Source organism: Cavia porcellus, unplaced genomic scaffold (assembly GCF_034190915.1).
Source record: "Cavia porcellus strain 051 isolate PalLab524CR breed Dunkin Hartley unplaced genomic scaffold, mCavPor4.1 scaffold_1, whole genome shotgun sequence".
NCBI lineage: Eukaryota > Metazoa > Chordata > Mammalia > Rodentia > Caviidae > Cavia > Cavia porcellus.
The window spans coordinates 177,305,185-177,377,273 of NW_026947484.1; positions in this window are offsets into that span (position 1 = coordinate 177,305,185).

Sequence of the window (72,089 nt, forward strand, 5' to 3'; positions counted from 1 at the left end):
AAAGGTCTTAATGAAATTGAAAGGGAAGCAACACTCCCAAAGTCATTCCTGGAAGCAAAAATCAAGCTGATTCAAAAACCAGAAGACCCAACCAAAAGAAAAAAAAATACAGGCCAATCTCCTTAGTGAGCATAAATACAAAAATCCTCAATATGATACTAACAAAAAGACCAAAGCAAAACATCTAAAAGATTATACATCGTAATCAAGTATGATCAATCCTAAGGATGCATAGCATACACAAATTAATAAAGGTGATACACCATATAAACAGAAGCAAGCACAAAAATCATATGGTCACTTCAGTAGAAAAAGCATTTCCCAGAATCCAACATCCATTCATTATAAAAGTCCTAAAGAAAATAAGAAGAGAAGGCTTTTGTCTCAATCTGATAAAAGCCATCTATGATAAACTAACATCTTACTAAATAGAGAGAAGCCAAAAACTTTCTCTGAAAAATCAAGAAAAAGAAAAGGATGCTTATTATTCCCCACTCCTATTTAATAGAATTTTTGAAACCTTAGCCAAAGCAATTAAGCAAGAGAAAGAAATAAAAGAGATATAGATAGGAAAGGAAGTAGTTAGATTATCATTATTTGCTGATGACACAATCTTCTATATGGAAGACACAAAAACTCTACCAAAAGAGTCCTTATTAATTAACTAAATTTGGTAGCATAGTGAGATATAAAACAGTGCTCAAAAATCAATAACATTCCTGTATATTAATAAAAAACTCACTGAGAGAGAAACTAGGGAAATAATACTTTTCACAGTTGCATCAAGAAAATTGAAATAGTTTAGGAATTAACCTAAGCAAGGAAGTGAAAAACATCTACAGTGAAAATTGTAGTACTGAGAAAAGAGATTAAAGAGAATATCAGAAAATGGAAAGATATCTCCTGATCTTGGATTGACAGAACCAATGTAATGAAAATGGCCATACTTTCAGAGCTGTTATGTATATTTAATGCAGTCCAAATCAAAATACTAGTAGCATACCTCAAATAACTGGAAAAACAATCCTAAAATGCATATGGAACAAGAAGAGATATAGAACAGTAACAAGGCCAAGGCAGGAGACATCACCATCCTAGATGCCAAGTGATACTACAAAGCTATGATCATAAAAACAGCATGGTATTGCCAAAAAACAAATGTGAAAACGAACAAGCAAACAGACAAAAATAGATTTGTGGATCTGTGATACAGAACATAGGATGCACAAAACCCCTAGGTCCACTCAGCTACCTTATCTTTTTTTGGGGGAGGGATACTGGGGATGAAACTCATGACCTCACATTTTCCAGGCAGGCACTTATGCCACTGAGCTGAATCCCCAGCCCTCAGCTACCTTATCTTTGACAAAGGGGCCAGATACCTTTGCTGGAGGAAAGATAACCCTTTTAACAAATGATGCTGGGAAAACTGCCTAGTCACATGTTGAAGATTGAAGCTAGACCCAAATCTTTCACTATGCACTAAACTAAAATCAAAGTGGGTCAAAGGTCTAAATATTAAAACAGAAACACAGAATTTCCTGGAAGATAAACTAGGTGAAACTCTTTGTTTGTTTGTTTGTGGTTTTTTTTTTGGACACAGGGTTGTGCTGTGTAGTCCAGCCTGGTCTTGGACTCATTATGTATCCCAGGCTGACCTTTAACTTGCAGTGATCCATCCACCTGCCTCAGCCTCCAGAGTGCTGGGATTACAGATGTGTGCCAGCATGCCCAGCAAACCAGGCAAAACTCTTGAAGACAGAAGCATAGCAGACTGTCTGATCAAAACCCTGTTTGCACAAAAAAATAACATCTAGAATCAACACACAGGATCAACGGATAGGATCACATCAAGTAAAAAATTTCTGTACAGTAAAGTAAACCACCAACAGAGTGAAGAGATGAGCTACAGAATGGGAAAATGTTTTTGCCAGCTGCTTCTCAAAGGACTAATATTGAGAACATACAAAGAACAATAACAAAAAAATTAGATCCTTTCAGTTTTTGACTTTTATTAGTATGTGTTTGCAGTATATAAAGATTACATTCACTGGGGGATTGGTACATGTACCCAACACATTTCAATTTTCTTCTTTCCCCCCGTCCTTCTACCATTTTTTATTTTTCTATTGTCAGATTCATTTATTTATCTCATAAGACCTTATAAACTGGAATATTTTATATACAGATTGAAAACCAGACTAATATGCCAAAGAACGTACAAAATGTGTAAGACAATTGTACTAAGGTACACATTTAGATACATTGTCCATTCTGGACTGCATTACTATTTTATTTTATTTTATTTATTTCTTTTTTATTTTAAACAAGATAAAACCAAGGAAAATAAAACAGAATAAAATCAACCAAAATAAACCAGTATAAGTGATACAGGACATCAAAACCTTACAGAATCAACAATAGTTACCATGATACCTTTTGTTGCCTTCAGAATAGCTGCAGATACCTCCAGATATAGGAAAAATCAAACACGACAGACTAGAATAGAAACGATTAAAACCAAACAATGAATGCAATAAGGACTTCAAAACCAGCCAGTAGTAAATCCAAAATGGCTACCATATATGTCTTGCTATCTTTTAAATAGGTGCTCATGCCTCAGATTTAATAATCATACAAAACAGAAGAGAATAAAACCCAACCCAACAAAACAATGAAAATGATATAGTTTCCAGGTGGGGACCACTTCCTGGTGAGGCCTGATTTTCTCCCTCTGCAGTTTATGAATGGCCTGCAATACCTTTTTAAATCTATCTATCTATCTATCTATCTATCTATCTATCTATCTATATCTATCTATCTATCTATCATCTATCTATCATCTATTTATCTATCTCGCATACAGGCTGTTTTTAAGATTTAGTTTGGCATTTGCATATAATGGAGTACTACTCTAAGAATGGACATTATCAAGAAACAAACCAATAACAAATACTGCTAAGGATGTATGAAAAAACAGGGCTGGGGATTTAGCTCAGCTACACAAGCACCTGCTTAGCAAGTATGAGGTCACAAGTTCAATCCCTCATACCAAAAAAAAAAAAAAGTCACTATGGAGAGTCCTCTAAAAATAAAAAGTAGGATTTCCATGTTACCCAGCTATTAGTTCCTAGGCATCTTGCTGAAAGAGTTAGATCCATCACACTACAGTGATACATGTGTATCCATCTTTAAAGGAGCACAATGTATAATAGCTAAATCTTGGATATAACTTATATGCCCATCATACATAAATAAGGAAAATTTGTTATTTATACACAATGTGTACTACTGTGCCATAAAGAAGGAAAACCTTGAGACATTTTTAGGTAAATGGATGCACCTCGAGACTATAACAGTAAGTAAAATAAATCAGACACACACGCTTAAATATAGCATTGTTGAAAAAATACTGCATTGCTTCTCTTATACCAGAAACCCAAAGTTTAAATAAGGAGCAAAAGAAAGGATAGATATTAGGAACAAAGAAGGTCTTTTCTAAGTGGGAAGGGGAATGAGAGTGGGAGGGAGGCAGAAGGGAAGGGAAAGGAAGGGAAGGGGTTTTAAAACAGTTGAAGAGAGAAATAGAAATAGAACTTTTGCAAACAGAGAGGGAAGAAGAGTTAGCGGGAGCAGGTAGGGCCAAAGGGACAGAGAAAAGAAGACAGGTGACGTGTGTACAGACTCCTCATGATACCTGTACTCACTGCGTACTGCAGATGTGTACCAACAAAAAAGGTGCTTTACAAAGTTCTCATGAAATGCAGTCACTTCATGAAACAGTATGTAGTTTCCTCAAAAAACCAGAAATGGAATTGCCATACAATTTAGCAATCCCCACTTGGGGTTATATACAAAGGAATCGGAATCAGTACATCCTGGAGACATCCTTGCTCTCATGTTTGTATATGTAAAAAGAAGAAAATCCTGTCCTTTGCAACAGTGTGAGTGGACCTGGAGGACATTAAGCTAAGTGAGATAAGTCCAGGCACTGAAAGAAAACACTGCATGATCATCTAGGCATGGCATATCAAGAAACTGAGCTCATGGAAGTGATTATTGGAGGCCAGTGAGCACAGAGGTAGACATGGAAAAGAGAAACATTCCCCAAAGTACACGAAGTTTCAGCAAAAGAAGATAAATAAGTTCTGGTGAGCTATTGCACTGCATGGTGACTATAGTTAACAATACTGTATTGTGTATTTCAAAATAGTGAAAACAGGGACTCAAATATTCTTTTTTTATTTAAAGAGAAAAACAAAACAAAACAAAGCAAGACAGTAAAAGGCTACAAGTAATACTGAATTTCAAGAGAAAAAATATACAATAAGAATTCACTAGTAAATGGATTATATGTTGTCATTTCAGAAATGGTTGTCCAGGTTACAAAATTAAAGCACACAAAGTGGACATTAATACAGTGAGATTGCAGACAGTTCTATTCAATGATCCAACAAAAACTCGGTAATATGGTTTTCTATCCTACACTCTTAAATACACTTGCAGTTATATCCTTTAGATCACTTTCTTTCCTCCATTTTTTACGCTAACAATCACACATTTTGGGTTCTATTACTCCTACAGTTCTTATAACTTTTTCTTTGAAGAGGAAAAGAAAAAAAATATAAAACAAGAAACAAGACAAAACAGAACAACAACAACAACAAAAAACCCAATGTGACAAAGCAAAACAGAGTCAGTTAGAACAGGAGGATGGACATAGTATATAATGCAAAAAGAGATTACTAGGTGATCAACAATGGTTACCATTATGCCTCTTGTTATCCTACAAAGAGGTGCTTATATCAGCTGGTATAAAAGAATTGAACAAAACAGTACAGAACAAACCAATAAAACCCACACTGGAGATCTTACAGGACTTCCAAAGAAATAATAGTCAAACCATAATGGGGGTCAGAGTATGTGGTTGCCTTCAAAGTGGTTGCCTATACCCTCAAATTTGATACTATTAAACAAAATATAATAAAACCAGTCAGAACAAGATGTGAAGAACAATACAAGGGTTCAAATCAGGTTAATAGCAAAACAAAAAGTTACTATAATATATCCTGCTATTTTTAATTTAGTTTTCCCTTAATTAAAAGATACTAAGAAATAAATTAATTTTTTAAAAAAGAAAAAGGGGGGGATTGAGATAAAAAAGAGCATATCAATAGAACAACACAGATCAGAACCGAACAATTTCAGCATCATTGTGTTTCACCACCAGATAGCCTGACATTAATAGTAGTTACCATAGTGTCTCTTTCCTTGAAATATTTGAGTCTAAATTTCATTGTGAGAGAATGAAAGTATTGCAGGGTATTTAGAACCAGCTAAAAGAAACCGAACATCAGTTTCTATGTTATCTCTTTGCCTATAAAAAATTTTGCTTATACTATTGGATAGATTAAAATATAATAAGATACAACATGTTAAAACTAATGGAAACAGATGAACAACAACTTGATGAGACTTCAAAACAGGATGATATTAAATCAGCACTAGCTATTACGCTGTCTTATTTTCTTCAAAATAGCTATTCGTAGTATTGCAGACAATGATATAAAACAACCCAGATTAAAACCATTCCAATTAATGAGTGAAAACATCATATGGCTTCAAACCAGTGTGACTGGAGATCATGATTATCACGTACTTTTATGTATGCTTATCATTATTTACACTAGGGAAACAATTCGGTATTTATACATGTGAGTTTAATTTATTTCACTTATGAGTATGGTCTCAAGCTGCATCCATTTATTATAAATGTCTCAATGTGATCATTCTTTATAGCTGAGTAGTACTCCATTGTATAAAAATACCACAACTTTTTTATCCATTCCTCAGTTGTTGGACACTTAGGTTGTTTGCAAGATCTGGATATTACAAATTGTGCTGCTATAAACATGAATGCACATATATCACTGTGGTATGATGCTTTCAGCTCTTCTGGGAATATGCCTAGAAGTGGAATAGCTGGGTCAAATGGGGCTTCTAGTCCCATCTTTCTGAGAAATCTCCAGACTGACCTCCACAATGGTTGCACTAGTCTACACTCCCACCAACAGTGCAGGAGAGTTCCTTTTTCCCCACAGCCTTTCCAGCATTTGTTGTTGGTGGTTTTCTTGATCTTGGCCATTCTTTCAGGAGTGAAGTGAAATCTCAGTGTGGTTTTAATTTGCATTTCTCTAATGACTAATGATGATGAACATTTTTTATATATTTATTTGCCATTTGTATTTCTTCATCTGAAAATTGTTTATTCATCTCAGATGCCCATTTTTGGATGGGGTCTTTGAATTTTGGGGGTCTGATTTTTTTTTAATTCTTTATATGTTTTAGACAGAAGTCCTTTGAGGGGCAGTTCACTAAGATTTTTTCCCAGTTTGTGGGTTTTCTTTTCACTATGTTAGAGATTTCTTTTGATGTGCATGTGATCCCAGTTATTGGCTCTGGGAAGTATTTCCCATGTGGTTTGAGTCTTGTTCATGAATTTTCTACCTGCCCCTATGTCTTCAAGGTTTTTACCCAATTTGTCTTCCAATAAATTTAGTGTTTCTGTTTTAATATTTAGATCTTTGATCCATTTATATTTTATTTTAGTATATGGTGATAGGCATGGGTCTAGTTTTAGTTTTCGGCAAATGGAGAGCCAGTTTTTCCAGCACCATTTATTAAGGAGACTGTCGTTCTTCCAGTGAACATGTTTGGCCCCTTTATCAAAGATAAGGTGGTTGAGTGTGTTTGTAGTTGTGGTTGTATCTTCTAATCTATTCCACTGATCTTCGGCTCTGTTTTGACTCCAGTACCATGTTGATTTTACTACAGATGCTGTGTAGTATAACTTCAAGTCAGGAATTGTGATGCCTCCTGCCTTGCCTTTGCTGCTTAGAACTGTCCTTGCAATTCTAGGTCTTTTCTCACTCCAGATGAATTTTAGGAGTGATTTCTCTAGATCTATGAGGTATGTTGATGGTATTTTTATTGGGATTGCATTGAATCTGTTTAAGAGTTTTGGGAGAATGGTCATTTTCACAATATTTATTCTTCCTATCCATGAGCAAGGGATGTCTTTCCATTTTCTGAGATCATCTTCAATTACATTTTTCGGTGTATTATAATTTTCTCTGTATAAGTCTCTCACTTCTTTCGTGAGAATAATTCCTAAATATTTCATTTTTTTGATTGCTAGTGTGAAGGGTGTTATTTCTCTTATTTCTCTCTGTGATTTTGTTGTTAGTGTATAGGAATGCTATTGATTTTTGAGTATTGATTTTGTATCCAGCCACATTGCTGAATTATTTATTATATCTAGGAGTCTTTCAATGGAGTTTTGGGGGTCTTCTATGAAGAGTATCATATCATCTGCAAATAGTGATAATTTAACTTCATCTTTTCCTATCTTTACTCCTTTTATTTCTCTCTCTTGTCTAATTGCTTTGGCTAGTATTTCCAATACCATATTAAATAGGAGGGGTGACAGGGAACATCCTTGTCTTGTGCCTGATTTTAAAGTAAAGGCCTTCAATTTTTGGCCATTTAGTATGATACTGGCTGTTGGTTTGTCATAGATGGTCTTTTTAGATGGCCTTTATTATGTTGAGGTAAAGACCATGTATTCCAATTTTCTGCAAGGTTCTTATCATAAATGAATGTTGTATCTTGTCAAAAGCTTTTTCTGCATCTATAGAGATGATCATGTGATTCTTACTTTTGGCTTTATTGATATGGTGGGTTACATTTATTGACTTATGTATGTTGAACCATCCCTGCATGCCTGGGATGAATTCCACTTGGTCATAGTGTATAATCTTCTTGATGATTTGCTGCATCCTATTTGCCAATATTTTACTGAGGATTTTTGCATCTGTATTCATTAGACTTCAAATATTCTTATCAGAAAGTAATAATGAATATTTGAAATGGTGGCTATGTTGATTAGCTTAAGTAGATTATTCAACCATGTATTCACATACTGAAGCATCATGAATACATATGATAAAAATTAAAAAGAGTTAAATTCCTATTTTCATTAATTATCATGAATGGAAAGTTTAAAAAGGAAATTGTAGCAAATGAGGGTTATCTTAAAAAAATTTATGCAAGATTTATGGTCTAGAAACACCAGTGACTAGTCTACAGAGGAAACAGTCTTCTTCCTAGGATCCCTCTACCCTTTGCCCTTCCTAGAAGCAACTTCTGCTCTGCTTTTGTTTATCTGTCCATTGAGAATTGAGAAAGAGAGAGATGCACACAGATATGAATATTGGTATCATTGTGTCAGTCAGCTTTTAATTCCAAATAACAAAAAACATTAGAGATGAGCTATTTGGGAAAAAAGGGTTATCTTGTGTCACATTCCTGGAAGTTCCCATCCCAGGTCAAGCAGCCTCTTTGGCTTTGGCCTCTTGAGAAGGCAGTGTGTGACAGTGGTAGGAGCACACGTCAGATGGAGCAAGTGGTCACAGGATGAGCCAGGAAGCAGCGAGAGAGGCCAGCTCTGAGGCCCGCATTCCCTTCAAGGACACACTCGCAGTGACGTCAGGACTGCCACAGGCCGCACCTCTTACAGGTCCGTGGCCCCTCCTATGCTGCCACTCTGATGACCACGTGCTCTCACATGGACCTTCAGGGGACACTCAGCATGCAAACTACTGCAGATGTAGACACAGCTTTTCACACAGGTAGGACATGTCTCTAGGATAAATTACCAGGAGGAATTACCCATCAAAAGCTTGTGGATTTTCACTGGTTAAGTGGCCAGATTGCACTCTGCAGAGGATGTGCGCACATACACGCATTTGGAGACAGAGGATGGGTAGCCCTGTTCACTGTCTCACTTTTTATACATACGTATTCTTATCAGCAATGCCTATTTTCTTCACCAGAATTCCTTTTTATTTTGACCCTTTGTATTTTGATCATTGTACAAATAAACTTCAGTGTAGTTTCAATAAATACTTCTAGCTAGGCATGGTGGTGCACACCTGTAATCCTAGCACTCAGGAGGCTGAGGCAGGAGGATCCTGATTGTGAATCTGAGCACAAGGTGAACTACAAAGTGAGCTCAAGGCCTGCCTGAACAGCATAGAGAGATCCTGTCTTAAAATGACAAAAATAAATAAATAAGTAAATAAATACTTCTATTCTGAGCGTTATCTTTTGATTGAGATGGCTCTTGTATTTTCATTGTGAACAGTTTTTCATATCCCTTCATTTTTAGTGGACTCAGTCTTTTTCTTATTTTAATCATTTTTCTGACTTATTTAAAACATATTAGGAAAATAAGACCTTTGGCTATGAAAATAAGACCTTTGGTTGTGAAATTTTCCCAGTTTTTAAATTTACCTTCTGACTTTTTATGTGACTGTTAGTATGGGGCACTGTAACCAAATCACTCTAAGTTTACAAATCCAGAATTTACCATTTTAGTTTTACTTTAGAAATGTAATAAAGCTATTTGCAAAGAGGAGATCAGTATACATTTGTAAGTGGATTCTATTAAAGAACACATACAGCTAATTTATTCTCCTAAAGGCCTTGAGTGGTGAACAACTTTAATCAGCATATTAATTGTACATCTATAGATGGCTGCTTCCAAGACAACTATTACTTCTCTTGATTTTGTAAAAAGACAATGTTAGTTTAGGGGGAACCTATATGAAATACTGGTGCTGGTTTTAGGAATATCACATTTGTATGTTCAGTTACTTTGTAGCATTCCTGGGCATGTTGACTATGTATGATAGGTGGACCTACACTTGTCCAACAGCATTGTTACATCATTAAGGTAAAGTTAGGGAAATATTTTACTATTCTCTCTCTCTCTCTCTCTCTCTCTCTCTCTCTCTCTCTCTCTCTCTCTAAAAGGTGATGATGAAATATAGCAAAACCATTTCCAAAATATTTCTTAAGAAGCAGTAGAATAAGCCAGGGATTTAGCTCAGCGGCATAAGTGCCTGCCTGGCAAGCGCGAGGTCATGACTTCAATCCCCGGTACCAAAAAACCCAAACCAAAACAACAATAATAAAATCCCAGTACAACCTGCTGGGTTTCTCTATACTACTTGCAGGGCTTCAAAACCCCATGGATTACTTTTATAAGCAGTGTCACTGGAGAAACTAAGTTATTGCAGAGATATGCTTGAAAAGCACTTACATAATTGCAATAGTGATTATCCCAGTGATTAAAAATGATCCAAGAAGGGTGAGCGCTGGTTCTCCTAGCTGCTTTCTTAGTTCAGCCTCTCTTAGAAGTCTCTGGTTTGCATTACTCAGTGGCTACGTACGGCTTGCTTTAACAGTTGTAACTTAAGACTGTCAAGGCTGATTTCTTTGAGTGAAAGCTGCTGGACTGCTCTTTTTCCAGCAAATATAGAGTCTAATTATTTTCGTGTGAAGCAGACAAAGATTCCTTTTGAACATGTAGTCTGAGCGCTAGACACTGGACCCATTGTCTCTGAAACAATAAACGTCACATTCAGGCTTTAGAAATGGAGACTGATTTGCTTGTATTCAAGAACCATATAAATTTTACACATCTAGAAAAGTGATGCACAGCTGAGTTTTCAGTAGTGCTGCATGCATGAGCGTGGTGTAACATCGTGACATGTACGGTATTATATCCCGGGTGGTATATTCCACCCATAGGTCTGGTTCGCACTGTTCAACACAGAGTACTTATTGTTCACATCAAATAAAACTCCATAACTTGATATGAAAATAGGAAATATTCGGGTACAGTTTTACATATTATTTAATTTATAAATTATTTAATTTTTTTATTTTAAAGAGAAAAAATAATAAAAAATTTCAAAAACAACTTACTAGGAGAGTTACAATAATTAATACATTGTGTATTGTTGTCTTCATAGTAGTGATTCAGACATAGGCATGATATCTTGTCCAAATAACATTAGCACAAACCTTCCTTTCTTTTCAATGAACAAAGAGAAACTAGCTGTATAACTATCTTAACTATCTTGTGTATAAATATATTTTTTCTTTTCCCTTTGGCTCATCACAGTTTGTCTTTCCTTTGAAGAGCTGCTTCTCAATTCACAAAATCTATTGTACACTTTGAATCCTATTTACTCATTCAGTTTCTCATACCTGTGAGACTATGATTGTTATTCACACGGGTCTGATTTCTTTATGACAGAGTAGTACTCCATTTTATTAAAATACCACATCCCTTTTGTTCATTCCTTGGTCAGTGGGCATTTGGGTTGTTTCTAAGATTTAGCTATTACAAATTGTGCTGCTCTGTGGGTACACATATATCATTGTGGTATGATGTTTTTAATTTTTCTGGGAAGATACACAGAAGGAGAATAGCTGGGTTGAATGAAACCTTCAATCCTAGTTTTTAAAGGAATCTATGCTGATTGCCATGCTGATGTCCATAGTGGTTGCACCAGTCTACATTTCCACCAACAGTGGAGAAGGGTTCATTTTTCCCCATAGTCTTGCCAGAATTTATTGTCAGTTGATCTTAAAATGACAGCCATTCTTTCATGACAAAGGAATCAAACATGTTCACGGTAAGAAAGGTAATCTCTTTAATAAATGCTGCTGGAAAAACTGGCTCTCCACATGTCGGAGACTGAAAATAAACCATGTCTATCACCATGTACTAAACTAAAGTCAAAATGGATCAAAGATCTAAATATTACAGTAGAAGCATGTGGGTACTAGAACTGGGTGTGTCTCACACACATTCTGGATGCCGTGTGATATTCAGCACTAGGGGTCTCTTATATTACTTTCCCCAGAAGCAGATATTGAATTGTGGGTTTAGATGCAAATGATATTAGAGAATTGAGAAGATTCTCCCGTGAGAAGTAAAGAGACACGATCCGTGCAAGAGGAAAATCCAAGCAAGGGTATGATTTCAGGCACATTTTAAGTTAAGCCTCAGCTTTGTCATGCAGGAGAACTGTGGAGTTTAAGTTATAGCTGGAGATTTGTCCCAACTTGAGGTAAAGTAGCTCGGCTCTTACAAACCAGCCCTTGGTGGCACTGCCTAGGGGTTTCAAATGCAGCTTACTGCATAGGTGGGCAAAGTGACCTCTGTAGTTGAGGGCAGACTTCTGATGGTCATCAGAGAAGTGGGTCCATGGCTGTCCCAGTACAAAACGGGCCTGGGGGTGTGGTGAAATGGCAAAAGAGCTTCAGGGGGATCCTGAGCCAGTATCAAAAGCTGATTGCTCCAGGGATTACTGACTAACTCTAACTGAATTATTCTCACTAATGAACACATTTATTTAATGATTTGCATACCTTTTTTGGTGTGTATGTGTGTACCGGGGATCGAACTCATGACCTTGCACTTTCCAGGCAGGTCGCTGAGCCAAATCCCCAGCTCCTGCATACATTTTCTTACCTTTTCTCTTTTCGCTAAGGCAGGCTTCAGCTTCTTAGGCTAAGTGATCCTTGTGCTTCACCTTCATGCAGGGGCTGCAGGTGTGAGTCTGGGAACATTTTCTTTTGAAAACAATTGCTAGCAGGCCAGTGCTTCTGCTCAGATGTACATTTAGTCCTGCACTACAGGAGATCTTATTTCTTATTGTTTCTCAAACACACACACCAGATGCACTTTGGCCTCAGAGACTTCTTTTCTCTTCTGCCAAGGTCTCCCTCCACAGACTGACTTCTGGTGAGCAGCAGGAGACACCTAACTGTGACAATGCCATCGGCCGTTTCACCCCGGCCCAATCTTGCTGTCACTGACCTGATGCAGGGTGCCTCTTAAGGTGTGGCGGTATTGAGGGCACAGCTTCTTCATGAAATATTCTCACCCAACTCACTTAAAGAGAACTTAATCAAAAAATTCAATTTCTAACAAAATCATTCTTGCTTTGTGCAGTCAGCCAGTATTTCTACAGAATCTTGGGCTTGCCCATGAGTTGACGCTTATGTTGCTCACAATCCCTCCCTGCACCTCATTAGTGAGAAATGTGTTCATTAGTCAGTAATCCCTGGAGCAATCAGCTTTTGATACTGGAATCATTTTCCTAGTATCCCTTAGCACAGTGCTGCCCAATGTGGTAACCACTAGTCATGGGGGCGTCGTGCATTCAAAATACCACTAATCTGGATTGAGGTCTGCCGTAAATCTGTACTGAACTTCAAAGACAGCACAAAAAAAGGCGAATAGTTCATTAATATTTTTATATTGATTATGCATTGAAATGACTATATTTTGGATTTACTGTATTAGGTTAATACAATAGTATTAAAATAAACTTTACCTAGGTGAGTTTTTTTCCTTTAAAAATTGTGACTACTAGAACATCTATATTTCTATTTTATTGTTCATATTATATCCCTATTGGATAATCTTCTTTGGAATCTTTTTAATGAGATGATGGTGGCAAATTCTCAATTTTCATTTTGTCTAAAACTTCTTTTGTTCTTAAAATTTCCTGTCACAATTTAAATTTTGTTACTTCCTTTTGGTGAAATGATGTCTGTAGTTTGTCTTCAATATTATTATGTCAGCTTTATTCATATTACTTTGGCTTTTTATCATCTTTAAGGGAGATTTAAAAGCTTGTTTTCTGTTGGTGAGGATTAAACTTGGGTCTTGTGCACGCTAAGCTCATGCCCTACCACTGAGCTACATCCCCAGCCTGAGCAAGGTCTTAATTTCGTTACGACATACTGGATTCTCTTACACTTTATCTTAATTCAGATAGTTCCTTCTGTATCTCTTCCTTCATTTAATCGTATTTCTTACTAAACTTTGCTGTTTCTGTTTTATGAAACTATATCTTATGTCTTTGGGAATATTAGACAACTAGTTGCCAGATGTTATTCAGATTCTTCATATTTCTTTTGTTTGTTTTATTGAATTCACTTTTTCTTCTAAATTTTCATGTCTTGTGTTAGGTACCCTTCTTTGTTACAATATTTTTTCACTGGTGCTATATTGATTTATTCATTTAATTTTGAATTCTTGTATTTATCCAGGCATGGTAAGATTACAAATCAGGGTAGAATTTATCTCTACATGTATTTATTGGGTGTGTAAACAATTCAGATTAACAGAAGTGTTTTCCAAATGTGTTCTACAGATGCCTGGATTTCTACAAAGATATTTCAAGGCAGGCTCAGGGATCAAGAATGGCTGCAAACCCACCTATTTTGTTCTTTCACTGATGAAAACAGAGGTGCTCTGCTTTATACATCAAACTTTTACACTAGAATTCATTTGAAGGAGGACAGTGGATGTTTAAGAAGTTTCCAAACATAATTTTTCTATTGTATGAGTAACAACTTAGGTTAGTCAGTTTTGGAAAGTTTGTTGTTGAAACAGCAAATATATGAGCACCAAAAGTTTGAGAACTGAGAAAATATTCCAAGAGAAAATAGTGGATTAGTAATTGCCTATGAGGACTTTAAGGAGAGGAAAGCTACCTAAGAAGAGGAAGTAGACATAATTTGCTTGAGCAAAAATTAGTTAGCTACCATTAAGTGCTTAAACAAAGTGAAATATGACTTGCATCCTGACTCTGAGATCCTGAGTGGGTCAGCTGATGACATTTTGCTTCTTTTTGTTTATATGCCTTAAAACACATCTGTGTCCTCTCCTGAATGGACAAGAGGTGACTAATTTATGCTAAGGCGGTACAGGGGCACCTCCTGGGAGAGATGGCTTGAGCATGTCTGGAATGGGGAGATGGTGGGATTAAAATCTCAAATCGGAACACCCAATTTCACTAAGAAAAGAAGTTTTCATAGCAGGGTGCTTATTGTGTGATGGGGATTGAGCAGGTTAAAACCACAGGACTGAAATTTAAGTGAGGCGCTAGAATGAAAGTTTTGGGTCTGTGTACATGGTTTCTGAAGACGTAGGTAAAGGTGCAATTTTGAGTTCTTAATCATTTCCTGTTTGGCTCTTGTAACTAGCTTTTGCTGTGATCAATTTATTATTTTTTATGGGATAAAAACATGAGAAAAATAGATATGAATTATAGGAAAAATTTAAAAAGACATACATTAGAAAATATTTTGACCATCAGCAAATTTGAGAACTTGAATAAAAAATATATATTCACTTTTATTAGTACATGTTTATATTACATAATGTGAATTACATTCATTCATTGTGGAGAGTTGCTACATGTCCATAGCACACCTTAACTCTTTTTAATGTTCTCTATTCATCCTTCCCCCTCAGATGCATGTTTTCTATACCCTCTTTTCCTCCCTTCATCTCTACTTTTTGTATTTTTCATCTTCTAACTTGGTCTTTATTATGCTGTTTAAGTTTATATCTCTTTATGGAAGCATAGTATTCCATTGTGTAAAAATGATACATTTTCTTTAACCAGCCATCTGTTCATGGTTATATAGACTGCCTCTGAGATTTAGCTACTGTGAATTGTGCTGCTATAAACACGAGTATGCATGTGTCACTGTAACATGTGGTCTTTAACTCTTACCGGAAGATACTCAGGAGAAGAATAGCCAGGTCAAATGGAATTTCTTATTTTAGTTTTTTTGGGGAATCTGCTCACATATTTCCATTATGGCTATACTAGTTTGTGTTCTCATAATAATGAAGAGGTGTCCCTTTCTCTTCACAGCCTTGCTAGCATTTGTCATTGATTTCTGATGACAGCCATTCTTTCTGGATTAAGATGGAATTTTAGTGGCAGGGATGTTGAACATTTTTCATGTATTTATTGGCCATTTGTAATTTTTTTTGCTGAGAAATGTCTCTTCATTTCAGTTCCCCATTTTCTAATTCACTCTTGCATTTTGGAGGGTCTAATCTTTTTTGCTTCTTTATAAATTTTAAACATTAGTCTTCTGTCTGAGGAATGAAGGTCAAAATTTTTTCCCATTTTGCAGGTTGTCTCTTCACTGTTGGTTGACTGTCTCTTTGATGTGCAAAGTCTTTTCAATTTGATATGATTCTAGATGTTTTTTCTTGTGCAATTGGAGTTCTGGTCAGAAAGTCCTTGCCTATGCCTATGTCGTCAAGACTTTTACCTGTTTTATCTTCCATCAGCTTCAGTGTTTTTGTTTTAATATTGAGATCTTTGGTCCACTTTGATCTTAGTTTAATACATGGTGAGAGATATAGGTCTAAATTCAGTTTTTTGCATGTGGATAGACAGATATCCCAGTATCATTTATTAAAGAGGCTATGTATATTCCAGTGTATGTTTTGGCTCCTTTGTGAAAGATCTGACAGCTTAGTGTGATTGGAATTGTTTCTGCCTCCTCTGTTCTTCCATTGATCTATATCTGTTTTTCTCCAATGCCATGGTGTTTTTCTTTAATCACCATAGCTTTGTAGTTTAACTTGAACTCTGGAATCATTATTCTACCTGCCTTGCTCCTTTTTCCCGAAGATTGATTTTTCTATTCTAGATTTCTTTTGGTTCCACATACATTTTAGGATTGTTTTCTCTAGTTCTATGAGGAATGCCTTTGGGGCCATGTTAAGTCTGTATATCAATTTTGAAAGTATGGCCATTTTGATTATGCTGCTTCTATCCATCTAGGAAAGAGGTTATCTTTTTGTTTGCTGATGTCCTCTTTGATTACCTTTTTCAGAGCATCATACTTTTCATTATAAAGGTCATTCACTTCCTTGATTCCTAGGTATTTAATTTTTCTTAATGCTGTTGTGAAAATTATTGTTTCCCAATTTCTTTCAGGAGTGCTATTGATTTTTTTTTTTGGTCTTTTTCCTTTTTATCGGTACCGGGGATCGAACTCATGACTGTCTGCTTGCACGGCAGGCACTTATGCTGCTGAGCTAAATCCCCAGCCCCAAAGTGCTATTGATTTTTGAGTGATGACTTTCTATCCTGCTACACTACTAAACTTAGTTTTTATTTCTAGGAGTCTTTTGGCAAAATTTTTTGAGTTTCCAATGTTCAGGATCATGTCATCTGCAAATAGTGATAATTTAACTTTTTTCTTATCTACATATTTCTTTTATTACTTTCTGCTGCCTGATTGTTCTACCAAATGTTTTTAGAACTGTATTGAACAGAAGTGGTGATAGCAGGCATCTTTGTACTGTTTTTGATTTTAGAGGGAACATTTTGCATTCCTCTCCATGTAATGCAATGTTAGCCCCTGGTTTGTTATACACTGCTTTTATCAAAATGAGATAGAGTTCTTCTGTACCCATTTTCTTCAGAGTTTCTATTGAGAATGAATCTTGGATTTTGTCCAAGGCATTTTCTGCATCAGCTGAGATGATCAGGTGATTTTGGTTTATGTGAAGCACTACATGTATTTCTTTGCATATGTTGAACCCTCTCTACATCCATGGACTGAATCCTACTTGGTCATGATACGTGATCTTTTTGATGATTTGTTTGCCAGTATATTGTTGAGAATTTTTGCAACAATATTCATAAAGAGATAGCCTGTAGTTCTTTTGTTTGTTGTCTGCTTCTGGGTTTGGAATCTGGGAATTGCTAGCTTCCAGGGCTGATTTTAGGAATTCTCCTTTCTTTCTGATTTCTCTAGAGTATTTCAGAAGTACTAACTCTAAATCTTCCCTTAAGTTCTTACAGAATTTGGGAGAGAATCCATTGAGATCAGGACTTTTATTAATTGATAGTTTTTTTATTACTTCTTCAATTTTATTGTATGATACTTGGATTATTCAATTTTAAATCTTGTTGGTTCACTTTTGATAATTCTTACATAACTAAGAATCTATTAATTTCTTTTGTTTCCCTTTTTATTACAGCATATTTTATTTGATTCTTAAAGTAATAATTTTCTGAATTTTGGTATGCTCTGTGAGTTTGCCTTTTTCATTTCTAATTGTGTTGATTTTGACTTTTCTTTTTTTGGTACTATTGCCTAGAAGTTTATTTTGTTTATTGACCCAGCTCTTCAATTCGCTGATTGTTTTCATTGTTTTTTAGCCTTCAGTTCATTAATTTCTGTTTTGATCTTTATAAATTCCATCCTATACTAGCTTTTCACTTGAAGTGTTCTAATTTTTCTGGGACTTTGATTGCGTCATTAGTTTATTTATTTGGGCCGACTTTGTTTTTCTGATATGGACATTTCCTGGTACAAACTTTCTTCCTAGGACTGCATTTATTGTGTCCCATAGTTTTTGGTATTTTGTGCTTGCCCGAGCCTTTGTTTCTAGGGACTAATTTCTTCTTTTATTTCTTCTGTGACTCACTGATTATTCAAGAGAGTACTGTCTGATTTTCATGTCTTTACATAATTTTCATGGTCCATTTTGCCACTGATTTCCAAGTTTACTGGCCTATGAGCTGATAATATTCATGGGATAATTTTGATTCTTTTGCATATCTTTTGGGCTAGCATGTGGTTTGTTTTGGAGAAAGTCCCATGTGCTGCTGAGAAGAATGTGTTTTGTTTTGTTGAGTGGAATGCTCTTAGATATCTATTAAGTATTTTTTTAAAGGTTTGGTTTGACTCTGATTTTTTAAACTAAGTTTTTGTCCAGTGGATCTGTCTATTTGTGACAGTGGGATAGTGAGGTATCTCTTTATAATTGAGTTGGTGTTTTTCTCATTTTAAAATATCCAATAATGTAGCAGGCATGCTGGTATTTGGTGTGTATATGTTTATAATCATATCTTCCTTTCAATTGTTCCCTTAACCAATATGTAGTCGTTTTCTTTTTCTCTTCTGATCAGTTTTGGTCTCACATTCACTTGTTTGAAATTAGGACAACTACTCTTTGCTTTTTTCTGGGTTGCTTTTTTCTGGTTGTGTGGAATGTTGTTTTCCACCCTTTGATTTTTCAATCTGTGCATTTATATTTCTTTTAAATATCTTTCTTTTCTACTGCATATTGTTGAGTTTTGTTTCTAGATGCATTCTGCTAATCTGTGTCTTTTCATTGCAGAATGTACACTTTCACATTGTGAGTTATTACTGGAAGCTATTGACTTATTCCCATCATTGCGTTTCCCTATTGCTGAGTTTATTTCCCCATTTTTTACTTAAAATTCCTCAGTCTGCCTAGTACATTCATTCTATTAGAATTTTTTGGTATGGTTGGTCTCACTGCCACTTTTATGATATCCTTAAGAATTTTTGTAGTGGTAATTTAGTGTGCATGAATTTCTCGAGGTGCTCTTTGTCGTGGGTGTGCCTTATTTGTTCACTAATTTTGCAAGAAGGTTTTGCATGATACATATGTCTGGCTTGGAAGTTATTATCTTTAGTGCTTAAAACACTTCACTCTAAATTTCCTAACCTTTAAGGTTTGTACTGAGAAGTCTGTTATAATTCTAGTGGGCTTTCCTTTATAGTTGATTCATTGCTTTTCTCTAGCAGCTTTTAAGAATCTGTCCCTGTGTTGGACTTTTGACATGTTGACTATGATGTGACATAGATTTTCTTTTCATCATGGATATTTGGGGTTCTGTATGATTCACTTATCTGTATGTTTAATTATTTCTGAGTATTTGGAAAATTTTTTGCTATGATTTCTGTAAATAGGTTTTTAAAGGATCTTTGTGTTGTCTTCTGATTTTTCACTTAAATAAATATCAGATTAGTTTTCTTTGAGTCATCTAACAGTTAATGAATCCATTTCTCATGCTATATTATCTTTTTTATGCTTTCTATGAGTAACTGAATTTTGAAAGCCTTCCTATCATCTAATTCTGATATTCTGGCCTCATGTTGGTCACTTCTGTGGTCCATCGTTTCAATATATTTTTAAATCTGGAATTCTGTGTAGAACCTTTTCATGGACTCTAGTGTTTTGTTAGCAACTGATTGTTCATGTTTTACAATTTTAGTTAGCTCAGCTATGTTTACATTAATGTCTTCAGTTAGCTCCCTAATTGTTTTGTTTATTATCTCTGTTATCTGATCAGTTATATTTTCTGTGAGCCTGGTAAGCATCTTAATGATCTGTTTTTAGATCTCTGTTATCTTTTCTCTTCTTTTTTATTTTAAAAAAGGGTAAAACAACATAACAAAACAGAACAAAGCAGATCAGAAGAAAACAATGTGACACAGATTTCAAAGCAAGATAACAGAAGATCTACAGTGTCTACCGTAAATGGTTGTCTGTATCTTCACACACAATGAATTCATAAAAAACAAAATAGTATAAAACTGATCAGAACAGAGCAATGAAGGCATTACAGGCCTTCAAAACCAGACAATATGAAAAAACAATGGCTGCCATAATGTCTCTTGTTCTCTTCAAAATAGCTGTCCATACCTTCATGTATGTTGAAATTAAAAAATACAAAGCAGACTAAAACCACTCTGAACAAAGAATAGAAACATTAATGGATTTCATAGCATGAGATATAGAATCATCAATGGTATCAATGGTATCCACCATAATGTCTGTTTTCCTTCAAAGTAGCTGTTCATTTCATACATATAATATAATCAATTGTAAACTGTTTAGGAGAAGTTGTAGGCCTGTATAAGTCTCTACATGTACACCTAGCCTTTCTACATTATAGGATAAACAAAACAAAACAAAACAAAACAGATTACTAGAAAAACAAGAAAAAAAAAGACAAATAAATAACAATAGCAAAGAGCCCAAAACAATAATTATATATGCCTTCAAAACACAGTAGTAGGAAGAGAAATAAGGTTGATATTTTACACAGTGATCTTCAAGAGTTCCTCAGGTCACCTGACACAAACATGAAAAATTGTTCCAATCCTATGAATGTTAACTGTTTTGTTCTACAACCTTATAGAATTTGTAGCACAATCATCTTAGCTATCCTAGGTGTGTTTATACAAATTTCAATATTTTTTCTTTTCCCTTTCTTTTTCTTTTTCTTTTTCCTCTTTTCCCCTTAGATATTATTTTTTCCTCTTTGACAAGATTCTTATCTTTTCACTGTATTTATTGAGGATTTTGTATCTTATGTACTCCTACATTTTCTTACACTAGAGAGACAATATTGTGTGAACTCACGTGAGTTTGATTTTTGTCAACTAATGAGTATGGTCTCAAGATGCATCCACTTACATATAAATATCTTAATGTGATCATTCTTTATAGCTGAGTAGCACTCCATTGCATAAAAATACCACAACTTTTTAATCCATTCTTCAGTTGATGGGCATTTAGGTTGTTTCTGAGATCTGCCTATTACAAATTGTGTTGCTATAAACATGGGTGCACATATATCACTGTGATATGATGCTTTTAGTTCTTCTGGGAATATGCCTAGAAGTGGAATAGCTGGGTCAAATTGAACTTTCAATCCCAGCTTTTTGAGGAATCTCCAGACTGACCTCTACGTTGGTTGCACCAGGCTACACTCTCACCAACAGTGCAGAGGAGTTCCTTTTCCCCTGGAGCCTCTCCAGCACTTGTTGTTAGTAGTTTTCTTTATCCTGGCCATTCTTTCTGGAGTTAAATGGAATCTCAGTGTTGTTTTAGTTTGCATTTCTTTAATGACCGATAATGCTGAACATTTTTTATTTATATATTTGCCATTTGTATTTCTTTACCTGAGATCTGTGTATTTATCTCAGATGCACATTTTGGATTAGGTCTTCGAATTTTGGGGGTCTTATTTTTAAAAATTCTGTATATGTTCTAGACAGAAGTCTTTTGTCTGAGGGAAGTTGAGTAAGATTTTTTTCAAAATTCATGGGTTTCATCTAACCCACAAGGAAACTCACAGGATGAATGTCAAAGGATGGAAAACAATACTTCATGCAACAGGAACAACAACAACAAAAAAAGTGGGAGTAGTTATTCTGCTTGCAAACACTGTGAACTTCAAACCAAGAATAATCCTAAGAGATAAAGAAGGTCCTACATACTGGTTAAAAGAAAACTTTTATAGGAAGAGATAACAATCTTAAATATATATGCACCAAATTCCAGAGCACCCAGTTATACAAAGCAAGTATTAATGGAAATGAAAAATCAAATTAGCAATAACAATATTATAAGAGAAGACCTTAACACACCATTGACACCAAGGGCCAGATCAACCAGAAGAACTGAATCACACATGTGAGCAAATGGACTTGATAGACATATACAGAGTGTTCCATCCAACAACACCAGAACATACATTCTTCTCAGCAGCACATGGGACATTCTCTAAAATAGACCACGTACTAGGCCACAGAATGTATTTAAATAAATGCAAAAGAATTGAAATTATCCCATGCATGTTATCAGATCATAGTGCCATGAGACAGAAATTAATGATAAAAGAAAGTGCAAAAACACCAGAAACACATGCAAATTGAATAACATACTCTTGAGCAATCAGTGGGTCACAGGGGAAATTAAAGAAGAAATTAAACAATACCTATAAGCAAATGAAAATACAAATACAACTTACCAGAATCTGTGGGATGCAATGAAAGCCTTCGTCAGAGAAACATTTATTGCACTGAGTTCCCACATCAGGAAAACAGAACGAATACAAATAAATCACCTGATGCTACACCTCAAACACCTATAAAAAGAAGAGAAAGTGAAGCCCAAAGCCAAAAGAAGGGAGGAAATTATAAAAATCAGAGCAGAAATTAATGCAATAGAGACTAAGAACACACTCCAAAGAATCAATGAATCAAATTCTTTGAAAGAATAAATTGATAAGCCCGTAGCCAAACTTATTAAAAAAGGAAAGAAAATCTCAAATTCATGTAATAAGGAATGAAAAAGGCAAAATCACTACACACTCTGTGGAAATACAGAAGATAATCAACACCTGTTTCAAAAACCTCTATTCTCATAGGTTTGATAAAACAGAAGAAACGGACAGATTCCTAGAAACGTTTGAAGTACCAAAGCTGGGTCAAGAAGATGTAAAACTGCTGAATAGCACAATTTCTATTAATGAAATTGAAAATGTAATTAAGTCCTTACCTACAAAGAAGAGCCCAGGCCCAGATGGATTCACTGCAGAATTCTGCAAGAAATACAAAGAAGACTTAATGCTTACATTCCTCAAACTCTTCAATGAAATTGAAAGGGAAGCAATCCTTCCCAAGTCATTCCTGGAAGCAAATATTACTCTAGTACCAAAATCTGACAAAGACCCAACTAAACAAGAGAACTATAGGCCCATCTCCCTAATGAACACAGATGCAAATATCCTCAATAAAATATTGGCAAATAGGATGCAGCAAATCATCAAGAAGATTATACACCATGTGGGATTCATCCCAGGCATGCAGGGATGGTTCAACATATATAAATCAATAAATGTAATACGCCATATCAATAAATCCAAAAGTAAGAATCACATGATCATTTCTATAGATGCAGAAAAAACTTTTGATAAGGTCCAACACTCATTCATGATAAGAACCTCACAGAAAATTGGAATAGATGGTCTTTACCTCAATATGATTAAGCCATCTATGACAAACCAATAGCCAGAATCATATTAAATGGCCAAAATTTAAGGCCTATACTTTAAAATCAGGCACAAGACAAGGATATCCCTTGTCACCGCTCCTATTCAGCATAGTACTGGAAATGCTATCCAGAGCAATTAGATGAGAGAGAGAAATAAAGGGGGTAAGGATAGGAAAAGAAGAAGTTAAATTATCATTATTTGCAGATGACATGATACTCTACATAGAAGATCCCCAAAACTCCATTGAAAGACTCCTGAATATAATAAATAATTTCAGCAATGTAGCTGGATACAAAAATCAATACACAAAAATCAAAAGCATTTCTATACACTAAGATCAAAATCACTGAGAGTGAAATAAGAGAAGCCACACCCTTCACATTAGCATCCCCAAAAAAGAGAAATACTTAGGAATTAATCTCATGAAAGAAGTAAAAGATTTATACAGGGAAAATTATAATACCCTGAAAAAAGAAATCAAAGAGGATTCAGGAAAATGGAAAGATATCCCTTGTTCATGGATAGGAAGAATAAATATTGGGAAAATGGTCATTCTCCCAAAACTGTAATACAGATCCAATGCAATCCCAATGAAAATACCATCAACATACCTCATAGATCTAGAGAAATCACTCCTAAAATTCATCTGGAACCAGAAGAGTCCTAGAATATCAAGGGCAATTCTAAGCAGGCAAGGTAGGAGGCATCACAATCCCTGACTTGAAGTTATACTATAAAGCTACTCTAATAAAATCAACATGGTACTGGAATCAAAACAGATCTGAAGATCAATGGAATAGATTAGAAGAAATAACCACAACTACCAAGGCACTCAACCACTTTATCTTTGATAAAGGGGCCAAACATGTTCACTGGAAAAATGACAGTCTCTTTAAATAATGGTGCTGGAAAAACTGGCTCTCCATGAGGAAAACTAAAACTATACCCATGCCTTCACCATGTACTAAACTAAAATCTAAATGGATCAAAGATCTGAATATTAAAACAGAAACACTAAATCTTTTGGAAGACAAATTAGGTAAAAATCTTGAAGACATAGGGGTAGATATAAAATTCCTGTGTAGGTGTCAAACCGCACGGGAAGTACTTCCCAGAGTCAATAACTGGGATCATGTATTATTAAAGAGTTTCTTGCACGTCAAAAGAAATCTCCTGCATAGTGAAAAGAAAACCCATCAACTGCAAAAAAATCTTAGTGAACTGTCCCTCAGACAAAGGACTTCTGTATAAAACATATAAATAATTAAAAAGTAATCAGATCCCCCAAATTCAAAGACCCAATCCAAAAATGGGCATCTGAGATGAATACACAGTTCTCAGCTGAAGAAATGCAAATGGAAAGTAAATCCATGAAAAAATGTTCATCATCATTGGTCATTAGAGAAATGCAAATTAAAACAATACTGAGATTCCATTTCACTCCAGAATGAATAGCCAGGATTAAGAAAACTACCAACAACAAATGCTGGAGAGGCTGTGGGGTGAAAAGGAACTCTCCTACACTGTTGGTGGGCGTGTAGACTGGTGCACCCACTGCGGAAATCAACCTGGAAATTTGTCAAAAAGCTGGGATTGGAAGTTCCATTCGACCCAGCTACTCCACTTTGAGGCATGTTCCCAGAAGAACTGAAAACATCATACCACAGTGATATATGTGTACCCATGTTTATAGCAGCACAATTTGTAATAGCTAGATCTTGGAAACAGCCTAAGTGTCCATCAACTGAGGAATGAATAAAAAAGTTGTGGTATTTTTATACAATGGATTACTACTGAGCTATAAAAATGATCACATTGAAATATTTATAAATAAATGGATGCAGCTTGAGACCATACTCATAAGCAAAATAAACCAAATTCCCATATATAAATACCGTATAGTCTCCCTAGTATAAGAAATGGTAAGAGTACATAAGATTTTATGGTAATCATGATTCCCCATTACATTGCTTTGAAGCCTTGTAGTATTTGCATTCATTAGTTGGAATGATTTTATCCTGGTTTGTTTGATTTTATTATCTGTGATAGTATGAACAGCTATTTTGAAGAAAACAAGACATTAAATAGCCAGTGCTGATTTAATATCATCTTACTCTGAAGTCCTACCATGCTTTTGTTCTTCTGTTTCCATCGGTTCGATCATATTATATCTTACTGGACTTTATTATGTGTGATAGTATAAACATATTTTCTATGGAAAATGAGCTAATATTGTAGCCATTGTTCATTCTCTGTTGTTTGGTTCTGCATGCCCTGTAATACTTTTATTCTCTTGAATGGTTTTATACTATTTTGTTATATTTGTTACTATTGTATATGAAGTTATGCTCAACTATTTCAAAGAAAGAGACATTATGATGGTCACTGTTAATTACAGGTTGTCTTGTGGTGAAATACTGTGTTGCTTACATTGTTCTGTTCTGATCTGCTTTGTTATATCATCTTTTGTCTTAATCTCTTTAAAACAAAAAAATTAAAAAATGGAAACACTAAAAGCAGAAAGGAAAAAAGAGTAATAAAAAGAAAAAAAAGAAAGAAAATGAATTCAAATAGAGATAAAAATATTATTTTCCCTGAAATTTTGAATGAGTGGTTTTCTTCTAGGATCCAGTTTTGGCATCCAGCAAGTCTTTTTTTTTTTTTGCCTAGCCTTATGGTCTATGGATTTGTGAGATATGTGCCCTATTATAGAGTCCCCATTGTTTATCTCAGTTTGTGGCAATGTCCATGCTGAGAAATTCCCTTGCTCATGTTGATAGATAGGGAAGGCTTTCAGCTCTCGTATCTACACTGGATACAAGGTGGAGGGCTCAAGTACTGCATTCTGGCACACATTTCCACACGCAGCTGTTTCTGAACACAACTCAAATTGTTCCTGGTTTCTCACTGCAGAGGGCAAAGCTGATGTCCTTCCTCACCCGAGTTTAAACTTCTTGGGCAATGTACTTCCTGTCCATGGCTATCTTCTGTGACTGCCTTTCATCCTGTCACTGTGGGAGGGTACCACTGGGAACCCTGAAGGGCAATTCTGTTTCAGTTGTTTTAAATCCCATATTTAAATAATCAACTCCTTCCCAAAATGGCCCCGATCAAGCTCTTGCTGGTGATATGGTGGGTGCCTATGCTTGAAAGCCTCTCTGGTATTGCCTGATGGGTGGAGGTAGACCCGTTGAAGAAAAACCCCATGCTGTTTTTGAAGTTCACAAAGGACACGGCTTCCCTGCCCTTTGTCTAACTCTGAGAGCTTACTTTGCTTTTGGTGAGCCCAGTTTCCCTCCTTACTAGCCATGAGAGCCAAGAAACATGAGGCCAAATTGTTTCATTTTTTTTTTCTGCAGTGTACTTTACAACTTCTCTTTAGCTTCTAATTTTTCTTCAACAACTTGTTGTTTACCAGTGTCTGAATTGTTGATCTTGGAGAGGTTGAATTTTGCTTCTGATCACCATTTTGCCAGTTTATTTCTTCAGTTTATTTGCTCAAGTAAAAAGCACATACTGCTTCTCTTCTCCTTTCCCTGTTTTTTCTTTCTTAACTTATTAAGACATTATTATTTTCTAGAGGTAATAACATGCTATTATCTTGTATTATGTTTTTGTTTGAAAGTCTCTTTTTTGCATAAGGCTGAATTTTTAAAAAGGGAATGAATAATTTAGCACAAGAATTTAAAATTATGCATACATGTGTGTATATATTTATGTACATATGTTGGGGTACTATTTATCTGTAGAACGTTTATGAATGCTGAAGTATATCATTCCTAAGTAGCAGAAAAGACTTGTGGAACCTTGAATTGGAGAGCTACTACAATTCATAGTAGCTGTTGAGGCATTCCAGAACTTTTTTCCAAGAGGATCCTGGCCCCTGCTTTGATATGCATCATTGCTTCTCACTAAAGTAGGGGAGGTACAGGGATAAAAATAATCAAAATGCCTGGAGACGTGGGCTTCCCTATCTGGGACATTTGACTTCTATATTGAAGAACAGCTGGTAAGTACAAAGCTAGCTAGGTTAACATTAGAAGGAAAGTGAGGTTTCCTCATCTGAAAAATCTTCTCTTTCAGGTGAGAACTTCTCTGCTGTCTGTAAAGGGGCCAAGAGAAACCTGCCCAGTTCGAGTTGTTTACAGCCTTCTGCAAAAAACATCAGCACAGACAAAAATCTCACCACAGTCTTGATAAGTGGTCTTAGTCTTTTCTAAAATGGTACCAGCTAAAACAAAGTGGTAGCACTGTGGTTTCACTTAAGAAATACCTGACGTGGCTGTTAAAAAACACAGACTTGTGGCTCTATCTACAAGTAAGTAAGACTATCTACTAATTCAGAATATCTAGCAGCTGGTACTTTTAATAAGTTGTATGACTAGTTCTGTATCAGAGAGACCAGTAACTGTTCAAAAGATGTCATTTGGGAGACACTGATTTAGTATTGTTATTCTTGCTCATTGCTTGACTTTTGACTTTTGTTCCTGTTTCTCTTCTTCTTTTTTTTTTTTTTTTTGGTCTTTTTCTTTTATCGGTACCCGGGATCGAACTCAGGACCGCACACTTGCAAGGCAGGCGCTTATGCCACTGAGCTAAATCCCCAGCCCCCTTTTCTCTTATTTTCATACTCAGATGCCGGACAGTGTTTCCTGGTCACCTCTGTTTTGATGAGCCACTTAGATCAGCTTTCTCTGGTTTCCTGGTCCATTACCTTGCTCATCTCTTGAGTCTGGATGCTTGACTGTAGGTCTGGGTAAGGATCTTTCTCTTCCAGCATTTGCTTGGCTCTGTGCACAAATAGCATTAGATATCAAAACTTCTTAGGGAGGCAATCCATTTTCCATATTTCTAGTTTTTATAAGATTTCACTTTCTTACATATTCCTTTTAGGCTGTTTCCACTCATTCAAGGGTGGAGTGAGTTACCTGATTTATTCTGAGAAGGAACTGAGCATACAAAGATAAACCTTTTTATTCTCTCCCTCTTCTTAGGAGCAAATTGCTTGAAGGAACTTTCATTCTCTCTGCTGCACGCTGTACAGGAGCAGGTCCCAGTGTGGGAAAATCCGAGTTTTTATACTTAGCCTGTGATGTGCAGGCATATCTCCTTATTTGGGGTGTATATCGTAATGTCCATCAGGTCCGAATTCAGGTGGGAAAAGAGCCATGTCATTTACTTTTGTTCTCTCAACCTTCTGCAAATTCATGACATATGAACAAACTCTTCCTCGTAGCTTAAAATGAGGTATGAATTCAACATATAAAGTACCAAGTTGACATCTCTCTCTCCACATTCATGAATTTTTTCTTTCTTTTTTAATGAGCATTTTCTAACACAAATATGAGGTATATTGTGGATAAATATGCACATGTTTGTACATTGTTCAGTACACAAGTCATCTTGCTGATGGGTTGTTATGATAGAGTCAAAAGGGCATTATAGTAAAAACACAGCAGACTAATAATCAGAAGCTTAAGTGTAAATAACAAACAATTACTTAAAAGTTAAGCAATCTCAGACATTTCACTTAACCTTGAGAGATTTTATTTATTTCTTCCTGAAATAGTCACGAGTGGTGGGGCGTGCCTGTAATCAAGCCCTTTGAGAGGCTGACGCAGGAAGATCGTAAGCTCAAGCCCTTCTTACCACATAGTGGCAGTTTGCACCAGGAGGACTGTTACCAGAGATACAACTTAGTGTTAGCAACCTGAGGGCTCCTTCAGTGACTGCCAATTAAATACTGAATCTCTTCCTAGGATTTTGCCCATCCTTTAGCGTCGTTTAGTGAGGAAGGTCTGTGGTTGTCCAAGAGCACAATTGTGAAGGCAATTCCAGATATTCCTAGTAGAAGAAAGAGTGGAAATCATGATTGTGGAAGTGAAGTTTCTGAGATCCCCCTTTAAATAAGATTTCTTTCCTGTATATATATATGTATATGTATATGTATATGTATATGTATATGTATATGTATATGTATGTGTGTGTATCAGTTTCTTTCTTCAGTGTTTGGTAATTTTTATTGTAGAGATCATTTACTCCCTTAGTTAAGATTTTTTTGGACCTCTGGTGAATGGAATTGCTCTTTTGGTTCATTTCTCAGGAATTATGTTGTTGGTGTTTGGTGTATTGGGATTGAATCCTGGGCCTTGTGCATGACAAGCAAGTGCTCTATTACTGGGTTATGTTTCTTGCCCTTTTATGTATTTTATTTTGAAACAGGGTCTTGACAGTTTGTCCAGACTGGCCTTGAACTCATAATCCTCCTGCTGTCGTATCCCCAATGACTGAGATTACATGTCTGTGCCATTGGGCATGTCTTGATTTTTATATGTTGATTTTGTATCCTGAATTTATCGGTTCTGAGTTTTTGGTGGGCTATTCAGGTTTTTCTGCATATAAAATCCTGCTTTCTGAAAACAGAGGTAATTTGACTTCATCCTTTCTTATTTGAATGTTATTTATTTATTTATGCCCTTTTCCTTTGGCTAAAACTTCCAATACTCGATTGAATAATGGTTGTAAAATTGAACATCCTTTTATTGTTACTGATGTTAGCATAAAGATGTAAGATTCTTCTTATTCAGTGTGTTGTGGGTATGGTAGGCTTTATTGTATTGAAGTGCATTCCTTATATGCCTAAATTTCTGAGGATGTTTATTGTGAAGGGATATTGAATGTTACCAGATGAGATGATCATATTGTTTTAAAATATTATTCATTCTGCTGATGTGATATATTACACTTGTTGATTTACGTATGTTGAACACCTTTATTTCTCTGGGGATAAAAACCATTTGATCACTGTGTGACTGTTAAGCTTGATAGTGTCAACTTGGGAAATTGGTAGAGCACACTTCTGGTGGGTCTGCGAGGGCTGAGGAAGTGTGATTACAGGTTCCTGTTCCTTCTTACTGCTCTGTTTCCCAGCTGCTGTGAATTAAGCATCTTTGCCTTATCCCACTCTTTCTCCATGATGTTTCTGCCTGAAGCCAGCCAACCATGGACTGAATTCCCTGAAACCCTGGGTTAAATGAAAGCATCCTACTTTAACTTGTGGGTGTTGGGTAATATACTCAGTGATGGGAAATCTGACTAAATTATATAATATATAATCCTTTTTATGTGCTATTGGATTTGAGTTGCTACTGTTTTATTGAGAAGTTTTCATCAGTGGTATTGATCTTTAGTTTACTTTTGTGTTCTTGTAATATAAGGTGGTGCTGGTGTCATAGAATTAGTTAAGAAACTTTCAGTACTTTGGATTTTTTTTTGAGAAACAGATATTAATTAGTTTTTATTAGCATAATGATTATGATCCTCGTGGAGGGTTGGTACATGCACATAACAGATCTTAATCCTTTTTAAAAATCCCTTTTCCTATCTTTCTCCATCCTCCCTCCATCTCCTGGTATCTTTCTCTTATGCAAAGATCTATATGCCTGTTTCCTAGTATTTATTTTTTATTTTGTGTTTTACTTGTATTTGAAGTTTTTTTTTTATAGAAGAGAAACCACACAATATTTAAGCTTGTGTATCTGATTTATTTTACTTAATATTATGGTCTTGAGGTACAGCTGTTTTCCTAACAATGACCTACGTTTACCTTACTGTATGGCAGAGTAGTATTGCTATTTACTATGGCAGAGTTGTGTATAAATTTCACATTTTTAAAAGCACATTCATCTATTCAGAGATATATAGGCTGCTTCTGAGACTTAGCTCATATGAATTGTGCTGCTATAAACATGGGTATGTGTGTATCATTGTAATATAATGTTTTTACCTCTTTTGGGAAGATATCTAAAAAGGAAATAGCTAGATTAAATGGAATTTTGAGTTTTAGTTTTTTGAGGGATTTAAAAAAAAGAGTTTTACTAGTTTACATTCCCACCAACAATATAGATGAGTTCTTTTTCCCCAGAGTCTCACCAGAATATGCTATTGTTTGACTTCTTGATGAAAACCACTCTTTCTGAAGTAAGGAGCAATCTGAATGTTGTTTTATCTTGCATTTCTCTATTGGCCAGAGATGTGGAACACTTTTTCAGTTTTTTTTAAATAGGCTATTTGCATTTCTTCTTCTGAGAAGCATTAATTTATTTCTGTGGTCCATTTTTTATTTTGGGAAATCTATTTTTAAAAAGTTATTTATACAGTATATTTTAGATATTAGTTTTTTGGGGTGGACATACTGGGGATTGAACTCAGGACCTCAAGCTTATCAGGCAAGCACTGTACCACTGAGCTAAATCCCCAGCCCAGATGTTAATTTTTTTGTGTGAGGAATAGCTGGAAAAATCTTTCCATCATCTTGTCTGCTGTCTCTTCACCTTGTTGGCTGATTCTTTGTGATGTAGGAGCTTTTAATGGTATAATTCCATTTGTTAATTGTAGAGGTTATTTCTTGTGCAATTAAGATTTCATTCAGAAAGTCCTTGCTTACATCTGTGTGCTCAAGTGTTTTACTTATTTTATTTTCCAGAAGATTCTTTCTGTTTTAATATTTAAATTTTTCATTCATTTTGATTTTAGTGTGGTACATGGTGAGAGGTATAGGTCTCAAGTCCATCTATGTATGGATAGACAATTTTCTCAGCACCATTTATTGAAAAGGCTATCTTTTCTCCAATGTATGATTTTGGTCCTTTTGTCAAAGATCAGATATCTGAGTGCACCTAGGGCTGTTTCTTTATCCACTATCCTATTCCCTGGATTCACACATCTGTTTTGTGTCATGCTGTTTTTATCACTGTAGCTCTGTGATATAGCTTCAAATCTGGCATTGTGATGCCTCTTGCTTTTATCTTGTTGCCCAGAATTACTATTGCTATTCTGGGTCTCTTCTAGCTCCATAGGAATTTTAAGATTGTTTTTTCTATGTCTGTGAAGAATTCTGTTGTTATTTTCACTGGAATTGCATTAAATCTGTATATCGGTTTTGGAAGTATGACTATTTTGAACACATTGGGCCTGCCTACCCAGACACAGTGGATATCCTTCCATTTTCTCATGTTCTCATCGATCTCTTTATGACTTTACTGAGGTTTTAATCATAGAGGCATTTTGCTTCCTTGGTTAGGTTAATTCCTAGATACTTAAATTTTTCTTAATGTTATTGTGAATGGTTCTTTTACTATGAATTCATTAGTAGAGTACAGGAACACTTGATTTTTAAAAATGATTGGTAAAATTAGCTATAAAGCTGTCTCATCTTCAATTTGTCCTTGTTAGCACATATTTTTGTTGCCACCTAATCTTGTTGAATGTTTTTGGCCTGTTTATGTTTTCTGCATCCTCATGGCTCACCTTGCTAAGTTACACAAGCTTTAGAAATGTATTCAATTTGTTTACACTTTCCAATTTGTTGGCATATGGTTCTTCATAATAGTCCCTAGTGATTTTTTGTGTTTCTGTGGTATCAGTTATCATGTCTCCTTTTTCATCTTTGACTTTCTTTTTTTTTTTTTTTTTTTTTAGTTTATTTTTTATTTTTATCAGTACCGGGGATCGAACTCATGACCTCCTGCTTGCAAGGCAGGTGTTTATGCTGCTGAGCTAAATTCCTAGGCCCACATCTTTGACTTTCTTTGTCTGTATCTTTTTTCGTCATTAGACTAGCTGAAGGTTTGTCAACTTTATCTGCACAAAACAAAGTCTTTGTGTCGTAAATTTGAAAGAAATTTTTTTTGTTTTTGTTATCAGGATCAAACTCATGACCTCACACTTGCAGGCAAGCACTGTGCCATTGAACTATATCCCTGGCCTAATCCTTTGTATTTTTGCCTCTATTTATTTTTGCTCTATGTTTTGTTAATTGTCTTCTTTTATCAGTTTTGCACTAGGTTTATTCTTACTTTTCTAGTTCATTGCATTACATCACTAAGTGGTTTATTTGAAGTCTTTGTATTTTATTTTATGTCAACATTTGTTGATACAAAGTTTTCTTTCAGTATTGCTTTCTTTGTGTACCATAGATTTTTGTATGTGGTTCATTTTCGTTTGTTTCAAGAAATTTTTAGCTTTCTGTTTCGGTTTCATTATTGACTTATGTCAGTCAGGAGAAAGTTAAATTTTAATATATTTTTGCAACTTGTAAAGTACTTCTTTTCTTTATTTCTACTTTTATTCAATTGAGATCTGAGAAGGTGCATGCTATGATTTCAATGTTTTGATCCTTGTTTTGTGGCCTAATATATGGTCTATGCTGGAGAATGTTCCATGTGCTGATGAGAAGAATGTGTATTCTGCAGCTGTTGGATATAATGTTCCATGTCTGTTAGGTCTATTTGGTTTATAGTGTAGTTTAACTCTGATGTTTGATAACTCTTTGTCTAGATGATCTGTCCAGTGACAAAAGTTCAATGTTGAAGTCCCCGACTATTGTTATATTAGAGTCTATCTTCTGTTGATCTAATGTTTGCTTTTTATAATTGCTTGCTCCATAGTTGGGTGTATATGCACTTATAATTGTTATTGGCCTTTTGTCAAACTGATCCTTTTATTATTACACAGTGACTTTTATTTCTTTAGGGGTAAAATACATTTATCTGTTAAGTAAACTGCTTGAGTACTATTATTATTTTTCATGCATGGCAAATTTTATGAGTAGATTTGGAAAATAGATTAAAAATATGAAAGTCCTTTAGAATTGATCCATGTTTTTTCTTACTCCAGCAGTCTACACAGTTTTCAAGTTTGTAATGTCATTTTTTCCCATCTCAGTATGAAAGGAAAGAAATACATGTGCTGTATTCATTTGCAGATCTCTTGCATATAAATTTGCAGGCTCCAACAGTTTCAGGTCCCTGACAATGGGAAATGCTATCTTTTGGGAAACATTTTGGGATTGAAAAAAGACTTATTCATGTCAGAAAATCCAAATCCTTCCCTTGGATTTACGCTGATTTAGTTTTCAGGACACTGGAACTTCCTTACACTCCAGAAGAACCTTGAATATCTGGAAAATCCACGCTGGGTGCCAGTTCCAGTGCTCTGCAGGCTCAGCATTTTCTTGGGGTCAAGGGAAGTGCATTTTCACATCCTCATTTTTTACATCTTGCCCCGTATAGCAATCAACTACTTGCAGGTGTAATCGGCACAAAGTAAGTGCAGCATTATATAGTTTCAGGTCAAAATAGTGATTTATAAATGCTTTGAGTGTGGATGCTTGAAGGAGAGAGGGGAGGAAAAGCAGAGAGAGAGAGAGAGATTGATTTTGTATTTGAATTGTGAGGTTATTCTTGCTTTGTCTAATTTGGCTTCCATGGCAATGGTTGCAATGTATAATAAGCATTTTAAAAATTACAACTCAAATGTTGGAACCCATCTGAAAATGTATGGACTTCTAAAAAATCAACGCGAGACGCAAGTCTAACTAAAATCATTTAAAAACAGCAGGAATTTTTTATTGGTGTTTGTGGAGACAGGAAAGGAGTTTGAATGCATGCTTTATAATAAAATTTCCCAGAAGCCCTCCCTCAGTATCTTTTCCCCTAAAGTTTCACTCCGCGTTGCAGCCGCTGTATCTCTCTTTTTCCTTTCCCACCCTTTGCCTGCAGCTCTTCATCTCTTTCCTGTGCCTTCTCAGAATTCTACCAGGACATCTCATTCAGACAGTCCTCAAGGAAAGGACAGCTGATGCTCAGCTAAGGAGAGTCAGACAAGTGAAAATCTGGTCTCATCCACATCCTTGTGTAGCCTTCTCCCTCAAGCACATTGGAGCTGCTATTCATCTTACCAGTGTATAATTAACAGCTGAACAGAAAAGAAATGCGAGTGAATTAAGACTTTCAGACGCCTTCTGCTACCATCAGGAAGTATAGCTTCGATAAAATTATTTACTGCTGGGCCCATCTTCCTTGTTCCAAAATGGGGCTAATATGATTTATCTTAATTGATAAGTTGTGTGAGGGCCACAGTCAATGATTCATGTAGTGAAAGAATTTAGAGATCTGGAAACCACTTTGATTTTGCTATGAATTTTAAGAATATGATAGCTTGAAGAGGTCTTAGTGTTACATGGTCCTTTCTCTTACTTTAATAATGAAGAAATTAAAACTCAAAAAGTCCTGCAACTCACTCATGGCCATGTAGATAGGTGGAAGCAGAATCAGATTCCCAATAATACAACTTGATGTCAGAATGAGTTTTCAATTGTTGAATATGAACTGAACACAAATTGATCATGTGGCTTTCCATGATGGAAGTAATGTTCACAGATCAAGGATGATATGGAGGAACAGAGCCAGAAGTATCACTGATAGTAGGAAGTGAGGGAAATAATTTGAAACAGGGTATTCCTATGGGGAGAGTGACAAATGTTGGTAAAAGGCTACTGAAAATCGGCAGCATTTGCTGTCTTGCCTGTCCTGAAATGCTACACATAACAATTTCAGTGTTTTTCCAGTGTTTCTTTATTTTGAATGATTAATGATAGGTTACCCACTCAAGCTGAACTGCTTAATTTCCAGCCTTAATTAAAGCTATACAACAGCTGTGGATATTTGTCAGCAATTCACTTACTGGAATGAGAGAAAATTTCCCATGAGTCATGAGAATTCTTGTCACTGACATTTTATGTTAATGAAACCGGTGATTATGCAATTGCTGTTATTTGGCTCGTGATGTCCAGATTCTCACAATCTGCATACATATATTGCTCATCTTTTAGCCTTGAGTTTTATGTTACTTGGGGTGATTAAACCTCAGATGAGGCATGTGAAGGAACATTATTATCTCTTTGATACACCTGATGACCAGATAGAGAGTAGTAGGGTGAGGATCTGGCACTTTCAAGATACCAGATTGAAATGTGTAAGGAATGAACTTAGCTGTTTATTTTTGTGTCTTTGCTTTTGTGTTTTCCCATTTAAGTGTCACGTGATGTGTGCTCTGAAAGCTCACTCTCTTATCAAGTGTTACCATTTTTCTTAAGCAATTTCTCCAGAAGTTTCATTACCTCTTTCTTTGAAATGATCCTCTCCATCTGCTTTTGTTGGCAGCATGAAGAACAATTTCCAGTACCCAGCTGAAGTTATGCAGGCTGACTTCCATTAATATTTCAGCACATTTTTAGCTATTGTGCATTATTTACTCAGGAAATGAAAAAAAATCCAGGTCCATTGAGTCACATTTCTAGAGTTTATATGTATCCTATGTCAATGTTTAGTAAGTACTAATACTTCAATTTTGTTAGGGAGGCAGCAATTTTTAACGTGAGGCATATTGTTTTTGAAGAATTTTGCTTGACAGGTAAGAGTAATAAGCTTACTTGGGTTCTTACCATGTGGAGTGGGCCAGAGAATATATATAGTGCAGTGGTTAAAGTGTGTAAGTTTAATTTTATTCACAATTTAGATTGTATTTTTGTACCATTTTGAAATCCTTATGTCACAAAGAAATACTTTGTCTTGTCACATCCCAAACCCTTGAACCTACTCTAAGGATGGATTTAAGTATAGTATGAGTATATTTATTCATTGCTAGATTCACAAATCAACAAAAATAATTTCATTTGTAGAAAGTAGGTTCTAACAATCTACTTGTTGTTAATAAGTAGATTATAATTGAAGCTTCAATTATAATTTGGTTGAATGTTTCATTAAAAATTTTCCTTTTACACAAAAGAGACCAAGAGGGAACAGATGTTGAGAACGCAAATATATGGATATATTCTATTCACAGGCTATGAGGGAGAGAGGAGGGAAGAAAGAGTATAGATCTTAGAGAGCAGGTGCTGAGATACGAAATTCCCTTGTGTCTAATACTGAGTGTATCATGAAGAATGACAGCCTGTGGGTGTGTGTATCCAGAATAACAAAGAACAGAGTTGTGTCTGGGCTGTTGGTTGAGAGGTCCAGGAATGTATGAGCCCAAGTAGTGTGGACCAAGCAGGACAGCATGTGGCTGTATGTTCTTTTCATTCTCCCCATCCTCCAGAATTTTATTTAAATAGCATAAGGCATTGAGTCAGTGATACATTGTTTGGTTCATGATGTCTGAATTTTGATGACTTGCCTACATGTGTTGCTTATCTTTTAGTTTTGGGTCCTTTACTAGTTGAGTAAATAAATGTCAGATGAGAGCTAATACCCTTGATAGAAAAGTCTGAAAATTTCCAGGCAGTGGTAAATTTTCACAAATCCAACAGATTGCAGAGTTTCATTGAGATGTGAGCCCATTCTGCCATTAACCTGGCAGGAATTAAGTGGGATTATGCCCGTGACTGAATCACCTGGACTGCAACAGTAACACCATGTGGCAGCGTCAGCCCCAATGGCAATAGCGAGTGGAGCCAGCTGGGAAACCTTATTTCTCTTTTAATGGCACTTATAGCCTAAATGAAGCCTTGAATAAAACAATCTTCGCATTGGCAGACTATCTTGAATGTGTTATAAATGCGTTGAAGGAAGAGTGAAAGACATGCTTTATAGACAGATGAGTGATTAAAAATATGACAGTTTTATGTTATAAAATGCTAAGGCAGGAGGAGATATGAGCGCATGATCTTTTAATTCTTTCATAGATTTACCCTGAAACTCAGTGGTGAAGAACATCATGGAAGAACCATGACTTCAAAATCATGACAACCAGGGTTTTAATTGTTGTTCCAGAGATTACTAAGAGTGTGACCTTGGGACTTAATTTTCTGATTCATAAAATCTATTTTGTTACAACAAAACCATTGAATAATGTTCCTGGTACCTGTTAGTTGTTCATTTAACCATTATTAAATAATTAATCATTATTAGCTACCATACATATTTTTAATTCATACATTGTATTTTTACATGCACATATTCAGATACTTATGTAATTTTAAAAGTTATTACATAATTTGTCACCTTGTTTAGAAATAGCATATATTTAGAATAGTGTTGGTAACTCTATGATTTTATAAGTAATGTAACTCTATGTCCAATGAGATAGTTTAAAAATTATAAAACTGTAATTAATTTTATGCATTGTTTATAAAGATATCATTTTATATTAGTTTATGATCTGCATCTATAATTCCTTTTCTACTTGCATACAACTCTAACATTATATTCAGTTATCAAAAAGTTTTGGAAATCATTAGAGGAAGTATAGTTAAAGAGAATCTTAAGAAGCAAAAGAAATGAAAAGATAATTTAAAAGTTAATAAAGTTAAATAAAAGTGCAAAAAACTTCATTAGAAATTAAGAAATAAGAAAGGAAGGATCCATTCTCCACTTAGAGAAATAGCAAACAAAAGAAAAATAGTAGACTAGAATTTGAAATTTTTAAGATGATAATAACTCAGATTTGAAGAGGGAATCATAAAAGTGGTAATTTTTTGGTAAGTGTACATTTTAGTGGAAAAAATCTAATAAAGCCAATTTGACTATATATTGGTGAAGAATCATAATTACTTTTCCACTTAGACTCAATATCAACCCCTTTCTGGCAATTTAGAATGAGTGAGTCAGGAAAAGGCTACTTCTTACAATGTTCACTTTCAGCATATCCATTTAGTGGAATATTTCAGAATATTGGAAAATATTGACAGTGGAAAATCATGACGACTATAAAGCCTGCGAAAAATTATAAATGATAAACTTTTAAAGAGAGAGGAAAATACAAAATTAGGCACATGTGTTTAAGCACAGAATTACAACACATTTAAACATCTTCATTGGCTTTTATTTGTGATTCTTGCATTGAGCCCTCCAAAGCAGAACTCCAGGTTCAAAGAACTCCAGGGCTTCCATGAGGCTGAACAACATCTATGATCAGAAAAAGAGGAATAACTTACAGAAAACAGAAGTGAAGAACAGAGACTGCTGGATGGGTTCCAGCATGGATTTATCTTATTTGAATGTAATTTGAGTAGTTGGTGGCCTATGACTGACTGCCTAAAACTTGGCTGCTGGGATTGGCTGAGACTGAGCTGTTTGTTACAAAAGCAAAATCCCCAGTTGGGTTTGTAGTTTGCTTAGGTAACTAAATTGAGTTGCTACTTGTTATATAAGGATTTTTGTATGGAAGCCCCCTTAGCCCAAGTTTAATTTGATTTGATCTGTTATGATCACAACTGCTAGATTTTTAAAACATCCCTTTTCCAGTCAGGAAGGAAACTAATGTGTTTTATTTCTCAAATCACTGACATCTCCTGATCTAGTGAGCAATGTGCCTCCCGAAGTCCTCATTCCTCACTGATTTCTTCTTCCTCTTCCCCTTTCCTTTCCCTTCCCCTCTCCTCCTCCTTCTCCTTCTCCACCTCCTCCTTTTTTTTCCTCCTCCTCCTTCTTTTTGATACTGGAGATTGAACTCATGACCTACCAGGCACACACTTACGCCACAGAACTAAATCTCCAGCCCTCCTCATTGACTTCTGAAGCTAGCTGGCTGCTTGCAGAAAATACCTCCTGCCCTCTCTTCTACACATTTGGACAACACATTACCACACAGATTAAATTTTTTTTATTTGTTTTGGTACTGGGAATTGAACTCAGGACCTTGAGCCTGCAGACAGGTGCTTTTAGACTAAATGTTTTGGAGAGCAGCTATTCCTTGTGTGTCAGAGTTCTCAGAGGTTTTTAGACTCAGCCTTTTATATTTGCTTTTTACTGTCCATGAGGCTCTAGCCAAAATGGTCTGAGTGACATAAACATGGCTATACTGAAAATCACATCTTCTTGTTAGTGTTTACCGAGAGTGGTTGGCCTAGGCACCTGTGCCACATGTTCCCTTTTGTGTTATAGATTTTTTTTTTTTTTTTTTGGTACTGAAAATCAACCTGAGGACCTCATGCTTGTCAGGCAGGTGCTGTGCTGCTGAGCTACATCCGCGGCCCTTGTTATGGGTTTTAACAGAGAAGCATCCCACCTGTTGAGTAATAGCATGGAGTAGCCACTCCAACAACATGCAGTCATGATTAAACCCACTTGATTCTAGAATGAGCAAATTTTAAATGTTATTGCACTGATACCTTTACACAAATTTTTGGGAGGTAGCTGTATTGCATATTTGAAGCTTTAAATAGACTATAACATTATGTAAAATCCTTTTACTTTCCCTCCCTAAACTCCTTTGGTTGTTTTCAGAATGGTTTTCATTGGCACATTTTTGTGCAATGTTGTCCTCCTTCTACTATAGACTTATATAGTTCTTTAACTTTGAGTTCCATAGCCTAGCAAATTGGGAAAGAGGCCTGAAGAAAAGGAGTTTATATTCAGAGTACTAACTTCCTTCATCCTTTCTCCATGGTGGAGACCAATCATTCTCTCCAATATCCATCTTCTCTTCTGTATTGGCAATAGGACTTTTCGAAGAGCAAGTGACTGATGACTGCTCACCTGGGTGCTTTAGAGCTAGGGCTGCCATGTGATGAAGGAATGGGCTCTTTCATGAAAATCATTTAAAACATTTCTTGGTATTCTTAATGGAAAAAGAAGAGGCCCTGAGTCCCATGCTGGAGCAGTAGGAAAGGAGAGAGTGTTGGCAGCTAAAGGTCTTGCCCAATTTGGTGTTACGCCCCCAACCTTCACATTTAAATTATTTTTAAAACCTTCTTTGTTCTTTTTTCCAGCCATCAGATTGAGAAGGTCTTAGAGTCTCAGCATTACATAATTCCCATTTAACTAAGAGCCTGCTGTTTTATATGAAAACAATTCTTTTATATAACTATGACATAAAAAAACACCAAGGAAATAATGCCAATTTTCACTTTCATCTGTTTTGTTTTACAGTTGTGTTTATGCTAATTTCTGCCATGAAATAGCAAGTCCTTAGACTCACATGTTATTTATTCATTTTCGTACCTTCTGACTCTTGTAGGATCTGAATAAATGTATTTTGAAATGGGCAATACCAATGTGATTCCTGAGAAGCAGACTCACAGCTCTCTTATCTCATCCCCCCCCCTTTTACTTTTGTTATTTACTTCTGTCACAGATCATTTGTGGAAAGAAGACAAAGCAGAGATATTTAAAAGACCAAGAGAGAGCAAAAAGCTGCTTAAAAAATTGCTGTGAGCAAAGGAGGAGGCGGGATCATGGGTTTGTACAAGGCATGATAGGTGTAATGAACTCCAGCCTGGGAGGACAAGCAGAGGCACGGACTTAACTGGTGCTCTGCCCACACTCAAGACCGAATACATTTTCAACCACATCAAAGGCTTCTCCAGGGGGAAAAATTCATTAAAACACTATTTCCAGGAACCCTGGCAACCAGACAAAAAGAAAGCTAAATAGAATCATCTTAATTTGGCCTGCTACTTTCTGAAACATTGAATTATTTGCCTTGAAAAGAATAAAGAACATATGTAATAGATTAAATTCAACTTCTTAGAAAGTGAAATGATTTAGCTGGAGTTGGTTTCAATCAATTAGAGACCTCCCAGAGCCTCAAAACTTATTATCTAAGAATGTGTAAAAATCTGCCATTGAATAGATTTCCATCTCACTTGCAGGAAATGCATACAGCATAGTATATAGGCTCATCTAAAATTGTACTATTCATGACAGGAAAAATGCTGAGGAAAAGCAGGCTGGCTTCTGTGTTACTCAGGATGGAAGATTTTGTGGTTCACAGATTTTTCCAGCATCTACTTCATTTATCCCAAGACACTGGATCATTGTGAAGCCACTGATTGCAAGAAACCTATTTTATTTACTTTTGAAACCTAATTTTTCAATAATATGAGGCTTGTAGGAAAGTTGAAAATAACTTTATGCTTCACCCAGATTCCTCTAATGTTATTATTTTACATAACTACAGTACCTTTGTTAAAACTAAGAAATTGCTGAGTACAGTGCTATTAACTAAACTACAGACTTTCCAAATTTCACCTGTTTTACTATTGATGTCCTTTTGGTGTTTTAAAATTCAAGCCAGACTACCTTATTATGTTTGGATTTTATTCATGTTTATGATTCTGGTACCAAGGACAGGGACTGATAGGTGCTCAGTAAGTTTGCGGGGAGGACAGACTGAAGAGAGCAAAGTTGACAGTCAGATACTTGGTGGTGGTGGTGGTGAGTTGAATGGATGCCCGCCATGAAGACAGCTCATCTGACTCTAGTGCCTGGCAGGTCATTGCAGACCTTTGTATGGAAAAGGTTCACTAGAGCAGGGAGGGCAGCAGATAGCTGCAGTGCGCTGGAGGGCGAGCAGGAGAACACACCGAGCATAGAGAATGTAAAGCAGTTCTTGAAGGCAAAAGCAGAAAGGCACAGTATTTGGTGGAAAATAAAGGTCATGCATATAGTTTTAGGTGAGGAACTGGCTTGTGGTTTGAGAAAGGGGAAAGTTGAAGAGCTGGATGGATGGAGTCGGGTTGGGAAATGAAGTTTCTATACAAGAAGAGATGACTACTGAAGTAATGTCCAAAGCAGTGCCAGGGAAATCTGTTATGGGATCTACATGAAACAGCCAACCTTTGACAAAGCAAAGACCTTCTTTCCAAAACAAATAAATAGGAAGAAAGATGAATGTCCCTCATTTATTTGCTTGTTTCCCTGTCTTCTTCCTTATCTAGGTTGGACAGATTCTAGTCTTTTTAAAGAGAAACAGAAAGATCATCCCCTGTGAGTGAGAGAAAGCAGGTTGTATTGTAATAGGAGACTGGCAGAGACTGCTAAAGATTGCTGAGATATCACCTATGGGGTAAGGACCATGAAATCAGCTGAGAATGAGAGAACAGACTGGCAGAGTGTTACTAAGGGCCTGGAGATAATCAGCTTATTAGATTTTGGGTCTGGAGCAAATGACACATTGGTGCCATTTATAGGCTGCCAGGCTCCCTGTAGACATGCTAGGCTTTTAAATTAACTTTTCCATTTCTGTTCATATTATTGCATTATTGGTTAAATCTTTCACTTTGTCCCAGAATTCAGTAACAGGTTTCATTGAAACCAGTAACTTTTGTGTTGAGAATTCATGGGGCAACCTGGATATGAGAATGGAAATTTTCTACTTTGTGTTAAATGATTCTCACAATGCTTATCCTAAAAATAATAACTATAATCAGAAAATTTTGATCGTCTATTATGATAGAATTATATTAGACATTTTATATATGTCTACAAAGTATCTCTGTTTCAGAACTGAGTCTTAGAAAGATTCATTCTTCCAAAATAATTTTATGAAGTCTCTTCCATGTGTCAGGTTTCATTTGAAGGAACTAGGATACATCAGTCAGTAAACAAGACAAAGTCACATTTTAGCATAAACTGCAAGTACATAACTGATTTGCCTATCGCGTATGTATAAGTAGTTGCAGTGACTTTTATTAATTTTTGGCTGTCATTCCACTTTCTATGGTTACCTTTTTTGGGTAAAAGATGCAACTTTCTCTGTTTGACACAGTTTGGTAGGACTGTTTATCACCGAATTCTATTTTCTCAGGTCCAGACTGTACAGATAATGAGTTGTGAGGAAATTAATTAGATGCTTCTGTGAAACCTGAAACTTGTATACAGTGGGAAAGTAAATACTGAGAATCACTGCAAGTCATCATCTTTCTTGCTTCCTGAAGATATTTTTGAAGTGAGTTCCTCTGATTGTAGATTTTATCTTTTCTGAGTATGATTGTCTGATCTTCCCTTTAGTTCTAAAAATACCCCCATAACATTCCTGTGTCATCATCACCATCATAATCATCATTGCCATCATCATCATCATCAGTAGCAGTAGCATAATCTTTGCTTATCTTTAGCCACTGTTGTCTACCATTCATGAACTTGCATTTGTTAGACTGAGGACTCTATTCTTGTATTACACGAACCTTCACTAACATACATTTCACAATACATGGGAACACCTGAGACATTATTCCAAGGAGTTTTTGGTTACTATATACATTTTATTTGAAAGTGTTTTTTGGGTAAACAGAACTATGTTCTGACTTACCTTTATTGATTTTTAGCATGACTTAAAAAGGATAAACCCCTGTCTCATTTCTCTTGGGAAATGAAAGTACCAAGTTAGAGTACCAAATTAGTTTTTATCCAGTTGGCTCTTCTAATGTTATAAAGGGCTTTGAGGATGTGGCAATGATCTCTTGTCACTTCCACGCAGCTGGTGTGATATTATTCCAGCCCTGTGAGCCCGGGGACAGCTCTAACCACTCAGGAGACTTTCACTGCTACAGCCTCATACTGCTATCTCTGTACATCATTGTTAGAAAACATGAGCACAGGAGGAAAAGCTGACATTTCTTTCACGTAGGAGTCACCTACATTTGTGGAAACAGGTAAATGTTGTTCTTAACCTCCTCACAGGGTTGCAGCATTGTATGAATACTAGGTTTCCATTCATACGGTACAGATCCTGAATGCCACTCTGAGAGTCAGGAAATGAAACATCCCTGCCTCCTCACTGGGAATTGACTTCTTGCCAATTCTTTCAGCTGGCCCAGACTCCTTTCATAGAATTTCCTTCATGAGTGTTTCCTTGTGCATTTCTTGAAATTTTAGACTCAGAACTTAGCTTTAGATTTCTTCTTCTCATCCATATACCAATAGCTCACTCCTAGATATTCCTAGTGTGAACACAGACTCACAACTCTACATGTCATGCCTTGCTTGACTCTGAGATCCTCTGGTGTACTCTGCCTCTTCTAGCTTTCTCTGTTGGGTGCTATCAAAGTTCTGTCATTTAGCAGCTCTCTATAGGTGTTACCTCAAGCCCACTCCTAAAACTGGTGGAGCCTCATGTGAGTATGTGAGATGTCACATAATATGACATTAAAAATTTGCAACTTCAAGTCAGCACTATTAAATAAAATAGCAGTCTACCTGCAGTGACTGATACAGCTTCATAATGACTTGGAAGGCCAGGTTTCTTAGATTTTTAACAATTCTACACCAGAACATGGCTGATGAAGATATCTGTCCCTTAATCTGTATTCTGGATCCACTTTGTGTTCTCACTGAGCTGTGTCCTATAAAACAAAGGAACTAATGTGTGTGTCATTGGACATCCTAGCACATACCTACAGTCACCATGTCCTTGCAAACATCATTCTATTGACTATTTCTGGGGGCTAAGCATTGTATCTTAATTGGTGTCATTTGCTCTCAGGAGGAAGGGCTCAGGGAAAAGGTCATTTTGGGTCTGGAAGTGGGCTCAGTGCTATTTTGGCAGGGAATTCTAGGGCCCAGGTATAAAAATAATATTCTAGAGGGAGAGATGTAGGATGATGGCAAACATCTACCCTTGGCTCCAGGAAGGCCCCCCTCCATGAGAATGAACATAGGGGAGAAGGATAAGGCTAGGGGAGAAGGCCAGGAGTGCTCTTCACTCAAGCTTAAGAATATAATATTCTTATTGTCTTGAAATCCTGGAAGCATTTGCCAGTTTTCATTTTCCTCAGAAGCATTTAGAACAATAAAGAGGAGTCTGTGCATTGAGTTTATCTTTGTACACAAGATAAGGAAAAAGTGTAAAGCATATTTATGACCTACTTCTGAAATGGTAATGGATGCAAAGATATATAATTGTCTCTGGTTCTTGAGGTTGTTAAGTGATACAACTAGCAATATTAGTACTATAGATTAAAGTGACAAATTCAAATGAGACAGAGTTCAAAATTCATGTGCATGGGTAAAAACTCCACATAGCTCAAATATTATAGGCTATTTCACTTTTAGTTCTATTCAAGAACTAATGCCAAATTGCCTGACAGCTTCTTTGTCTTTATTTAATTCAATAAACATTCATTGAACGTCTATTGTGATTTGAATTCTGACTGAAACTGTACCTTGAGAGATAAGAAGTTCTTTGCTGGGAGGGAAAACTTGGAGAATGTTTTTGAGCATCAAGTTTTCTTTTTTAAAATAGATAGTGATAGTACTTACCTTATGGCAGTTTTGTGATGATCAAGAGTTCCAAATGCCAGGCCTACAGGTGTGCTCAACAAATACTGTTACTGTTATGTTTGGGGGAAAACAAGACAAAGACAATTGAATGAGAAATAATGACTTATTTGAGGAACTGGATGCAGGTTGTGCTACTAGAGTATAGTTTGCAAAGGAGGAATGAAGGATGATCAAGAGTTCATTGAAGTTGGATTGTATTTTCTGCAGAGAAAGTCACGTATGTCCCATTGGCTAAGGGACTCACTTGAGTGTTCTGATGAGAGGGCCAAGATGAAGGCATTTACCACTTAAGAAAATTTATTTGGAGAGGGTGGGCATGAAGATGAGGATGCTGTGAGGATACCAGGAAGATAGAGATGGCAGGGAAATCACAGGCAGTGAGCAGACCGAGTGTAAGAGAAAGGCCTTATGGGAAATAACAGCAAGGCCCTAGGTGTGGGTTGCACAAGCCTTTGAGAACTCATATCTCACCACCATTTGCCCTGGATGCCAGACAAGGAGCTATAGGAATTACTGTTTGCCCTCCTGGATTTCAGTCCTACTTTTATGTTATTTTTTTCTATCTCCCAGTTCCTCTCTTTTGGAATGGAAATGTTTATCATCCAACATTGTACATCAGGATTATATAGCTCCCTTTTTCAATTTTATAGAGGTTCACAGCTAAGAATTTTTCTTGAGTCTGTGATGAAATTGTTGAGACTGAGTAAGAGATTGCTATACTTTAGTTGTACACAGGATGTTAGGTAAATTTTGAACATGTTATATGTATATTTGGAGATTAAGTATCGTTTAACAATTTGTAAACAGATGTGAAGTTGACGAGGGGTGGATTTGTGTAGGGTAATCTCAGTTATCAACTTGATTAGACTGAGACTCTTATAGAGGTGGTAAAATCATGGAGGTGCTTTACTCATCAGTAGATTAATCACTGATACTGATAGCCAAATGTGCTGTTAGCAGGTAGAGCCCAGTTGGAGGAGGCAAGTCACTGAGGACCTGCCTTTGGAGGGTTTATTTCTTGATTGTGCTGTTCTGCTGTGCTTTGTTTTTGCTCACCATGAACAAGCTTTGTTACATAATGTCCTTCTACCACAGTGTCCCTGCCTTGAAGCCAACCAACCATAGGCTGAACCCTCTGAAACTGTGAGCCAAAATAAACCTCTTCTCCTTTAAATTGGGGTGTTGGATATTTTGGCCAAACAATAGGAAAGTTGACAAATGTATTCTCTCTCTTTGAAAGTGGACAGAGCAGGAGAGTTTTAGAAGTGACCTTGGGTGATACTTCCTATGTGGCAGGTTAGTACAAGGGACCATTACCTTTCCTTACTAGACTAGTCTTCATTCAGAACCAAAATATTGTTTTTGCTTTGCAGAGTTGCTTTGCAGGTTGATCATGCTCTCTCTCTGAACCACAAAGCATTTAAAAATAAAATGATTGCACTCAGAGTCTTCTTAGCTTTCTAAACCCCCTAGGTTGGAGCACATTAAAACAAGATTGTTTCACTGAGCAACTACAGGCCAGGTTTTAAGAATTATTGACAAAGATATTCTGCTGTGTCTTGGCTTAAAATGAGGTTTTCCAGCCACTGTAGATTAAACTAATACTTTATCTTGGCCACTGAAGTCATGCTAAAGAAGAACTTCTGAAATATTTTTTAAAAAAGAAATCAAGGAATTGATTTCAAGGCTCAAAATCTAATGCTTTCATGTCCAACATAAGACTCAGAACACCTGACAAGATGCTTTTTCTGCAGGTAATTTAACACAGTGACAGAGACAGAATTAAGTTTCATTAATACAGCGTTTTTATTTATTTTGCATATGTGAACATTTGCTCATCTTTGTTCAGCAGAGTCCAGGTGCTTACATAATAATTTTTATGAGACTTCTGAAGATAGTGACATAGATTGCTGAGAGTACATACCAAAACAAGAACTAATGCCCTAGGTCAGGTCCACATAACTAGATGTGAAACATTAATTAGGATTCTGGTTTCAGTTCAAGGTCTTACTCAGTATGTGGTGATAAATCTTAAAAGTCCAATAGCTTTGGTTCATTTTTCAAAATTTTATTTTAAAGAGAATAAAACCAAACAAAGTCAAACAGGATAGACAAAACAAAACAATGAAAGTGACACAGAACTTCAAAACAAAATAATAAGAAATCAACAATGAGTACCATAATATATCTTGTTATCTTCAAAATAACTGTCTATACCATCAGACATAATAGAATCTAACAAAATTAAACAGAACAAAACTAAACCAAAATAAAACAATGAAAATGATACAGGGCTTCAAAACAGGATAATAGGAAATTAACAATGACTATCATCTTCCCTTTTCAGACATTTCCTCCCCTTTCACCTCTACAATACCTATTGAATATTTTGGATCCCAGTAACTCCTTCAGTATTTTATACTAGGGAGACAAAATGATGTTTACCCATGTGAATTCAAATCATTTCATTTCATGGACATGAGCTCAAACTGCATCCATTTACCTATAAGAGCCTACAAGAGCCTTTATAGCTGAGCAACTTTCTAATATATAAAAATACTGTGTCTTTTCTATCCATTCCATGGTTGATGGGCAAGGTACCACTGCTTTTTTCTGGGTCCATATCACATGGTGCATTGTCTTTTCTCCTCTGACCTTTAGTCAATGAATTTTCTTTCAAGTCAGATGTGTTTATTGTGTACAGCATTTTGATGGATCCTCTCTCCCAATCTATTCTGCTTGTGTTTCTTTTTATTGGTGAGTTGAGGCCTTCTACATTAATGGTTATGATTTTCATGCACTGGCTCATCTCTACCATGCTCTCCTCCTGCCATTGATCCCCACTTTACCCCTCCATTCAATTGCCTGCCCTGCTCAGTAGTCCCCATTTGCTGCTGTTCCTAGAACCATGGTCATCTTTATCTCTCTCTAGAATATCTTTTAGCACTCTTTGTAGGGTTGGTTTGGTGGTCATGAATTCCATCAGTTGTTCTTTTCCTGTCATAGATTTCTTTTTATTTTAAAGAGAATAAAATCAAACAAAATAAAATAGAATATAATCAATCAAAATAAAATAGTGAAAGTGATACAGGACTTCAAAACAAGGTAATAGGAAATGAACAATGGCTACATAATGAGTCTTGCTAGCTTTAAAATAGCTGCCCATAGCATTAGACAAAATAAGATCAAACAAAACAGAGCAAAATAAAACCAAACAAAGCAAAACAATGGAAATGATACAGGACTTTAAAACAAGACAATAAGGAATTAACAATGGCTACCACTTTCAGAAGGAAATCTCCTATAGTTGCTATGTTGCATATTGTTATTCTCTAAACAGGTGCTCAGACTACCAGCTTTAGGTATACAAAGTCAATCAAACAATACCAATGTTATGTTTTTTACTTCGATGGCTACCATCTTAGCCTGTGTGTTTGAATCAGCTGGTGGCTTACAAGGGTGGGGGTGGGAGCTTAGCACTTCCTCTCTCCCAGCACATGTGCTGGCTGGCTCACAGGAAGGGATTAGCCCAGTCTACAGTTGTGACTGCTCACTGGAAGGTGTTGGCTCCTTCTTAATTCTCTTCCTAGGGTGCACGGCCACCACTGGCTCAGGAAGGAGTTGACCTGGCCCATAATCACTGCTAGCTGGCAGGAAGGGGTTGGCTTCTTCTTGGTTTTCTTCCTGGGGCACATGGCTGCCAATGGATTACAGGAAGGCCCTTCAGTTATTCTTTATTATGAAAGCATCTTATTTTGCCATTAATTTTGAAATATAGTTTTTCAGTGTACATCAGTCTGGATTGGAAGTTGTTTCAGGACTTTGAACACTTGACTCCAAACTCGCCTGGACTTAATGGTTTGTGTTAAGAAGTCTGCCCATGATTCTGATAGGCTTCCCTTTATAAAAGATCTGTTTCTTTTCTCTAACAGCCTGTCCTTATACTTAATTTCTGGGGTATTGATTATTATATGTCTGATATAGATTTATTTTGGTTATGGCTAGTTGGAGTGATGCCTCATTATCTGTATGTTAGGTCATTTACCTGTGCTTGGGAAGTTTTCTGCTATTATTTCTGTAAATAGTATTTTTTATGTCATTTGTGTTGACCTCTCCTTTTTTGCTGCATCTATCAGTCTTAATTTTTTGTGTGTATTGTTGAGACTTTGAATTGTTATTTTCTGGTTCCTTGTTATTTTTTTATTTTCATTTTTTATTTATTTAAAGGAAAAAAACCAAAATAGTGTAAGGGTATAAGTAATACAGAATTACAAAAAAAGGTAAGAAATCACTAGTTTATAGATTATATATTGTCATCTTAGAAATAGTTGTTCAAGGTACAGGATTAAAGCATACAAAGTGGACATTCAAACAGTGAGACTGCAAACAGTTGTGTTCAATCATCCAATAAAAACTTAGCAATATGGTCATCTATCTTAACACACCTAAACACACTTGCAGTTGTATCCTTTCGAGGACTTTTTTTTCCCTCTCTTTTTTACAACAAAATTTACACATTTTGGGTTTTATTACTCCCACAGTTCTTATTACTTTTTTTGGAAGAAAATAAAACCAAATATGACAAAATAAAGCAGTCAGTCAAAACAAAAGATAGACATAGCACATAATGTAAAAGCAGAGTACAAGGTTACCAACAATGGTTACCATAATGCCTCTTGCTTCCTTAAAAAGAATTACCTATAGGTATAAAAAAAATGAACAAAACAGTACAGAACAAGACCAATAAAACCTAAACATTGGAAATATTACAGGACTTCAAAAGAAGATAATAGTCAAACCAGAACAGGCATCATAGTGAATCTTATTGCCTTCAAAGTAGTTGCCTATATCCTCAAACTTGATACTATCAAACAGAAAGGAATAGAGTCTAATCAGTCAAAACAAGATAGTGAGAGTAACACAGGGCTTCAAATCAAGTTAATAGGAAATCAAAAAAGTTACTATAATATATCCTGCTAATTTTTTTGATGTTTTCCCTTAATTAAAAAATAATAATAAAATTTTTTTTTATGAAAAAAGGAGAGACTGAGATAAAAGAGGACGTAACAACATAACAATACAGGTCAAAGCATGACAATTGCAGCAACCTAGTGTTTCACCACAAGATAACCCGACTTAATAGTGGTTATCGTAGTGTCTCTTTCCTTGAAATATTTGAATATAACTTCGGATACTATAGTATCAAACATATCAAGACAATGGGAAACCATTCAAGAGGATGAAAGTATTACAGGGTATTTAGAACCAGCTAACGGAAAACGAACAATGGTTTCTATATTATCTCTTTGCCTATAAAATTTTTGTTTATACTATCATGTATAATAAAATTCAGTAAGATACAACATGATAAAACCAATGGAGACAGAAGAGCAACAGTTTGGTGGGACTTCAAAACAAGATGATATACAGCACTAGCTATTACGATGTCTTGTTTTCTTCAAAATAACTGTTCATTTCATCACAGGCAATAATATCAAACAGCGCAGAATAAAGCCATTCCAATTAATGAGTGAAAACTTTATAAGGTTTCAAAGCCACACAATGGGGAATCATGATTACTACATACTTTTGTATATTTGAATTATTTCTTACAATGTGGAAACTATTCAGTATTCATACATGTGAGTTTGATTTATTTCAATTATGAGTATGGTCTCAAGCTGCGTCCATTTATTTATAAATATCTCACAATGTGATCCTTCTTTATAGCTGAGTAGTACTCCATCGTATAAAAATACCACAACTTTTTTATCCATTCCTCAGTTGATGGACACTTGGGTTGTTTCCAAGATCTGGTGATTACAAATTGTGCTGCTATAAACTTATATAGTGCGCATATATCACTGTGGTATGAGGCTTTCAGTTCTTCTGGGAATATGCCTAGAATATTCCTAGGAATAGCTGGAACAAATGGGACTTCCAATCCGAGCTTTTTGAGAAATCTCTACACTGACCTCCACAATGATTGCACCAGTCTACACTCCCACCAATAGTGCAGGAGAGTTCCCTTTTCCACACAGCCTCTCCAGCATTTGTTGTTGATGGTTTTCTTGATCCTGGCCATTCTTTGAGGAGTGAGATGGAATCTCAGTGTGGTTTTAATTTGTATTTCTCTAATGACCAATGATGATGAACATTTTTTCATGTATTTATTTGCCATTTGTATTTTCATCTGAGAAGTGTGTATTCATCTCTGATGCCTATTTTTGGATTGGATCTTTGAATTTTGGGGGTCTGATTTTTTAAAATTTGTTGTATGTTTTTTTTTTAAATTTTATTTAAGGAGAAAAGGAAAAAAAAAGCAGAGAAAGGGTACAAGTTATACAGATTTGCAGAAAAAAAATGAACAGTAGGAAATTACTAGTTAATGGATTACATATTGTCATCTTAGAAATAATTGTTCAAGTCACAAAATTAAAGCTTGTAAAGTGGACATTCCATCAATGATACTGCAAACAGTTCTGTACAATGATCCAATAAATCTCTGTGATATCATATTCTGTCTTATACACTTAAATATACATGCAGTTATATAGTTTAGAGCACTTTCTTTTCCTCTCTTTTGTACAATGACTATTACACATTTTGGGTTTCATTGCTCTCACGGTTCTTATTACTTTTTTGGAAGAGAGTAAAACCAAATGTGACATAACAGAACAGAATCGGTCAAGTCAAAAGGGTGGACATAATAGATAATGTGAAAACATAATACAAGGTGATCAACAATGGTTACCATAATGCCTCCCGCTATCTCTAATAGAATTGCCTATACCATTAGTTATAATACAATTGAACAAAACAGTAAAGAACAAAACCGACAAAACCAAACCATTGGAGACATTGTAGGTCTTCAAAAGTAGATAAAAGTCAACGAGAATGGGCGTTATAATGAATCTCATTATCTTCACAGCTGATGCCTAAATTTTCGAACCTGATACTATCCAGCAAAACAGAATAGGGGAACATCAGTTAAAAACCAGATGGTGAGAGTAATACAGGGCTTTAAATCGAGGTAATGGAAAGTCAAAGTGGGTTACTATAATATATCCTGTTATTTTTTTTCCTTTAATTAAAAGGATAAAAATTTTTAAAAAAAGTATTAAAAAAGTAAATAATGGAGTGGAGATTGAGATAAAAGAGGGCATAACAACGAAACAGCACGATCAAAACATAATCATTTAAGCAGAATAGTGTTTCACCACCAGATAATCCTGACCTAAATGTAGTTACCATATTGTCTCTTTCCTTGAAATCCTTGAGTACAACTTCGTATACTGTAGCATTAAGTATATCAAAACAATGTAAAACCATTTAAGAGAATGACAGCATTACAGAGTATTTAGAATCGACTAACAGAAAATGAATAATGGTTTCTGTATAATCTCCTTGTCTTTAAAAGGTTTTTGCTTATACTATCGTACATAATAAAATCCAGTAAGATACAACCTATTTAGACCATTGGAGTCAGAAGGACAAAAGCTAGATGAGACTTCAAAACAAGATGATACTAAGTCAGTATTACCTATTAAGATGTCATTTTCTCCAAAATAGCTGTTCCTATCATCCAATCTTCTCTGCCTCATTTCTGTTGAGCTCTTATTCTGTCAGTAGCTGTCAGTTTGTCTTCTTCACTTTGTTCTCTGCTCCATTAGTTGTGGCCTCCACTATTTCTGGATTCTTTGTATTTTTCTTTTTTTAGAATATCCTGCAATACTCTCTGTAGAGTTGAGTTGGTGGTTGCAAATTCCCCCAGTTCCTCTTTATCCTGGAAGCACCTTATTTTTCCATCAATTTCCAGGGACAGTTGTGCAGGATATCTCAATCTTGGCTGGAGATTATTATCTTTCAAAGCTTGAATTATTTCCCCCCACGCTCTTCGTGATTTGATGGTTTGTGCAGAGAAATCTGCTGTAATTCTGATGGGTGCTCCCTTGTAAGTGGTCTGTTTCTTGTCTCTGACAGCTTTTAATATTCTGTTCTTGTATTGAATTTCTGGAATTTTTATTATTATATGCCTGGGTGTTGCTCTGTTTGGGTTGTAGGTAGCTGGGATCCTGTATGCCTCATACATCTGAGTATCTTTACCTTTTGCTAAATTAGGAAAATTCTCCTGGATTATTTCTGTGAGCAGCTTTTGTAGTTCATTTGTTTGTGTCCCTACTTCTTCTTTTATGTTCTTAATCCTTAAGTTATGGATCCTCTTATCATCTTCTTGTCTTTGTATTATTGCTGTTTGTTTCTTTGTTATTTTTAAGAAGTTTTTCATTTCATTCTCCCATATTACAATTCTGCCCTCCAGTTCAGATAGTCTGTCCTTAGTTTCTTTCAAGCTGTTATGCCAGTCTTGGATAGACTTCTTAGTTTCTTGGTAGTCCCTTTGAACCTGCTTCACGTATTCTATGCTTTCCCTGTTTTCTCCATCAAACAATTCTCCTCTCTTTTTCTGTTCTTCCATTCCACCATCTGTTTTTTCTTGGGTGGTGCTTAGCATTTCTCTAACTATTTTGCATACTTCTAGCTTCAGGTCGTTGATAACTTCATTCCTGAATTGGTCTATGAGGCTCTCTATATGGTGCTTTATGTGTATTGGTGCGGCGTCCGCTATTGCCTGTTTCTCAGAATTGGGGGCCGAGGAGCCTTTCTTGTTGCTGCCTCTTCCCATATTCTCTGTTCCTTATATATGCAAGCTTATATGAGAGGCCCAGCTTCTCTCCCTGTCAGCCACAGCCTGATCGAATTGCGCTGGTTAGGTGTTCCCACTCACCGCTGCGCACCAGGCAGCCTACGCGGGGGCCCGCCCCTCCCGGCCTCCGTCGGGCTCTGGGATCTGGGTTGGGCCAGCCTACGGGGTCCACTGGCAGCGTCACGCAGGCCAGGCACTTTTCACCAATCCCGCCCGAGAGGGGGATGTGTGGCTGGAGTCGCCACCGCGCCCTGCTCCCGCAGGACTGCTCAGGCCCAGAAAGTCCGCTGGAGTCAAACTGTGGTGGAGTGTCAGTTTCTCTCACTCACCTCGCCACAAGTCAGAACATGCCTCCCTGCCCGTCCTGTTTTCGACTCCGTTCGCAGACTCCCGTTCTCAGAGTTTCCGTGCGTCTCTCTCCTTGCTGAGCCGATGTAGAGGCAGCCAGCCACTGCGCGGCGGGAAATCCAAATCGCGGCTTCCAATGGCGCAGGGTCCAGCCTCAGCAGTGAGACTTTTCTGTTCCTGTTTTAGCACCAGGACTGCATTCCACGTTGGTTTCTCTCAGCCAAGTTCGTTCCTGAGTCAGCAGAGCATAACTCCACCTGCTTATGTCTCTTTAGTCCGCACCATATCTGGCTTCTGAGCCTAGTTTTTCAGAGAGCCTCCGGTAGTTGCTGTTATCTGTCCACCATGTTCTCCCGGAAGTCCTGTTGTATGTTTTAGACAGAAGTCCTTTATCTGAGGGAGAGTTCACTCAGATTTTTTTCCCAGTTTGTGGGTTTTCTTTTCACTATGCTGGAGATTTCTTTTGACATGCAGAAACTTTTTAATAAGAGGTTGTCCCAGTTATTGATTTTGGGAAGTATTTCCCGTGCAATTTGAGTCCTGTTCATAAATTCTCTGCCTACCCCTATGTCTTCAAGGTTTCTACCCAATTTGTCTTCCAATAGACTTAGTGTTTCTGTTTTAATATTCAGGTCACTGATCCATTTAGATTTTAATTTAGTACATGGTGATAGGCATAGGTCTAGTTTTAGTTTTCAGCATATGGAGAGCCAGTTTTTCCAACACCATTTATTAAAGAGACTGTCGTTCTTCCAGTGAACCTGCTTGGCTCCTTTATCAAAGATAAGGTGGTTGAGTGTGTTTGTGGTTGTATCTTCTAATCTATTCCATTGAGTTTTGATTTTACTACTGTTGCTTTGTAGTATAACTTCAAGACAGGGATTGTGATGCCTCCTGCCTTACCTTTGCTGCTTAGAACTGTCTTTGCTATTCTAGGTCTCTTCTCATACCAGATGAATTTTAGGAGTGATTTCTCTAGATCTATGAGGTATGTTGATGGTATTTTTTATTGGGATTGTGTTGAATCTGTATAAGAGTTTTGGGAGAATGGTCATTTTCACAATATTTATTCTTCCTATCCATAAGCAAGGGATGTATTTCCATTTTTCTGAGATCATCTTCAATTTCCTTTTTCTGTGTATTATAATTTTCCCTGTATAGGTCTTTCACTTCTTTCATAAGAGTATTCCTAAGTATTTCATTTTTTTGGTTGCTAGTGTGAAGGGTGTGGCTTCTCTTATTTCTTTCTATGTGATTTTGTTATTAGTGTATAGGAATGCTATTGAATTTTGAGTATTGATTTTGTATCCAGCTACATTACTGAATTTATTTATTATATCTAAGAGTCTTTCAATGGAGTTTTGGGGGTCTTCTCTGTAGAATATCATGTTATCTGTAAACAATGATAATTTAACAACTTCTTTTCCTATCTTTACTTCTTTTATTTCTCTCTCTTGTCTAATTGCTCTGGTTAGTATTTCCAGTACTATATTAAATAGGAGTGGTGATTAAGGACATCATTGCCTTGTGCCTGATTTTAAAGTAAAGGCCTTCAATTTTTGGCCATTAAGTATTATACTGGATGTTGGTTGGTTGTAGATAACCTTTATTATATTGAGGTAAAGACCATCTATTCCAATTTCCTGTAAAGTTCTTATCATGAATGAATGTTGGACCTTGTTGAAAGCCTTTTCTGCATCTATAGAAATGATCATGTGATTTTTACTTTTTGCTTTATTGATAGGGTGGATTACATTTATTGATTTGTGTATGTTGAACCATCCCTGCATGCCTGAGATGAATCCCACTTGGTCATGGTGTATGATCTTCTTGATGATTTCCTGCATTCTATTTGCCAATATTTTATTGAGGATTTTTGCATCTCTGTTCATTAGGGACGTGGGCCTATAGTTCCCTTTTTTAGTTGGGTCTTAGTCAGGTTTTGGATCTAGAGTAATATTTGCTTCCAGGAATGACTCAGAAAGAATTGCTTCCCTTTCAATTTTTTTAAACAGTTTGAGGAGTGTCGGCATTAGGTCTTCTTTGTATTTCTTGTAGAATTCTGCAGTGAATCCATCTGGGCCTGGGCTCTTCTTTGTAGGTAAGGACTTAATTACATTTTCATTTTCATTAATAGATATTGGGTTTTTCAGCAGTTTTACATCATTTTGACCTAGCTTTGGTACTTCATATGTTTCTAGGAATCTGTCTATTTCTTCTGTGTTATGAAACCTTTGAGAGTAGAGGTTTTTGAAATAGGTGTCAATGATCTTCCATATTTCTATAGAGTCTGTAGTCATTTCACCTTTTTCATTTCTTATTGCATGAATTAAAGCTTTTTCTTCCCTTTTAAAAATAAGGTTGGCTAGGGGCTTATCAATTTTATTCATTCTTTCAAAGAACCAGCTCTTTGATTCATTGATTCTTTGGATTGTTTTCTTAGTCTCTATTGCATTGATTTCTGCTCTGATTTTTATAATTTCCTCTCTTCCTTTGGCTTTGGGCTTGACTTCCTCCTCTTTTTCTAGCCGTTTGAGGTGTAGCATCAGGTTAGTTATTTGTATTCATTTTGCTTCCCTGATGTGGGGACTCAGTGCAATAAATTTTCCTCTGAGATCAGCTTTCATTGCATCCCACAGATTCCAGTAAGTTGGATTTGTATTTTCATTTTCTTGTAGGTATTGTTTAATTTATTCTTTAATTTCCCCTGTGACCCACTGATTACTCAAGGGTGTATCATTCAGTTTCCATGTGTTTGTGGGATTTTTGCTGTATCTTTTATCATTAATTTCTAATTTCAAAGCGCTATGATCCAATTATATGCAAGGGATAATTTCAACTCTTTTGTATTTATTTAAATATGTTCTGTGAGCTAATATATGGTCTATTTTAGAGAATGACCCATCTACTGCTGAGAAGAATGTGTATTCTGATGTTGTTGGATGAAACACTACTGTATATGTCTATCAAGTCTATTTGTTCACATGTGTGATTCAGTTATGTTATTTCTTTGCTCATTTTCTGTCTGGTTGATCTGTCCCTTGGTGTCACTAGTGTGTTAAGGTGTCCTGTTACAATTGTGTTACTGATTATTTGATTCTTCATTTCTGTTAATACTTGTTTTATATAACTGGGTGCTCTGGAATTTGGTGCATATATATTTAAGATAGTTATCTCTTCCTCTTGAAGTTTTCCCCTAATGAGTATGTAGTGACTTTTTTTGTCTCTTCTGATCATTATTGGTTTAAAGTTCACATTGAAAACAGAATGGCTACTCCTGCTTTTTTTTTGGGTTCCTGTTTCGTGAATTATTGTTTTCCATCCTTTGACTTTCAGTCTGTGAGTATCCTTCTGGGTTAGATGGGTTTCTTATAAACAGCATATGGTTGGATGTTGTTTCTTGATCCATTCTCCAGTCTGTTTCTTTTAATTGGTGCATTGAGCCCATTTACATTAATGGTTATAACTATTATATGTTGGTTTATTGTTGACATGTTATCTTTCTGCTGTTGCATCTTTATCTTTCTATTCTGTTTAATTTTCTGCTTTGCTTAGTGATTTTTTCCTAAGTGTTTGTCAACCGTCTTTCAATATTTTTTGCAGGGTTGGCTTGGTGATCATGAAGTTCTTCAGCTGTTCTTTGTCATGGAAGTATCTTGTTTCACTATTGATTTTGAAGGATAGTTTTGCAGGGTACATCAGTCTAGGTTGGAAATCATTTTCCTCTAGGATCTGGTATACTTCACTCCACGCTCTTCTTGACTTTATTGTTTGTGCTGAGAAGTTTGCTGTGATTGTGATAGATTTTCCTTTATAAGTGGTCTATCTTTTCTCTCTGACAGCTTTTAATAATCTATTCTTGTGTTGGATTTCTGGGATGGTGATCATTATATGTCTGGGTGTAGTTTTATTTTGGTTATGACTATTTGGAGTTCTATATGCTTCACTGAACCTAATGTTGGTTTCCGATCTCATGCTTGGGATATTTTCAGCTATTACTTCTCTAAATATCCTCTTGACGTTCTTTATGTCGTGCCTTTCTTTTTCATTAATCCCTATCAATCTTATGTTGTTTTTCTTTGCGTCATCTTGCAGTTGTTGAATTGGTATTTCCTGATTCTTTGTTATTTTTAAAAGATCTTTCCTTTCCTGTTTCCTAGTTGCAATCTTGTCTTCAAGGTCTGAAATTCTATCTTCACTTTCATTGAGGCGGCTTTTACAGCACTCAATGGAATTTTTGATTTCCTGTATATCTCTGTACATCTGCTTTATATATTCTGTTTGTTTCTTATATTGTTCATTTAGGGATTCTATCTTTTTGTTTGGTTCCTCCAATTTTTAAACTGTGTTTTCTCTAGATATATTCAGTATTTCTTTCATTTCTTTTATCATTTCTTCTTTTACCTGGGAGATTATTTCTAGTTTTGAATTCCTTTAAAGCTTCCTGGAGTTGCTTGTTTATTTCAGTTGCTATTATGCCTGATATATGAGGTGTATACATACATTTTCTTCTATGTACATCGCTCCTAAGGTTTCTTGGGATCGGCTGGAGGTTTCAGATTGTAATTTGGTCTTTTGTTTTGTCATTTTCTTATATTTCTGTTTTTCAAGTGTTTCAAGTGTTATTCGGAAGGTTCCTCAGGTTCTGTTGTAAATCCACTTGTGTTTTCAGCTTCTGGGACTCTAGCACCCAGTTCCCCCATGCCACCGGGCCTCTTGAACCGGTGGTGCTTGCCTGCTTGCTTAGAACTCCACAGTCCTCCAAGCACAGCCAGGAACTAGGAGGCGGATGCATGCACCACAGTCTAGCCTAGCTATTCCAGTGCACTCCGAAAGATCAAGGGTCCCAAACAAGCTGGCTCCAGGGAAAGTGTGCAGGGCACTTACCCCAGGAAGCTGGGTCTCTGAAACTGGTTGTGCTCACCTGCTTGCCTAGAACTCCACAGTCCTCCAAGCACATGGGGAGGTGGATGCAGGCGCCCCAGACCCACCTAGCTATTGCAGTGCACCCGGAATGCTCGAGGGTCCCAATCAAGCTGGGCTCTGGGGAAAGTGGGAACCTGCCTGCTTGCTTAGAACTCCACAGTTCTCCAAGCACAGCCAGAATGGGGAGGCAGATGCAGGCGCCCCATTCCTTGTTATTTTTAAGAGATCTTTTGTTTTGCGATCGTTAGCTTCAATCCTGTCTTCAAGGTCTTCAAGGTCCAGTCTTCAAGGGGACCTTCAGTTTCTTTCAAGTGGTTTTTCCAGCATTCAATGGAGTTTTTAATTTTCTGGATATCATTTTGAATCTGTTTCATGCATTGTAGCTCTTTCCTGTATTGTTCATTCAAGGTTTCCATCATTTTCCAATGCTTGTTTAAAAAAAATCTATATTTTTAGATATGCTTAGCATTTATTTCATTGTTCATCATTTGTCCCTTTATCTGAGATATTATTTCTGATCTGATTATTTTTACAGCCTCATAAAGTTATTTCTTTACTTCAGTTGCTATCCTTTCGGAAATTTCCAATTTCTTCTATATCTATGTCTCCTTGGCTCATTCTGTGTGGGCAGAGGTCTGAGATTGCCTATTGCTCCTTCATCTTGATATTTTTCTGGGTTCCTCAGGATGTGCCAGTTGTGGGGTACCAGGCACTTCTGGCTGCCCACACACATCATAGGAGAATGGGTCAAGCACCTGGGTTTTCCTATCTAACGTTCCCAGGGTGGTGGTGGGGTACAGGTTAGGCTTCTACAGAGTACACAGCTACACCAGGGTTCCCCTGATCATAGCAGTTGCATGGAAGATTGACTGGCTGGTTCTTCCTACTAGCACTGGTTACCAGTCCCTGATGGTTGTTGGCAGGCTTGTGGGGTCATCTATGTTAGGTTTCTTCTTGTGGTTACAGTTCTGTGGTAATGTCCATGTTGCATCTCAGAGATGTGTTGGTAGGGATCTAATTTTGGTTTCTGGATGTTGGAGCTTCGACTGGTGTTCTTTTGGTGGAGTTCTCCAGAGTCTAACTTCTGTCTCCTCACTGCTGCTTCAGATGCTTCCACATTTACTAGTCTCATTGATCACTTCACCCTCCAGAGTGTGTGTATCTGTGCACTGGGATGCTGTCCTGGGTCTTGGAGTTCCCATCATTCTTACACCCTTCCAGTGGGCCCTCCCTTCAGCATGATATGGATGAGGCTTGGGTCACAAACTCACTGTTTTCCAGCTGGCCTGCCCTCTTGGACATTATGGGTACAGAGTGCAGAAACACTCTTTTCCAGCTGGCCCAGTCTTTGGGATGGAATGGAGGTGTGCAGAGCACAGACTCACTGTTCTCCAGCTGGCCCACCCTTCAGGATGTAATGGAAGGATGCAGAGCATGGACTCACTGTCCTTCAGTCAGCCTGCCCTGTGGACTAGTTTTGGTTCTTATCCAGCCTGATATCATTTTCCCTATGATGCTTCATATCTGAATTAAAGTGTCTCTTGCTTGTTTCATACATCTTACCAGGATTTTCTTGCAGTTTAGTCTATGTACCTACAAATCCTCAGCTGATTTTCTATACGTGATTTTAATTCTCTACAATATGTCTACTAAAATGATTAACACACTTGACCTTAACTTTCAGTAGGCATTAATCTGTTTTCTGGGTCTGACGTTCTATTACCTGACTGCTCCTGCCCTGTTCTAAGTTCTCATCACAGGCTCTTTGTTCTCCTCTCATCTACAGTGTTTCTAAACTCCAGATGCCCTTGAGAATTGCTCCAGGGAGCTTTTAAAACATGAAGATAGCCAGTTCCCCCTATGGACTAATCAGAATCTTTGAATGAGACTTGAGCATTAATAATTTTTTAAAGTTCCTTAAGTAATTATAGTGGACAGTCCGGCTTGAAAAACATTAGGGTTGAAATGAGGAGATTTTTATGCTGTTTCTTTTGGTAGGAATCCAATTCCTATGGGATACCTAAAGTAAATTAATCATGTGAATCCCTAGTGCAGTGATGCTTCTTATGAAACTATTAAACACCTCCATAGCAACAGCAGTAGCAGCGGCAGGGGCAGCAGCAGCTCATGCAAGCCTTTCAGCTAGCCTTATCAGTAAGGGAGAATCTTCTCCAAGAATCTGGCTTCTGATTCTAGTTACTTGACAGTTTTTGTTTATGGGGTGGGTGGGTGGTAGGATTGATGACAGTTAAGAGTGTTAAGTTGGAGAAGGATGGACAGGCCTTATTTATTATTCTAAAGCTGGGATTTCTATGATGAGTTTAGATTTGCGGTTTCTGAGATTTGGCAACCTCTGTTTCCTATTTCTTTAATCCCTACATGTAAGAGGCAGAATTTGACGGCACCACACTGCTTACTATCTTCCTGCACAGTGGGAGGCTGAAGGTTGGGGAGTAAGGTGCTTTCTGGAGTAATGCTTGATTCACATTGCCCTGAATGGGAGGCTACTTGGTTGGTAGTGTCTCTTTTCTGTGGCTGCTGCGTATGAGATCAGAGCTGAATTTAAAAAATAGTGCCTTCTTTGAGAAATCAAGATGCATGCTCAACACTGGCATTAAGTGAGAAGAGGGTATGAGGCTAGACTCAGAAGCCTAAAGCTGAGCTTTGAGTCTAACTTTGGGCGATGAGTAATGAAAAATGAGAAGTGCATAGATCTGAATGAGTGAATGTGAACTGATTTTTGAAGAATTCTGAAGACAGAAGTTAAAGATTCTAATTTTTCACGTTATCTGGCAGGTCATCCACATGGGCATATTATTTACTGGTGGCTGAGATGGATGGCCATTCAAAGAAATATTCTTGTAGCTTGATTGTTTGAGTGACTGCTATACTGCACAAGTTTTAACACTGCTTGTGTGAGCTTAATTTTGTTTCTCTCTCAGCTGCAACTGATTTCAAATTAACAATAGAAGGGGCTGGGGATTTAGCTCAGTGGCATAAGCACCTGCCTTGCAAGCAGGCAGTTGTGAGTTCGATCCCTGGTACCAAACAAACAAACAAACAAACAAAAAAACCCAAATTAACAATAGAAATATTGATGCATCACTGCAGGCTACTCAGTCATAGTTTGTAACTTGTCAACTTGAATCCATTATTTCTTTGATTTCTTTATTGAGCATTAATTTTGTTGCTCACCACATTTATCACTGATATAAAATTTATGAAATTCTGTTTTGATTCTTTTAAAACATCTTTTTCAGCTATAATTAATGTATTATAACATTTGCCCATGTAAAGTGTACAACATAAATTATTTACTCATTCTAAAAATTTGCTTATAGATTTCCCTAGTTTGAACATTTGATATAAAAGAAATCTCCCAACAAGATGTCTTTGTTGTCTGGTCAGTTTTACTTATTTTAATATTTTCAAGGTTTATGCATGTTGAAGCAGGTATCAGTACTTCATTACTTTTTATTGACAAATAATATTCTATTATTCATTGTATAGTCATATCATGTTTTACTTTTCTAATTATCAGTTGGAGGATATACGGATTGTTTTTGTTGTTGACTCATGAATAATGCTATCATGAATATTTACATATGCATTTCTCTTGAGTATATAAATAGAATTGGTATGATAACATTTGACTTAACAATGTTGAGGACTATCAAACTGTCTTCCAAAGTAGCTAAATCATATTGCATTTCTACAAGCTATGCAGGAAATTTCCAGTTTCTTCACATCCTTGCCAATGCTTGAAAGTTATGCCAAACACTGTATTTTTTAAAAGATAGATATTCTCGATTTTTCTGCTTTTAATGATAAGTATATGGTGAATTTTCAAAGGGCTGTGTATAGCACTAACAAGCATTGCCTACTTTGTGCTGTTTCCATGGAGTGTTTTATTGTGTAAAATCTTAGTCTTCATTAAAGAAAGTGCACTGCAAGAATCCCTGCAACAAAACAAGGTAGACTGTGTGCAATGTCTCAACTCTGAATGAACTCTGTGAATAAAAATTAATTCGTGAATGAATGAAAAACCTCTGGCACAGCACACTCTCAGCATTGTGAGAACCAGGGCTGTTTGGTGGAGCTTGGGCCAGATCCCGGTGGTTGTTTGCCTTATCACTATGGGAGAAAAGAACGAATCAACACAGCCTCACATCCCCTTGAGAGATGAAAAAATGTGATTGGCAGAGTGAGAAGAAATGCCAACATTTAGAGCAGAACTGACTCCCCCTTCTAAGACCAAGTAATGATCTTGGGATTAGGGCATGAACACAAGAGCTCTGTATTGCTGCTCTTGGTGCTAATGGGCAGGATCTGACCTACTGTAATAATCTTTTACTGCAGGTAACGTCTGGCGGAAAGAACAGGAGGCAAACCTGCTGACCTCAGCAAGCTGTTTATTGTCAGTCTGCCCAGAAACACTCTAATAGCAGAGTTCTAATCCTACCAAGGTTTTCATCTTTCTCAACTACCCTTTAAAATGTGAGTCCTTGCCATCTAATCATTCCCACACTTGCATGCATTCTGATATTGCTGTAGAGTTCTCTTTCTTGATCACAGTATATCCCACTTTCTCATTCCAGAGCCTTTCCTGTGTGCCATGTTGGATGTTTATACCATATTACACAAACTCGGTTACCTTTACTTTTTCTTCTAAATGATCCTTTCTCCCATGTCTTAATTGAACTGGTGTTCTCATTTGAGAACTCACCTTTCCCTCCAGCCTTCTTGAGTGGACACTTTTCATTCATACATGTATCAGCCAGACAGATGGACACCTTCCTAGATCCCACTGCATTTACAACCGATTCCTAGTCCAGGTTCTTAGAGGAAGTCCATCCTGTCCAGCTAAACCAGGCATATCCAACCCACGGTCCAAGGGCCACATCTAGCCCTGCAAAATTAGTAATCATAAACTTTTAGTGATTTGTTTCACTATTCTGCTGGGCAGTGATTGAACTCAGATTGCTAAGTCAGCCGTGGACTGCTGTGGATGGAGGTAACAGGGCAGTGCTAACTCTGCCTCTTATGACCACCTCACACGGCAAGTCAAACCAACACCTGTATGTACCAGATGCCATGTGTGTTTGTGTGACCTGATGATTGAAATGCAGCAATTACTGTTAATACTATTTTAACCATCTGTACGTATATGTATCTGTGAAGGTAGGTTTTTATTGGTCTTAAGCAGTCACGTAAGTTTTCTTAATTATTATCCTTGGCATATTGTGTTATTTTGTAAAATAGTTTCATTAAAAATATTTAATAAATTCAAATATAAATAAAAATAAAATTCAAAATAATTTAATGAATTAAAATATGAAAATAATGTTTTATTACTTATATAATTAGCCATAGTATATATGTGGCTCAAGATCAATTACTCTTCAATCAGATTGTTAGGGTTTTCCTTTCCTTATTTCTAATAGCTCAAGGGGGCTTTCTTATCTATTTACTTATACATTTATTTATTTATTTTGGTCTTTTTCCTTGTGTGTTTTGGCTGCTCCTTGGCATTTTTGGCCACTCCTGAACATTAAGTGACTTTCCGCTCCTTTTGTATGTCTCCATGGTCACAGCAGGTTCACAGCTGAAGCACAACAGAGGAGATCAGAGAATGCTAATGGAACATTTAGCAGTGAGTGCTCCTGCTTGATTTTTATTAAAAGTAAAATTGAACTGACAGAAGGAAAAATGCATGTGTAACTTACTGCGGATTTAGTCTCAAGTCAGGGTTTCTGTGTTAATCACTGGCAGAGGTAATTGACAGGTACAGTTGCCCTCATTCTCACAAAAGATTGCCTTATGGGAGAATCATTATGATGTGAGCCACCAGACACATTTCCTATTGACTTCTTGTGTGACACGCAAGATGGATTTTGACTATGCCTACTAAATAAGCAGTACACTGTGCACATTAGAAATTTAAATTTGAGATTAAATGGATAAGTTAGGTTATATGCTCTTTTGGTTATAATTAAAAAAACTGTCCATTTACTTACCTATGAAAATATCACCTCTTGTAAGTACAAAATTATAAATTTTTTGCTTCCCCTCAAGCATTATGATGAAATAGAATAGGTTAAGCTCTAAGTAAGTCCTGTACCTCACATTCATTAACTATGTAAATTAAAATATATCACTGAGCTCCTGGCTCTGAATTTTGGCATCTCCAGCATGGAGACAAGAGCATACCTCACAGAGTTTTCAGAAGTATCACATGGTAGAATGTAGTATGCAAACTGCAAAGCATTATATGTGTATAAGTATGAGCTTTTTTCTAAACTGTTCTTTTGTGTAATAAAGCAGTTTGTTAAGTAGCTGCATGATATTCCATTATATGGATGAATCAAACATTTAATTTTTTTCTGATACGTCTTTTTATAAATACTGCCACAACAAATAGTTTTATAGATAATCCTTTGCTCTTATACATCTTTTATTTTTGATAAAAATGTTAGTTTACTCCAAGCATTGTTACAGTTTAGTAGCATGTAGAAATTAAGTGAACCTTCATCTTACTCTTAAATATTCATGAATTAATGCTACCTTTTATTTTCTAATTTTTACATTACAATATTTTTTCACTCAGAAAAATACCTTATTCACCATTTTATCTCCAGCATAGGCTAATGAGAAAATGATTTTCACTCTTACTATTGGGTTTGCTTTTTGCATAATTTTTTGCATTAAAATATTCTTGTGAATATCATTCTTATTTATTTATATTTTTCACTTAAAGCATTCTTTTCATCCAAACATGATGTAAGAAACACAGATAGCCAAATTAGAACCAGTCTGCAAAAGTCCTACATGATTTGTTTCTCAATTCTCTTCTAAGAATTCATAGCATGTAAAAGTTTAATTCTGTCATAATTATTGAGAAACATTTTTTTGTCTTTTTGAGACAAGGTCTCACTATGAAGTTCAGCCTGGTCTTGAACTCACTTTGTAGCTCAGGCTGGTCTCAAACTCACAATGAGCCTCCTGCCTCAGCCTTCCAAGTGCTGCGATTATAGACATATGCCACCATGCCCAGCTAAGAAAATTTTGATACAGATTCCAAAATTCTATTTAAAAATGTTTGTGAAAGTATATGTCTAGAAAGGAAGCATTATGTTTTCATTTATCATTTATTTATTAACACATGTTTGTGATGCATAATGATTACATGCTTGGTTGGGAGTTAGTACATATGCATGATACATTTGGATTCTTTTTACAAACCCTTCACCTTCCTCCACCCCCTCCATCCATCTCTTGGTCCCATTACAATTTGAAAAAGATCTATCTCCTTGCTTCTAATTATCTATCCTTCACTCTAATATTTATTTATATTTCAGATTTCTCATAAAAGAGAAACTGTATAATATTTAAGCTTGTGTGTCTGATTTGTTTCATTTAATATACTGTCTCTAAATGCTTCCATTTTCCTTCAAATGACTCATTTATTCTTCCTTATGGCAGAGTAGCACTTCATTGTGTATAAATACCACATTTTCTTTATCCACTTGTTTGCTGATGGACACACAGGCTACTTCCAAGATTTAGCTATTATGAGTTATATTGCTATAAATATATGATATAAGTATGAAAGTATATGCTATAAATATGAAAATTCATTTATCACTGTAATATTACATCTCTAACCCAGGAAGATACTTAGAAGGGGAAGAGCCAGGAGGAATGAAATTTCTAGTTTTAGTTTTGAGTAATTTCCATACTGATTTCCAAAATGATTGTACTAATTTACATTCCCACCAACAAGGTAGAAGACTTCTTTTATTCCTCAGAGCCTTGCTAGTGTTTGTTTTTATTTGATTTCATGATGGTAGCCAATCTTACTGGAGTAAGATGGGACCTCCATGCTATTTTAATTTGCATTTCTCTAATGGCCAAAGACATGAACATTTTTTCATGTATTTATTGGTCATTCTTCTGAAAATTGTCTATTCATTTCAGTTGCCCAATTTTGGTTGGGATTTTTATTTGGGGGATCTATTTTTTGATTTCTTTACCTACTGCAGCTATTAGTCCTCACTCCAAGGTATGGATAGCAATACTGTAATACCTTTTTTTTTTTTTACCACATTGTACATTGATTCTTCACTGTGTTGGTTGTTTTCTTTGCTGTGTCAGGCGAACATGATAATCACAACACTATGGAGACTGTTTCCTTTGTTGTGCAGAAGCTTTTTAATTTCATTCAATCCCATTTGTGGATGATATTGTTTCTTGTGCAATAAGGTTTCTGTTTAACAATTCCTGGTCTATGATGATGACTCTAAGAGTTTTCCTGTTTTATCTTCCAGCAGGTTAAATGTTTCTGTTTTAATATTTAGGTCACTGATCCATTTTGATTTAGTTTAGTGGAGACATAAGTATAGATTCAACCTATTCCCATGTGGATACCTAGTTTTCCCAGCACTACTTGCTCAAGAAGTCATCTTTCTTCCAGCATATATTTTTGGCCCCTTTGTCAAAGATCAGGTGGCTAAATGTGTCTTGAATTGTTTCTGCATCCTCTATTATGTACAACTGAGCCACATATCTGTTTTTGTGCCAGTACCATGCTATTTTTTAATTGCTGTAGTTTTATAATGTAAATTGAATTCTGAGATTGTAATGCTTCCTGTTTTGCTCTTGCTATCAAGGTGGGTTTGCTATTCTGGATCTCTTCTGGTTCCATATGAGTTTTAGGATTGTTTTCTCTACATCTGTGTAGGATGTTACTGGTATTTTGATTGTCATTGGGTTAACTCTGTATACTAGTTTTGGATATAAGGTCATTTTGACAATACTGGTTCTGTTTCCCAGAGATGGGATATCTTACCATTTTCTGGTATCTTCTTTGACTTCCTTTTTTCAGAACACTATAGTTTTCTTTTCTTTTATTTTTTATTATTTTGAAAGTAGTAAAATACAACAGAACAAGACAGGAGTCTGCTCCCCATCCAGAGCCTAGTAGACTGTGTTAAGATCATTGCTCCCAGAGCTCAAGGTCCCACCAAGAGCCCAGCCACACTAGACTGCGCTCGCTCGGCAGGTTTCAGGCCTGCCCAAGACATGCCCAGCGATCTTCTCCCGAACCTGGAAACTCAGCTGGCAACTGGGATGAGTCCATATGCCATCCTCAGCCTCAGGAGACTTTATTAAGATCATTCCTCCCAGGGCTGGGGATTTAGCTCAGCAGCATTAGCACCTACCTTGCAAGCAGGCAGTCATGAGTTCGATCCCCGGTACCGATAAAAAAGAAAAAGACAAAAAAAAAAAAAAAAAAAAAAAAAAAATCATTCCTCCCAGAGCTCAAGGACCCGACCAGGTCCCAGCCACACTAGACTAGCCTTGAGAGATTTTGCAGCCAAAGTAGATTATGCTCAGCAACCTTCTTCAATTACAGGAGTTGAGAGTAGGTGAAGTGAGTTCCAGGGCATTGGTCTTTGCCTGGGGAGAGCTTTAGCCCATCATCCACAGTGGTTGGGTGCCTGCCTACCTACCTGAAACACTGAAGGTGGCAAGGGAAGGCCTGAGGGCCTGACTGGACCATGGTCAGCAACCTCCATTCAGTCCCAGGAGCCTAGGGCATAGGAGATGATTTCCAACACATCCAGGGGAAGCCTTAGAAAAACACTTGAAATAGGAATATAGGAAAATGACAAAACAAAAGACCAAAATGCAATCTCAAGCCTCCAGCCCATCCCAAGAAAGCCTAGGAGCTTGTAGAAGAAAATATATGCCATACACCTGAAATATCGATAATAACAGCAACTGAAATAAAGAAGCAACTCCAGGAAGCTTTAAAGGAATTCAAACTAGAAATAATCTCTGAGATAAAAGAAAAAATGATAAAAGAAATGAAAGAGATGCTGAACATATCTAATGAAGACACAGTTAAAAAATTGGAGGAACTAAACAAAAAGGTAGAGTCCCTGGATGAACAATATAAGAAACAAACAGAATACATAAAGCAGATGCAAACAGATATATGGGAAATCAAAAATTCCATTGTAAGTTGTAAACACCACTTCAATGAAAGTGAAGATAGAATTTCAGCCTTGAAGACAAGATTGCAGCTAGTGAACAGGAAAGGAAAGATCTTTAAAAAAACAAGGAATCAGAAAATAACAATTCAATAGCTGCAAGATGATGCAAAGAAAAACAACGTAAGATTAATAGGGATAAATGAAAAAGAAGGGAACAACACAAATGATATCAAAAGGCTATTCACAGTAGTCATAGCTGAAAATTTTCCAAACATGAAAATGGAAACTGACATTAGGGTTAGTGAAGCATATAGAACTCCAAATAGCCATAACCAAAATAAAACTACACCCAGACATACAATAATCACCATCCCAGAAATCAAACATAAGAATAGAATACTAAAAGCTGTCAGAGAGAAAAGACAGATTACTTGTAAAGGAAAGCCTATCACAATCATAGCAGACTTCTCAACACAAACAATGGAGTCAAGAAGAGCATGGAGTGAAGTATTTCAGATCCTAAAGGAAAATGATTTTCAACCTACACTGATGCACCCTGCAAAACTGTCCTTCAAAATGGATGCAGAAATAAGATACACCCATGACAAATAACAGCTGATGAATTTCATGAAAACCAAACCAACCCTGCAAAGAATACTGAAAGACAGTATAGATATACATAGGAAAAAACCACTAAGCAAGGTAGACAACTAAACAGAATGGAAAGATAAAGATGCAACAGCAGAAAAATAACATGTCAACAATAAGCCAATATTTAACAGTTATAACCATTAATGTAAATGGTCTCAATTCACCAATTAAAAGAAACAGACTGGCAGAATGGATCAAGAAACAACATCCAACCATATGCTGTCTGCAAGAAACCCATTTAACCCAAAAGGAAACTCACAGACTGAAAGTCAAAGGATGAAAAACAATACTTCATACAACAGGACCCCCCCCCCCAAAAAAAAAAAGCAGGGGTAGCTATTCTGTTTGCAGACAATGTGAACTTTAACCAATAATGGTCAGAAGAGATAAAGGTCACTACACACTGGTTAGGGGAAAACTTCAAGAGGAAGAGATAACTATCTTAAATATGTATGCACCAAATTCCAGAGCACCCAGTTATACAAAGTAAGTGTTAATAGAAATGAAAAATCAAATTAGCAATAACACAATTCTAACAGGAGACCTTAACACACCATTAACACCAAGGGACAGGTCAACCAGACAGAAAATTAGCAAAGAAATAACAGAACTGAATCACACATGTGAACAAATGGACTTGGTAGACATATATAGTGTGTTCCATCCAACAACATCAGAATATACATTCTTCTCAGCAGCACATGGGACATTCTTTAAAACAGACCATATATTAGCTCACAGAACATATTTAAATAAATGCAAAAGAGTTGAAATAATCCCATGCATGTTATCAGATCATAGTGCCATGAAACTAGAAATCAATGATAAAAGAAACTGCAAAACACCACAAACACATGGAAATTGAATAATACATTCTTGAGCAATCAGTGGGTCACAGGGGAAATTAAAGAAGAAATTAAACAATAGAAGCAAACAAGACAGAACAAAGCCAGTTGAGACAATGCCGTGAAACTGGTACAGAACGTCACAGCAGGTTATCGGGATAACAATAATAGGTACCATAGTATATCTTGTTATCTTCACAACAGTTGTCCTTTAAATCAGGTATAGCAAAATCAAACCAAATACAGATAAAATCTATCATAAACCTATCAGAGCAGAGTAATGAATAGAGCAATACAATTAATCAGGACAAAGTAAAACAGTGATAACAATATTTGTCTTCAAAGAGATGGTAGGAGGAAATCCCACCCCCCCCCCATTTGCTATATTGCATACACTCATCCTCCCAAGAGAT